At 43.2% G+C, this 65,695-nt stretch overlaps 2 long non-coding RNA genes across 2 annotated transcripts; one reads left to right on the plus strand and one right to left on the minus strand.

Moving 5' to 3' along the window:
• The first annotated feature begins 29,401 nt into the window (after positions 1–29,401).
• On the plus strand, positions 29,402–30,351 carry LOC144991227 (uncharacterized). Its single transcript, XR_013655209.1, has 2 exons — positions 29,402–29,887; positions 29,972–30,351. It is a non-coding gene; the product is annotated as an uncharacterized LOC144991227 (long non-coding RNA).
• LOC111947857 (uncharacterized) lies at positions 29,684–47,113 on the minus strand. The gene is made up of 2 exons (XR_013655210.1): positions 40,902–47,113; positions 29,684–30,529 (listed from the first exon to the last, which is right to left on the minus strand). It is a non-coding gene; the product is annotated as an uncharacterized LOC111947857 (long non-coding RNA).
• Positions 47,114–65,695: the final 18,582 nt, after the last annotated feature.

Here is a 65,695-nt window from a genome sequence, read left to right on the forward strand (position 1 = left end):
GGTTGGGGTTAGGGCGATGGGTTGTAGCCCCCCTTCCGCGGAAATTGGGCGGTTAGGGTTAGGGGTAGGGGTTGGGTTAGGGTTGGGGTTTGCAAAAATACGTTTGTATTTTGATTGCACTGGCCTGCTGTATTGCAGAAAAGGGGCAAACAAACAACAAAATTTATTTTTAATAATGAACTAACAGTAAAACAAGTGAAAGGGAATTCAAACTCCAACCATCAGTCTGCCCAGTCCAGATTCGAACCCTGGATGCCTGCGTGAAAGGTGGTCACCATTATCATTTGACGACCAAGCCTTACAATGATTCACGGGTGCTAAGGGGGTTAAGAAAGGGAAGGGAGGAAAATTAAACAAAAAAGAAAATAATAAAAATAAAAAAACTAAAGAATACACAAAAAAGTGAAAAGATAAATAATTAAAAATAAATAAATAAATAAATAAAAATTTGTTAGGGATCTAGTGCGGCTTAAATCTCTTGGGTAAATTAGAAACAGCAAATCTAAAGAAGTGCTAAAACCATGGTAAACAACCATGCAAATTTTGTTAGAAGTTAAAATAAGTGCTAAAATTAAGTGCTAAGCCTTATAAAAACATAAATAGCATGCAGATTAAAAGACATAAGTAAAAACATTTAAAATAGGTTAGAAAAAAAGTTTTGCTGTTTTTAAAAAAGAGCCCTGGAGATAATAAATTTTAATTCGAATTGATCTGAAAAAAAAAGGGTTAGGGTTAGGGGTTGGGGTTAGGGTTAGGGGAAGTCGACTGAAAAGGGTTAGGGTAGGGTTAGGGGTTAGGGGTTAGGGTTAGGATTGGGGTTGGGGTTGGGGTTAGATCAGGGTTGGGTTAACTTTTTTTAGCACAGGCCAACTGAGCTCACGAAAGGAAACAGTGGAAAGAAGATAGAAAACAATAAAAGATAATAATAATAGTAAATAAACCTGTTCTGGATCTGCTTTCAGAAAGGTGTGGAGAGAGCTGGAGTTGAACCCTGGTTTTCAGGTTGGCAGGCAAGGCAGTTCAGTGTGAGCTAATGACATTGTATGTCCCACCAGTGAAAAGTGTAAATCAATTTAGGGAAAAAAATAAATAAATAAAAAGGAAAAGAAGAGAAAAGGAAAACATAAATTAAAAAATTGAAAGAGGGAATATGATCAAAGTATAAATCAATCTCCTTCCATAAATACTTTTTGTGTTTGATAAAAGAGAAGTAGGTTTCCAAAAGAAGTGCTTTCAAGGTTAGTATTAAAAGTGCTGTACAAAAATTTATAAGTGCTAAAAGTAAGTGCTAAAAAACAAACATCCTTACAGTAGAAGAAATATGTACAACATGCTAAAAATGATAAATTAATATAAGGTTAGTATCGGAGGAAACGTTTGGAGTAGCCACGAGGGCGGAGACTTTTGAAGAGAATACTGGTGGCGTTATGAAAATCGGTGGGGTTAGAGCAGATACGGTGGAAGCGGATGATTTGAGATTTGATTATGCCTTTGAAAGTGTGTTTGGGATGGTAGCTGGATTTATGTAGGAGTGCATGAGTGTCAGTAGGTTTGAAGAAGACCTTAGTCTGGAAGGATTTGTGAGTAGTGTTGGAGGCCGTGAAAGAAACTGTTACATCAAGAAAGTTGATTTGTTGGGGTTAGGGTTAGGGTTAGGTCGATGGGTTCTGGCCCCCCTTCCGCGGAAGGTGGGCGGTGCACGGTCCATCCCTAAGCGGGCATCATTGTTACGTCCCCTCGGGTTCCGTTGGAAGGTACGTTTCCTTCCCTTCCGTGGCTGTACAAGGATCCATTCGCTGTCCATGTTTTGTTTTTCAGGTTCGCCTTTGTTATTATACTGTAATAAGGCGTAAATGAAATTTGTTTTTTGTATGTTTTTTGTATGTTTTTAATTTTTTTGTGTTTTTTATGTTTTGTGAAAGAAAAAAAAACAGCCGAATGAAAGCAAAAAAAAGGTTTGTAAAAAAAGAAGAAAAAAAGAAAAAAAAGAGGGTTAGGGTTAGGGTTAGGATTGGGGTTGGGGTTGGGGTTAGATTAGGGTTGGGTTAACTTTTTTTAGCACAGGCCAACTGAGCTCACGAAAGGAAACAGTGGAAAGAAGATAGAAAACAATAAAAGATAATAATAATAGTAAATAAACCTGTTCTGGATCTGCTTTCAGAAAGGTGTGGAGCGAGCTGGAGTTGAACCCTGGTTTTCAGGTTGGCAGGCAAGGCAGTTCAGTGTGAGCTAATGACATTGTATGTCCCACCAGTGAAAAGTGTAAATCAATTTAGGGAAAAAAATAAATAAATAAATAAATAAAAAGGAAAAGAAGAGAAAAGGAAAACATAAATTAAAAAATTGAAAGAGGGAATATGATCAAAGTATAAATCAATCTCCTTCCATAAATACTTTTTGTGTTTGATAAAAGAGAAGTAGGTTTCCAAAAGAAGTGCTTTCAAGGTTAGTATTAAAAGTGCTGTACAAAAATTTATAAGTGCTAAAAGTAAGTGCTAAAAAACAAACATCCTTACAGTAGAAGAAATATGTACAACATGCTAAAAATGATAAATTAATATAAGGTTAGTATCGGAGGAAACGTTTGGAGTAGCCACGAGGGCGGAGACTATTGAAGAGAATACTGGTGGCGTTATGAAAATCGGTGGGGTTAGAGCAGATACGGTGGAAGCGGATGATTTGAGATTTGATTATGCCTTTGAAAGTGTGTTTGGGATGGTAGCTGGATTTATGTAGGAGTGCATGAGTGTCAGTAGGTTTGAAGAAGACCTTAGTCTGGAAGGATTTGTGAGTAGTGTTGGAGGCCGTGAAAGAAACTGTTACATCAAGAAAGTTGATTTGTTGGGGTTAGAGTTAGGGTTAGGGTTAGGGTTAGGGGTTAGGGTTAGGGTTAGGTCGATGGGTTCTGGCCCCCCTTCCGCGGAAGGTGGGCGGTGCACGGTCCATCCCTAAGCGGGCATCATTGTTACGTCCCCTCGGGTTCCGTTGGAAGGTACGTTTCCTTCCCTTCCGTGGCTGTACAAGGATCCATTCGCTGTCCATGTTTTGTTTTTCAGGTTCGCCTTTGTTATTATACTGTAATAAGGCGTAAATGAAATTTGTTTTTTGTATGTTTTTTGTATGTTTTTAATTTTTTTGTGTTTTTTATGTTTTGTGAAAGAAAATAAAACAGCCGAATGAAAGCAAAAAAAAGGTTTGTAAAAAAAGAAGAAAAAAAGAAAAAAAGAGGGTTAGGGTTAGGGTTAGGATTGGGGTTGGGGTTGGGGTTAGATTAGGGTTGGGTTAACTTTTTTTAGCACAGGCCAACTGAGCTCACGAAAGGAAACAATGGAAAGAAGGTAGAAAACAATAAAAGATAATAATAATAGTAAATAAACCTGTTCTGGATCTGCTTTCAGAAAGGTGTGGAGAGAGCTGGAGTTTGATACTAACCTTAATATAAGGTTAGTATCAAAACAATCAACAATAAAATTTTGGAAAACCTTAACGAGTGGGGGAGGAAAGAGTAAAACGATAAAAAAAGGAGAAGCAGGGGGAAGCGAACTCTGAATGTCGGCCACTGTAGCCGAGAGATTAACTGGTTGAGTTAACTTTTTTTAGGGAGTTTTCTGGGAAAGTGGTATATGATAGTGAGGGGGATGTGTTGAATTATTAAAAATAAATAAATAAATAAATAAATAATAATAAATCAATAAATAAAATAAAAGAGGGGGGGGAAGTTGCTGGGGGAGGTAGAGATCTCCAACCGGGGGGAGGGGCATGTAAACAGAGTGATTATTCATCATTAAGCCCCCCTGGTATGGTTGTCCCTAATTTATGTATCCAAATTTTTTCTGCCCTCTTCCTCTGCCCAGTGGTCCAACGGTCATTTTTCTCCAAACCAGATATAATGAGGTAAGTGGGTGAGTGGGTTTGGAAGTGTTGAACTAGGTGAGTGGTGAGTCAGCCTGTCCCAATGTTACGCAGATGTTGTGATAAACGGGTATGGATAGAGTGTTTAGTTTCACCAATGTAATTAATGTGGCAGAGTGTGCAGGTGATAATGTACACTACATTGGTTGTCGTGATGGAGAATGAGCCTAGTGTCGGGAAACCTGTACCAGTGTGATGATTGGAGATAAATTTTCTTGGTTTGTAGTGGTGGTTATGGGGAAGCTTGGGTGTTTTTTTGTTTTCTGTAAATTTTGATCTAGTGAGAATGGACTGGAGGCTCTTGTGTTTTCTAGGGTTAGGGGTTAGGGTTAGGTTTTTGCGACAGTTTCGCGAAGCGAAACTGGAGCCCCAAAGAGGTCAGCCTGGTGACCTTGAGATCTCTAGGGGGTGGGGGGTTGCACACTCACTCCTGTTCAGTCGAGGTAACGGACAGTTACAGGTGCCTCGTCAGTGGTGTATGGTGTCTGGTGGGTTGAGATGTACTGTGTGGTGTCTGGGCCATGCATGTGCAAGTATCTCCCATATGTATGTACTTGGTCACTTTGTAAGTGACCTTGTGTGTGTAGGTATCTAGTGGAGGAAATAAAGAAAGAGTTAGTAGGACATAAAAAAGGGGGGGGGGGGTTTGTTGTTTTGTAAAGGGGCGTGGGGTGTCTGTGCTTATAACAAGCTGGTATGGTATGAGGAAGGGTGTTGGGTTAAACCAACAGGTTATTAGGTAGGCGTTCTGTTGGAGGTGGGATCGAAAGTAGAATCAGAGTCCAATTAAGGTTAGGGCCGGTTGGGGGGGGGGGGGGGGTATTGGTTCTAATAAATGGTTAGGATTAGAAGAGAGATACCGGTTAAGGTGTCATAATGAAGGTGAGTTTGAGAGTAGGTTTTAGAATCTAATTAGGTTTAGGGCAGGGGGGGGGGGGTTATAATGAGTGGTTAGGATAAGAAGAGGGTCTTGGGTCAGGTGTCTCATTGAAGGTGGGTCTGAGAGTACGTATAAGGATCTAATTAAGGTGAAGGATTGTGTGTGTGGGGGGTGTTCTCAGGTGAGAAGGGCTGGGATGAAAGAAGGGAGATATGAGGGAACATGAGTGGATCAGTAAGGCGTAACCAGGATGAAACCCTTGAGTATGTGGTGAGATTGTGATGGTACAGACAAGTCTGATACGTAGAATTCTGTGCGGTGTGGTGGAGAGGAGGGGTGGAGAGTGCAAGAGGTGAAAGGGAAGGACTTTGTATCAGTGGTGTGTGCCCAGGATAAAATCCTTTGAGTATGTAGTTGTGGTGGTGTAGACTAATCTACTACCTTGGCGTGCACGAGGTGTATAAAAAGGGTCCAAGAGGAAAGATGGGTTGAAGAGGGAACAGAGAGCATATCTTGAGGTAGTGGGCTTATCATGAGGAAAGAGGAAGAGACGGGCGTTGTGGGGTGGGGTGGGGGGGTTTAGAAGGGTGGTTCTTAATCAAACATGTGGGGGTCCAATTTTAATTATTAAGAGTTATGTTGTAATGAGAATGAAAACAATTTTTTAATCAAAAAATCCATAAACCTAAAGAAGTTGTATTTCCAAGGAAGTAAAAAGGATTAAGCCTAGTGATGGAGTAAGTCAAGAAGGTCTTTTTTAGAAACAATATTAACCAAAAACAATTTTTTATTCAAAGGAAGTACTTTGAATAAAATCGGAAAAACTATCAGAATGAATGGTCTGGAGGTTCGTTTTAGGGATTCCTTTTCAAGTTCGGTCCTGGAAGTGTGTAAACCAGACTTCTGGTGTTCCAGGGGTGCTTTGTCATTGATTATCCTTGTCGTTTAGTTCCTTGGGTGTTCTTGTTTGTAGACGTTGGATCCATTCCTTTCCCTTCAGGTTCCTTTTCACCTTGGTCCAGTGTGGTCAAAAGGCTCTCTGTAGTAGACGTTTTACCTTTGGTATTGGTTTTTGTGCGTCACTGGTGGCTGCAGCCAGAATCGATGCGGGTCCTTTGTTTGTGATGGTGCCGCGAATCGAACGATGTGGTAGAGGCGTGGAGTTGCCCTCACGGTTATTCAAATAAATGATGTTGGAAATCGGGAAGAGTAGTCCCACCACGTCTAGTAAGGAGTTGCGTTTTTTCGTTGTTTGATCCATTGGAGGTTTATATATTTTCTTAGTTATTTTTTGTTTTTGTTTTTCATTTTAATTATTTTTGTTTTGAATTTGGAATTTGGTTTTGAGTAAATATTCTCTATGTCTATTTAAGTCAAAATAGTGAAGTCTGAGGAAATTCAAAAATCACTATAATGATAGCTAAGGATAAGGTACTAGATTGGTTGGAACTGATCTTCAGTGGAAATTCCAACGGGTCAACAGACGTTTCGGCCTTTTATTCCAGACGTCCTCACCGTGGAGGCCCCACAGGTTGATCAATTCCTGTGGTCAGTTCCAAGTGTCCAATTTTGTGGTTTTTTCGAATTGAAATTCCTCTGTTTTATTAATTTTTTTATTATTTTATTTTATGGTTTTCGTGTGTCAAAGCAGTGGTTTCTAGATTGTTTTGGTTTATGGTATTATTGGAAATTGTCTTAATTTATTGCACAATTTGATTGTTTTGTTATAGGTTCATAGCATATCTTTGAAATAATTCCTCGGACGGTTAAAAAAGAAGGTGTTCACGATGCTTAGGACGAATGATAAGATGTGTTTTTGTTAATTTTATGGGTCAAAATTTAAAAAAATCTTTTTGTAGACTTACCAAGAACAGACCTCTGTGATTAGTAGAGGGGAGTCTAAAAGAGTACAAAAATGGCGATCTGAACTACAATTTTTAAAAAAAAAACCTAAATTTGTCCATTAATAGTTATATGTCTGTAACAAAAAAGGGCTTTAGATGTGAATTGGTAGGTTTTTGATCAATTAGAAGGGAGTTTCGTTGTTTAATGTGGTTTAAAAAACGTAAAAACTCTGTTACAATGATTCAATAGAGAACTACAAAGATGGCGGATAGGACTACAAAAAAATGATCTCTGAAACGGACAGAAACCTCTGATTTGTCGTTCAGTATGGCTTCTACATGTAATTAGGAACGTGTTTGTCCATTTAAAATGAAAATCTGGAACAACCCGGACATCCTTATTAACAAAAAAATGATTCACTTCCCAGCTTGGCAAGCAGGGGGCATAAAACAACTAGAGCACGTAATTATTGATAGAAGATTCATAACCCCCCAGGAACTTCAAGACAAACATGGAATAAATAACTTCTTGGAATATCAGCAACTTAAATCAAGTATTACTAAAAAGTATAAAATTAAAGACGACGATTTAAAGCTACCAGATGTAGTTACCACTCTGATTAATTTTTCAATGAATAGAACTCTCTCCAAAATATACAAACTTTTATGTAATTTAGATAACAATATTGCCCTTCCGACAAAAAAATGGGATGCAGATTTGAGCATCAGCACAGATGAAAGCTTCTGGTCAGAACTTTGTCTAAACACCTTTAAACTGACAAAAAGTCCAAATCTGCAGCTAATCCATCTCAAAACTCTTCACAGAATTTACTACACTGGACAGAGGATGTTCAAGATGGGTCTCAGTAACTCAGACATTTGCGAGCACTGTGATAATAATCTACCCGACAGCTACATGCACGCACTGTGGTTCTGCACTCCTGTCCAGGCTCTCTGGCAGCAGGTATGTGCCGATCTATCAGTCTGGCTTAAGGTTTCAATCACTGCCTCACCGTCACTTTGTGTGCTTGGTGACATGAGTGCCATCGATATAGAAGAAGGATTAGCTTCTATCATTTTCATAACTCTTTGTATTGCCAAAAAAACTATTTTAATAAATTGGAAAAACAAGAAAAATATAAACATAAGTCAACACAGAAATCTGCTGTTTGATCATATCAGCTTGGAAAAAATGTCAGCCCAAAGCTCAAGTAACTTTGAAAGAATTCAGTCTCTCTGGTCTCCTGTGGTTGACTCCATGACTTAGGGGGTGGGGGGCTTGGTCGTCGCTGCTCCTTGCCCTTCTGCCGTGGTTTGGGGTGGGGGTCGGGGCTTCCGGTGCCTGGCGGGGGCGGTGGGGGGCTCCGTTGGTCGGGGGGTCGGGTCCGGTGCCTGGGTGGGGCGGGCTGGGGCGCTGCGTGGTCCTCTGGGCTTGGGTGTGGGGGTGCGTGGTGGGGGGGTGGGGTGGTGGTCTGGCTTGGCTTGGGGGGGTGGTCCCTTTGCCTGTGCTGGGGGGGGTTGGCGGGGGGCCCTGCTCGGGTGGGGGGGGCCCAGCGGCGCCGGATGGGCTGCCCATCTGCACCTGGGGCTGGGATCGGCCCTTCCCTGGCTCTGGGGCGGGACGGGACAACCCTCTCGGGGCCCCCGGTCGCTCTGGGTGTCACCCGCTTCGGCTGCGGGGTCTGGGGTGGGGTGGGGTGGGGGGCTTGTCGGCCCTGTCCTGTGGGGGGGCGTTCTGGGGGGGAGGGGGGGCCCATTATTAGTACGGGTCGGGGGGGCTAGCGGGTCGGGGTCTCCGCTGAGGCAATCAGTGGTTGCCTCGGCCGGTTGGCGCCCACGGTCCCGTCGAGGCCTGACCAGAGCTCTTCTAGGGCCGGCGTCTGGGGGTGGGGGCCTGGGCTTGCTCCGGGGGGGGGCGACGCTTTCTGGCTCCTCTCTCTCTGTGTGGGGTGGGTGGTGCCGGGCCTGGGGTGTCGGCGCCTCCGGGGGTGGGCCCCTGGGCTGGGTGGCCCTGGCCCCTTTGCTGGGGGTGGGCTGGGGGACGGCTGTTTGACCACCGGGGGACAGTCTACCAGCTGTCCCCAACTTACCCCCTTCCTTATATAACCTCATATTAGGGTGAGGGGGTGGGGGGTCTAGCCTGCGATGCGCCTTGGGGGGGGGCTACTTGGGAGTGGCCCCCCTCCTATGGTTGCCGTATGGAGTGGGCCCCCCCTCTTTCGGTTTTATTTGCACCTTAGACATGTAGGGTCCTTGGTAGGGGGGGTGCTTGGACATCACTGCAAGCAAGCAGCAGATGTCCTCCTGGCACCCTACCCGCCAATTTTAACCGCACCTTAGACATTTAGGGCCCCTTGGTGTGGAGGGTGAGGGGACATCACTGTGAGTAATCAGGAGATGTCCCCTTAGTGCCCTACTCGCCAATTTTAACTGCACCCCCCTTAGTACACACACCCCTCCCCCTTCAATATATACATTCAAACATAAACACACACACATGCACACAAACACCCTCTCAAACACCCATACACGCACACACATTTTACAAGGAAGGTGGGACCTGGGTCCATCTGTCCCCTACCCCTTCCCTGGTGGGGGGTGCGGGCCCCTTGGCGATGGCGGCCGTGTCCCTTGGGTGCCGGCTCCCTGGGCCCGGCGGTGCTCTCTCCGCACGGTGGGGGGGTTCATATTACACCTGAGCCGGGGGTGTTCGTGTCCCTGGGGGGTGGGTCCTGGTCCTTGCCCCTGGGCGCTGGGCCCCGCCAAACTTCCAACATGGCCGAGCCTGGTCGGGCCATATTTATAACATCCCTTGTGGGCCGCCCTTTTTTCCCCGGGGTTCCCCCCTCCTGGGCGGGGGCGGCGGGCCCCTGCCTTGCTCCTACCTGGACCAACCGTGGGCCGGGTGGGTGGCTGCCTGGAGTGCGGAGCGGGTCTCCCTTGGGGGGTCCTGGCTCGTACCTGGGGTCGGGGCGGGGGGATGCCCGGAACTCCTGGGTGGTGGTGGGGTGCTCGTCTGGGGCTGTGGGCGTCCCTCTCCGGTGGGGCCCTGCGTTGGGCTCTTCCGGCGCGGCGGGGGGCTGCTTTCCTGGCTGGGCTGGGGCGGCGCTCTCTTTCCCTCTGCGCCTCCCTGCTCTCTGGCTCTGGGGGCCTCGCGGCGGTCCGGCTGGCCCTGGCCTGGGTGGCGGTCTTGGTCGCCCGGGGGGCGGTTGTTCCCTGCCTGTTCCCGTGTGGCGTTGGGGGAATTCCGGCTGCCGCTGCTGCTGCGGCGGGGGTATGGGTGTGGGGGTGGCTGGGCGCTCCTCCTCCTTCTTTTCACATTCCACCATCCATTTTAGAAGAACATAAACACTCACCTGAGCACAGGTGTTAGCTCACCTTTGCACTAATAGTTTGCATGATTGAATGAATGAAAGATTTCACACTAGTTGGTTTAAAGGCATAGGTATGCGTTCGTGAACACTATCTGTTTTGTGTGCATGTTGACATGTGGACATTTTTGCGGCTAGCAGGTGTGTTGATAATATTTGAGTGTGTGTGAACAGGCCCCGCCCTTTTTGTACTACATTTGAACCGTACCGTAACGATAAACAACCAGTAAACCTGCCTGCTCTATGCTGCTTCATGGTCTTACCCCCCTTCCCCTCCTATTATCACCCTCCTACCCCCCCCTCTCTCTAACGTCCCTCTCTCTTCTTCCCCTCTTTCCTTTTCCGTCCGGTCCAACACCAAAGATTTTCAAACATGATTGAAATTAATAAATTTTGGCCTCAATTACAAAAGGGGTTTATTCAGACATACCTTTGGTTTGTCTGAAGATGAATAACCCCTCTTGTTAAAATAAAATATGTCCAACACAAGAGGCCCTCAGCTCTCATCTGTTTGCCTAGCTGTTGGACAGGACAAGTTAGAAAAAAAAAAAAAAAAAAAAAAAAAAAATAAATAAATAAATAAAATGAAAATTGGTCGGTTGGTTTGCTTTAAAAGTCTTCTAGAAATTTCGTCCGGATTTTAATGGCGTCCCAGCACTTCCGGTTCGGTGGGGTCACGTGTCAATTTGTTTTCATTCGTTTAAACGATTAGAAACGACTTACGTTTTTTTCTTCGGTCAAATTGATTAGAGGGTGTTTTTCCTTCGTGGTGGTGAGAAACGGCTTCGACGGTTGATTTCACGTAACCGTGTGTTTAAAAAAACGCGGGGTGATCCAAGATGGCGGCCACGTACTTCCGGTTCGGTCGAAAATTGTTTTGCGTCGTTTATTACTTTAGAATTATTTTTTACGGTTTTTTATTCGCTAAAAATGATCCTTGAGGGGTAGCCATTGCTCTGAGATGTGTAAAAAAAACTTCGACGGCGATTTTTAGAAAACTGACGTAGTGGGGGGTCCTGGAGAGAACCCAAATCGTGTTTGAAAGGTTCCGGTCCACTGGGTAAAGCAGCTGGTCCTTGTTGATTGGTCCGTTCGAAATCCGGGTGGTTCAAATGTCTATAAAAGAGCTGACCTGCGTTTTTCGGTTGAAATTCGAAATGTGTATGTTGTGGGGTGTTCGTGAGTGCACAGGGCTAACCCCTTAGAAGACTGGAAAGTGATTTAATGTCCTATTAATCCAGGACAACCTCCCAGAGTGCTGTTCCTATAGTCGGAACCAGGAAGGCTCACAAAACTTACCGAGAGCCCGGTTCCTCACTGGCCAGCAGTTGTCATCGTTAGGTTGCTAGCCAGCCCAGGCTCTCCCGTAGTGAAGGGTGTTCCTCAGTGGTGGTCTGTCCGGATGAACGAGGAGGTTCTAAGTCTCTGGGGGTTCTGGGGTCCTGGCTCCGCTTTCCGGCTGCGTCTTCCAGGCCGGGATCCTGGATGCGTTGAGGCCAGGTCCGTCGTCCTCCTCGGTGGTCCGGTGGATCCTTCGTCGGTTCTGGGCGTCGATATGCAGGGTCGGAGTGTGAAGCTTGAAGAGGAGAGGATAAAGTTCTGAAAAGAACTCTTTTTTGCTCTAAGCAAAGCAGGTTCCAGCGAAGTCATTCATGGGATGTCGTCTTCCACTCATCCAGCAGGGGTCGTGAAGATGTGTGAATTGGAGATTCCTCCAAAGGTCACTGATCAAACCATCCCCCTAAGTGATGGTTTGCAAGGTCCGTGTCTGTCCTCCATGATTTTCAACAGGGGTTGGTTCTAAGGTTGTTGGTTATCTAAGATTATTAAAACTTACCATGTATCAACTGTTGTGTATGTTTATTATGTCCTTGTTGCTATTTTTCCACTCTCTTTCAGGTCCTTTTAGGTAATTCCGTTGTATCCTGTTGTTTTCATTTGCATGGGGTTTCAAATGGTCCAATCAGATGGCTCCGTTTGTTTTTGTGTATAGAATGCCCAAGGTAAAATAAATTTGTATTTTTCATCATCCTCCGTTGTTGTGTAGGCTTTCCTTTACCCATCTTTGTGACTGATTAGTTAGTTTTGGTTGTTTAAGTAGGTAGGATTTCAGTATTAGTCACCAGCCAATCAGAGGACATGACGTCATCATTACCCATAATCCTTTTCAGGAGGGGTTGTTTCAAAAAAACATCAATTTTTATTACTTTCGAGAGTTTGTTTCTAATGAGCTATGGTTTTCCCTTGTTGTTGAGAAATGCTTTGTATGCTGTGAAGGGTAGGGTTAGAAATATTTTTTAACTTAAAAACCATAACTTTGAGTGGTGTTGTGAACCAAGGGGTTCCAAGTTACAAGCTGCTTCAAGTCAAAGTCAGTTCACACTGTCCAGAATCCTTCTGCTGCAAAGGGGCCGATTGTCATGTCACCCTCAGAAGGCTCAGACCTCCAGCAAGTCTCTGTCAAATGGGATACGGTTCTCTCCCAAATCAATGAGAACCTTTGTCAAAGAAAAATTAATTTTTATTTGTAGAGTTAGATGTTAAGGATGTGGTTCCCCCTGGTGGTGGTATCGTGGAATTCCCTTTGGCGCCCTCTGGTGTACATTCCTTGGAACTTCAAGGGGTTGCTATTTATGGGTTGACCAATCTATTTTATATATAAATCTATAGAAAGAGGAGTTTAAGAAATACTGTTAAAGATTTGTATTAGAAAAACCCAGTATAGAAATAAAAATAAAAGTAAAAATATACATACAGAAATTTTTTTTTAATCAAGCCTAAAGAGAGCTGAGAGTTACCCTGCCCATCGATTTAAGTAAACAGGTATTATTTGTAAAAAGTCTTTATTGATTGATTTTTATTTTAAGTGAACAAGTTAACCGTTTATAGAAAGAGTGGAGTTTTTAGGAAGGCGGTTTTTCTGAGAGGGGACAAGAGAGGAGGTTAGTGAAGAGGTATATTGGTCTACATGTATTTGGGGAATAAGTAGGTTCTGTTGTGCGTGGTGGTGCAGACCCTGCAGTGCCGTTCCCTCAGTCGAACCGAGGATCTGGCTGGGTTAGGTTTTTGCGACAGTTTCGCGAAGCGAAACTGGAGCCCCAAAGAGGTCAGCCTGGCGGCCTTGAGATCTCTAGGGGGTGGGGGGTTGCACACTCACTCCTGTTCAGTCGAGGTAACGGACAGTTACAGGTGCCTCGTCAGTGGTGTATGGTGTCTGGTGGGTTGAGATGTACTGTGTGGTGTCTGGGCCATGCATGTGCAAGTATCTCCCATATGTATGTACTTGGTCACTTTGTAAGTGACCTTGTGTGTGTAGGTATCTAGTGGAGGAAATAAAGAAAGAGTTAGTAGGACATAAAAAAGGGGGGGGGGGGGTTTGTTGTTTTGTAACAACAATCTCAACATGGATCCCTAACCCTAACCCGAACCCTAACCCTAACCCAACATAACAATCCCATCTTTAAATTGTGATGTTTTAAACTAATTATTTATAAAATGTATTGATTTGTAAAGGATTTGATTAGGGTTTGGGCTTTATTTTAATTTTGCTTTAATATTTCAATAAATTGGTTAGGGTTAGGGCTTTATGCTCAATTTGGTTAGGGTTAGGGCTTTATGCTCAATTTGGTTAGGGTTAGGATCAGATTAAGGGATTAGGTTAGGATTAGGATCTGATTCAAGGGGCCAGGTTAAGAAGATCCAATCAAATGGAGTAATTTAGGATTAGGGCTAGATAAAAGGATAATTTCTTTTCATATTTAAACCATTTGGTTCTTTTGTGTTTAATAAATATATCCATTGTCTCTCTTTTTCTTTCTGTGTCAGTCCAATTGGAATTATTTTGTATGCCTGAAATCTTGACGTTGTGCCATCCATGTAAAATAAAATGTTTAACCAAATTAGTGTCTGTGTTTTTTTTTATTTATAATGTTGTATTTGTGTTGTGTTAATCTTGTGGAAATAGAGTTTTTAGTTTCTCCAATATATTGAAGTTTGCATTTTGCACAAAAAATGACATAGACACAATTTTTTGATTTTAAATTAAATGTTTCGGGAATTTTGAAAATGTTTTTGTTTACTCTATTTTGAATGTATTGTAACCTAATAAGATGGTCTTGAAGGTTTGTATGTGTTTGGCTCTGTTGCAAAGGTTGTACTTTTGCTTTTACCAAATAATCCCTTAGATTTTTATTCCGTCTATATGCTGAAATGACTTGATGTTTTCTCAGCAATCCCTGGTCCGTAATAATTTGTTTGAAGTTATTTTTTATTATATGATTTATTTTTTTACTTCCTGTAGAAAAATTTGTAATTAGTGGAATTATTTCTTGTACATTATTTTGTTTTTGTTCAGAATCCTTAAGAGTTTTAACACAACGTCGTAGAAATGATCTGGAATATCCCCTATGTCTCAAGGCAGAGAATAATACTTTCATTGCACCCCTAAAATCTTCTTCCTGTGTACAAATACGTCTGAATCGGAGTAGTTGTGACTTTACTAGCCCCTTGTGTGTATGTTGTGGGTGAAAACTTGTTTTGAATAATAAAGAGTGTGTATCTGTGTCTTTGAAAAAAACTTTGACTTCCAATTTACCAGATTGTTCAAAGGAGTTTCCTTTGTAAACGGTTGTATCCAAAAAATCAATTGATCGTTCATGAAAAGTGTATTTCAAGTGAATGGATGAATCATGTGTATCCAGTATTTTTATAAAGGTCAAAAATTCTTCTTTAGAGTTTGTCCAGATTCCAAAAATATCATCAAGGTATCTTAGATATACCAAAGGTTTTATTTTACATTTTTGTAGTGCTTTTTCCTCCCAATCAGCCATAAAAATGTTTGCATAAGATGGAGCAAATCGTTTCCCCATTGCTGTTCCTTTAATTTGTAAAAAATACTCCCCATTAAATTCAAAGTCATTTCTTTTCAAATTAATCTCCAATAAATTTAGCAATTCCCCATCAGGTCGATTTTCATCCGGATATTTAATAAAAATGTTTTTGATTGAGCTCATGCCGGCCGAAATGTCAATGTTTGTATATAGACTCTCAATATCAATAGAAAAAAAGAAAGAGTTGCTAGGAATAGTCAAGGTTTTAATGATGTTTACAAAATGATATGTATCTTTGATGTAGGAAGGATGTTTGACAGACAGGGGATTCAAGAAATAATCCAAATATTCTGCTGTTTGGTAAGTTTCACTCCCACAATCTGCAACGATAGGTCGTCCAGCAGGCACTTTGAAAGGTACCGTCCAATTCTTAGGATCCTTGTGAATCTTGGGTAGAATGTAAAATCTTCTCAGCCGTGGTTCCACATCTCCTTTTAAATACTGAAGTTGTTTTTCATTAATAAATTTCTTTTCATGTAGTTGGGCCAAAATTTTATGTACCTTGGGCACTGTTTAAATAAATAGGTTTTCTTAGTTGTTTATAATATTTTGTGTCATTTAATTGTCTTTTTGCCTCCATTATGTATTGGTCTCTACCTAATATAACTACAGTACTACCTTTATCAGCTGGTTTGATAATTATGTGTTTATTTTGGGTCAATTCTCTAAGTGCTCTTTGTTCATGTAATGTCAAATTTGGTTTTTCATCTAGTAGTTTGAAGTGTTTATAGAAGTCCTGTTGATCTTTTTTAATTAAAGTTTTGATTTCTGGAGGCAATTGGTCAGTGTCAGGGATCCAAATAGAGGTGGGCGTAAACCTCTGTTGTAGTCGTTGGTTATTATCGTGTTTACCCGAAAAATATGCTACTAATTTCAGTTTCCTATGATAGTTTTGAAGGTCATATTGAAGTTGGATTGTGTCAAACTTACTTTTGGTAATCGTGGGAACAAAGGTTAGTCCTCTATTCAGAAGGTTCCACTGAGTCTGGGTTAGAGTGAAATTCTCAGCCAAGACCAGAACATTCTGAAGGAAAAGTGGTGTAGAACCTTTCGTCCCCTCTTTGAAAAGACTTAAGGGGCTGTCAAGTTTAAATAACTTGTCCAGTGGTTAAGCATGGCTCTAGCTGTTGTTCGAGTCCAATGCACATCGTCTGGCTCAGTCTCAAAGTCAGTTTCCGGAAGAGGGGGGATGTAAGGGAAGTTCCGCCTGATGTGCTGGTTGAGTTGTTGCAGAGTTTTTCGTTCTGCATGACGTAGGTCCCTGGAAAAGTTTAGCACTGGTATCCACACCTCAGCATATGGGAACTGTTTTTTAGCAGTTCTCAACGCTGCCTGTGCTTGCTTAATTGTGGTCTGTTTGGCCTTTTGCCCTCTATGGTTTATACCAAAAGACAGTACCACTTTCTCCACCACCACATGGCTGGTTGATTTTGCCATCAGGGCTTGAGCATGGCGAAAGTTGGCTCCGGGGTAGCTCTCAATTTGTAGGTCACGGACCTGGTGTTCCTGAATCCTAGATAAATTAGAGTCTCCCAGTATCAGCCACTTTTTCCGTACATTCAAGTCCCAGTCAATCAGTTTACGATCCGAGTTTGGATGCCTCGTAACTTGATAGCTGTGCGGTCTGGGTGTGGAGAAGAGTTCATCTGAGTTCCCCCCATGGGATTCTTCATGAGAATCATCAAAAGAAGCATGAACTATGGCCGACACTCTTTGTACATTTGGAGACGTGCTCCTGCTTCGTAGAGGCGTCTGGTGTAAGCTAGCTGCTTCTTCATGGTCAGAGGTAAGTGACTCCTCCTCAGAAATGCTTGATGTTTCCCTGCGTCTTCTCACTCGAGGAGGTCTCTGTTCCAGTGGAGTACTGTTATCCTCGGAAACATCTTGCAGGTTGGAAACCTCCATGATGACTGCGTTGCTTTCCTCCTCCTCCCGACGTCCATACCAACGCACTCTAGCATCCGGTGATGGAATCTCATCTGGGAGGGACCGAATCTCCAAGTCATCCTCCTGTATGACATGTTCCGTCATGGTAGCAACTGCTCGGGTGCATGTTTTCTTATGAGTCACTGCAGCCCTGTTTGACTGTCTTCCCTGCCTAGGTGGTTCCACTTGTGTAGCAGATGTTCTTTGCTCTGGCACTGCTCTTACTTCTTGATCACTGTCATTCATAGCAGAAGTAATGAGTGCCTCTACATGCTCCACTACCCCATAGGACATCCGAGGCAGATTTCTGTAGGCCCACCTTGTGGCCACTTCAAAAGCCGGCTTCCAGTTTGGAACCAGGTCTATTTTCAAATCCTGCAGCAGGAGCTTAAGACTGGTCTTGTAGTGATCCTCCAAAATCACTAAGGTATTATAGCCCCAGTTCTTAGCGTTGCCTACGATTAAATCCATCGTGGCATCTGTGGGGGCCGCAGGTTTGATCATAGATGACAAAATGTCCACCATACGGGAGATCATCCTTGGCTCAGCCTTTCCTGGCTTAGGTGCAACATTTTGCAAATGGTGAACTGTTTTGATGACCTTGTGCATTGTACGGACGAGCTGCCCAAACTGTGGGTCAGTTTGTTCAGGTCTCCGAATGTCCTGTCGTCCAGGTCTACCAAAATGGACGGTATTTTGGTTTTTCCTTGGAACATCACGGACCACTGATGCATAGGACCGGGGTTGTTGTTCTCTGTAGCGATACCCAGCAAAGGGAGGCACAGGCTGGTTAGGTCGAAAGGCTGTGGCCCCCCTTCCGCGGAAGTTGGTCGGTGCGCGGTCCATCCCTAAGCGGATCTCGCTACTACGTCCCCATTGGTTCTGTTGGAAGGCCCGTTTCCTTCCCCGCCGTGGACGGACCAGAATCCAGTCACTGTCCATGTGTCTTTTAATTTCACCTTTGTTATTCTAATTTAATCAGATGTCAATGAAATGTATGTTTTTTTTGTTTGTTTTTATAAGTTTTATTTTTTTGTGTGCTTTTTTTATTTTTTTGAAAAAGAAAATAGAATTGAATAAAATTGTGAAAAAAGTAAAAAAAAAGAAAAAGAAAAGTGTTCAATACAAATGAAAAGAGCGTGCTTCAGCGGCAACGTTTCAACCTGTTTTCAGGTCTTCCTCAGGCCTATAAAGCACGCGTTTCAGTCTGGTTAGTTTTGCTGGCACTTGGACAGATGTTTTCCCTTCAAAGAGCAGAGCAGAAATGAGCCCTGCTCAGCCTCTCTGTATATATAGGGTCTGGGCTCCACCCCCTAGTATTTTCCAGCTTGTATTTTTTACTGTTTCATTTTATTCCTGCCCTTCATTTTAAAGTTACTTTTTAAATTTATTTAATATACCAATCAATTACCAAATGAAATTTAAAAGTCTTTGAAATGTAAACTTAGTTAATATATTAATTTCGCAAAAGAAAATGTTAAGGATTTAAAAATTTAATCAATTTAACTGTTATTTAAGCCATTTTTACCCCTTTACATGTATATACACATACATATACATACACACATATCTTTTTAGGATCTTTATTTTGTATTGCATGTTTTTAACAATCCCATCTTTAAATTGTGATGTTTTAAACTAATTATTTATAAAATGTATTGATTTGTAAAGGATTTGATTAGGGTTTGGGCTATATTTTAATTTTGCTTTAATATTTCAATAAATTGGTTAGGGTTAGGGCTTTATGCTCAATTTGGTTAGGGTTAGGGCTTTATGCTCAATTTGGTTAGGGTTAGGGTTAGGGTTAGGGGGTTAGGGTTAGGGTTAGGGTTAGGGGGTTAGGGTTGGGTTAGGGGTTAGGGTTAGGGGTTAGGGGTTAGGGGTTAGGGTTAGGGCGAATGGTTGTAGCCCCCCTTCCGCGGAAGTTGGGCGGTGCGCGGTCCATCCCAAAGCGGGTATCGCTGCTATGACCCCTCTGATATTTTGGGAAGGTTTGTTTCCTCCCCCTCCGCGGACGGACAAGTGTCCACTCCCCGTCCATTTGATAGATTTTTTTATTTTTTTTATTTCCGGTTCGCCTTTGTTATTATAATTTAATAAGGCGTGTGTGGAAATGTTCTTTTTGTTTGTTTTTATGTTATTTAAGTGTTTTTGGTTTTTTATATTTTTTGTGAAATAAAATAATCCAATTTGAAAAGAAATGTTTTTTTAAAAAAAAGAAAGAAAAAACACAAGTGTTCAAAAGAAACACGTGTTCAAAAGAAAAAGACAAAAAAGCAAAAAAATGCGTGCTACAGTGGCAACGTTTCGACCTCTAATAAGGTCTTCTTCAGGCCTATACAGCACTCAAATCACTGTGGCTAAATTGGCTGGCACTTGTGGAGATGTTGTCCCTACGAAGAGCAGAGCAGAAATGAGCTCTGTTCAGCCTGTCCCAATATATAGCCTCCTGGCTCCACCCCCTTGTATTTTCCCCATTTTCTTTTTTCCAGTTTCTTTTTATTTATACCCTTTATTTTAAAGTTGTTTTTTAAGTTATTTAATGCATGAATCAATTGCCAAATTCAATTTTAACCATTTAAAACATAAATTTACCTAATATTTATTACTTTTAGTGAAAATTCATAATGATTTTAATTATATTTTAAAAAATGTTTCTTATGCCAACTTTTATAGCCCTATGCATTTATATGTGTTTTATTTTTGGATGTTACTTTTGTATTGTGTATAATGAATTTACTTAAAATAACATATTTTGAAATTATGATGTTTTTAATAAGAGTACATTTATGCAATGATATGATGTTTTTATGATTAGGTTAGGGCTAAATTCTAAATTTGGTTTAATATTTCAACAGTTTGGTTAGGGTTAGGGCTGAATTCTAAATTTGATTTAATATTTCAACCATTTGATTAGGGTTAGGGCTACATACTCAATTTGGTTAGGGTTAGGGCTAAATACTTTGGTTAGGGTTAGAATTCGATTAAAGGGCCAGGTTAGGGTTAGAATTTGATTAAAGGGCCAGGTTAAGGTTAGATTTCGATTAAAGGGCCAGGTTTACAGGATCCAATCAAGGTAAGTCATATATTGAAGGTAAGTAATTTACAAGGTAAGTAATTCAATTTCTAATTAGGGGCTCGACTAAATTAAGGGGGGGAATCGTTTAAACTGCAGAATGGGACTTTATGATAATGGATAATTTCTTTTCATGTTTAAACCATTTGGTTCGTTTGTGTTCAGTAAATATATCCATTGTCTCTCTTTTGACTTTTTTTCTTTGTCAGTCCAAATTGAATTGTTTTGTATACCTGCAACCTTTACACTATGCCACCCATGTAAAATAAAATGTTTGACCAAATTAGTGTCTGTGTCCTTTTTATTTATAATATTGTATTTGTGTTGAGCCATTCTTGTGGAAAGTGAGTTTTTAGTTTCTCCAACATATTGAATTTTGCACTTTGCACAAAAAATTACATAAACACAGTTTTTTGATTTCAAATTAAAGGTTTGGGAAATTTTGAAAATGTTTTTGTTGACTTTATTCTGAATGTATTGTAATCTAACAAAATGGTCTCGAAGGTATGCACATTTTTGGCTTTGTTGTAAAGGTTGCACTTTTGCTTTCACCAAATAATCTTTTAGATTTTTATTGCGTTTAAATGCTGAGATTACTCGATGTTTTTTCAACAGTCCTTGGTTCGTAATAATTTGTTTGAAGTTGGTTTTTATTTTATGATTTAGTGTTTTACTTCCTGTAGAAAAATTTGTAATAAGTGGGATTATTTCCTCCATATTTGTGTGTTTTTGTCCGGTATCCTTTAGAGTTTTGAAACAACGTCTTAGAAATGATCTGGAATATCCCCTCTGTCTCAGGGCAGAGAATAATACTTTCACTGCACCCCGAAAATCTTCTTCCTGGGTACAAATGCGTTTAAATCGGAGTAGTTGTGACTTTACTAATCCCCTGTGTGTATGTTGTGGGTGAAAGCTGGTTTTGAATAATAAAGAATGTGTGTCTGTGTCTTTGAAAAAAACTTTGACTTCCAATTTACCAGTTTTTTCAAAAGAGTTTCCTTTGTAAACAGTTGTGTCTAAAAAATCAATAGAATGTTCGTGGAAGGTGTATTTCAGATTAATGGATGAATCGTGTTTATCAAGTATGTTTATGAAAGTCACAAATTCCTCTTTAGAGTTGGTCCAAATTCCAAATATATCATCGAGGTATCTTAAGTAAACTAAAGGTTTGATTTTACATTTTCGGAGTGCTTTTTCTTCCCAATCCGCCATAAAAATATTTGCATAAGACGGAGCAAATCGTTTCCCCATTGCTGTCCCCTTAATTTGTAAAAAATATTCCCCATTGAATTCAAAATCGTTTCTTTTCAAATTGATTTCCAGTAATTTTAGCAATTCCCAATCAGGTCGATTCTCATCTGGATATTTGATAAAAATGTTTTTGATTGATGTCATGCCTGCTTGAATGTCAATGTTTGTATATAAACTTTCGATATCAATAGAGAAAAAGAAAGAGTTGTTTGGGACAGTCAAGGTTTTAATGATGCTTATGAAGTGATATGTATCTTTGATGTAGGAGGGATGTTTGATAGACAGGGGATTCAAAAAATGATCTAAATATTCTGCTGTTTGGTAAGTTTCACTCCCACAATCTGCTACGATAGGTCGCCCCGCAGGCACTTTGAAAGGCACAGTCCAATTCTTAGGATCCTTGTGAATTTTTGGTAGGATGTAGAATCTTCTCAGCCGTGGCTCTACCTCTCCTTTCAAATATTTCAGTTGTTTTTCATTAATAAATTTCTTGTCATGTAGTTGGACCAAAATTTTATGTACCTTGGGTACCGTGTTTAAATAAATAGGTTTTCTTAGTTGTTTATAATATTTTGTGTCATGTAATTGTCTTTTTGCCTCCATTATGTATTGGTCTCTTCCTAATATTACTACAGTACTACCTTTATCCGCAGGTTTGATAATTACATGTTTATTTTGGGCTAATTCTCTAAGTGCTCTTTGTTCCTGTAATGATAAGTTTGGTTTTTCATCTTGTATTTTAAAGTGTTTGTAGAAGTCCTTTTCATCCTTTTTAATTAAAGCTTTGATTTCTGGAGGCAATTTGTCATTGTCAGGGGTCCAAATAGAAATGGGCATAAACTTTTGTTGTTGTTGTTGTTGGTTATAATCATGTTTATCTGAAAAATATGCTACTAATTTTAGTTTCCTATGATAGTTTTGAAGATCATATTGAAGTTGGGTTGTATCAAATTTACTTTTGGTAATGGTGGGAACAAAGGTTAGTCCTCTATTCAGAAGGTTCCACTGAGTCTGGGTTAGAGTGAAATTCTCAGCCAAGACCAGAACATTCTGAAGGAAAAGTGGTGTTGCACCTTTTGTCCCCTCTTCAAAAAGACTTAAGGGGCTGTCAAGTTTAAATAACTTGTCCAGTGTTTAAGCAATTCAATTCAATTCAATTTTATTTGTATAGCCCAAAATCACAACAACAGTCGTCTCGATGGGCTTCGAAGTAAAACATGAAATCAAAAGGATCACGAATACAAAGAGTTCAATAGAAAAATACTAAAATGAACTAACAAACTGACTAAGCTATACTGGCATCCCTGCCCTTAGACCCCCCTTCGCGGTAAGGAAAAACTCCCAAAAAAACCGGATTCCGGAAAAAACGAAGAAACCTCAGGGGTGCCCACATGAAGGAGGGATCCTCCCCCAGGACGGACAGGCGATTTACCAGAACTCTTAGAGAAGAATTAACTTATCTAAATCTACAACTACATATATAAAAGTCCAGCAGACGAGCTTCATCCAGCCGTGGTTGTGGGGACAGTCAAAGGCGCGAGTCGAGCCGGAGACAGGAACCACAGCCAGGTGTAGGAGCAGGAGCAGAGACGAGGTACTCGGTCAGGCACAGAGCAGAGACGAACCAGAGATGAGCCAGAGGCAGGATCCACAGCCAGGTGTAGGAGCGGGAGCAAAGGCGAGGTAAACGGTCAGGAACTGGAGCACGGATGAGCCAACTGGAGTCTGGAAGCACTCCCACTCCCCAGGAGGGGAGAGGAAAAGAGGGACAATACATGAATCGCACTGCACCAAACAGAGGCATGGAGAACTAAATAATAAATTATGATCAAGAATAGAGGAGAGGAAGGGTAGAAGTAAAAAAGGAAAGAAGACAGAACCCCAGTGCACCATAGTTACCCCAGCTTCAACTTCTAGCAGCCTTTTAAAAGAAATAGTTTTTATTAAGTTTAATTTAAACAAACTAACATTAAGTTAAATAATCTCTGAATACTAACTAGTCTGACAATAAGCCTGTCCAAAGAGGAACGTTTTCAGTCTAGCTTTGAATGTAGAAACTGTGTCGGCCTCTCTTACATGAGCTGGGAGTTTATTCCATAAGACAGGGGCTTGGTGGCTAAACGCTCTACCTCCAACCGTACTTTTACTAATTCTAGGAACCACAAGCAGTCCTGCATTTTGCGAGCGAAGTGTTCTGATTGGTTGGTAAGGGACTATGAGGTCCTTAATATAGGACGGGGCCATTCCATGTAAGGCCTTATAGGTTAACAGGAGGATCTTGAACTTGATTCTAGAATCAACTGGGAGCCAATGGAGCAAAACCAACACAGGAGTGATGTGATCTCTTCTGCTGGTTCCAGCTAACAATCTAGCAGCTGCGTTCTGAACAAGCTGGAGACTTCTTAAGGAACTCTTAGGACACGCTGCTAACAAGGAGTTACAGTAATCCAGCCTCGACGTAACAAATGCATGGATGAGTTTTTCAGCATCACTCTTAGAAAGTATATTTCTGATCTTAGCAATATTCCGCAGGTGAAAAAAGGCAGTTCTACATGCCTGAGATATGTGAGCCTTAAATGATAAATCCTGGTCAAGTAAAACCCCAAGGTTTCTAACTGTGGAATTGGAGGCTATACTTATACCATCCAGGGAGACTATCTGAGCAGACAGAGCATCTCTGAGGTTTTTAGGACCAAGTATAATGACCTCAGTTTTTTCTGGGTTCAAGAGGAGGTAATTAATTGTCATCCAGGTCTTGATGTCACTGATGCAGGCGTTCAGTTTCTCTATCTGGTCATTCTGGTCAGGCTTCATGGATAAATACAACTGCGTATCGTCGGCATAACAATGAAAATTAATGCTGTGTTTCCTGATTATGTTTCCTAGGGGTAACATATAAAGCGTAAACAGGATCGGTCCCAAGACTGAGCCCTGTGGGACTCCATAGTTGACTCGAGTGCACTGAGAGGAATGGCCATTTACATTAACGAACTGATACCTATCAGACAGATAGGATTTAAACCACTGGAGAGCAGATCCTCTGATCCCTATGTCCTGCTCTAATCTATGGAGTAAAATACCGTGGTCGATAGTGTCAAAGGCAGCACTGAGGTCCAACAGGACCAGAATAGAAAGTAGTCCCTTTTCTGAGGCCAATAACAAGTCATTAGAGACTCTAACTAGTGCAGTTTCCGTACTGTGGTGAGGTCTAAACCCCGACTGAAAGTCTTCAAAGTGGCTGTTGTCCTGTAGGTGGCAGTAAAGCTGCTTAACTACAACTCTTTCTAGGATTTTAGAAATAAAGGGCAGGTTTGATATCGGTCTATAGTTGGCCAAGATGCTAGGATCCAAACTGGGCTTTTTCAGAAGAGGTTTAACAACTGCATATTTAAAAGACTGTGGCACGTAACCCGTTTCCAGAGAGGCATTTATCATTGTTAATATGGGATCATTAATTAGGGGAAAAGTTTCTTTAAAAAGTCTAGTGGGAATTGGGTCTAACAGACACGTTGAGGATTTGGAGGACGTAATAATTGATGTTATTTCCGCTTGATCCACAGCAGTGAAGCAGTCCAATGTTACAGAGGTTTCTATGGATGCCTCCATTTCTACCGCTTCGGCCTGCTCTGGGCTGATAGTAGGAATAACTTGATTTAACTTATGTCTAATATTTGAGATTTTACTATCGAAAAATGTAAGAAAATCATCAGAGCTGAGAGAAACAGGAACATGTGGTTCTACTGAGCTCTGACTGCGTGTTAATTTAGCTATAGTGCTAAAAAGAAATCTTGGATTGTTTCCATTCTCTGATATTAAGGTTGAATAGTACTGGCTTCTAGCTCTACGCAGAGCTTTTTTATAATTTAATAGGCTATGTTTCCAGATATCCAGAGACTGCTCTGAACCGGAGCGGCGCCATTCTCTTTCCAACTTACGGGTTTCTCGTTTAAGAGAACGAGTTTCAGCGTTAAACCACGGTGCTACTCGGTTTTGTCTGACGAACTTAGGTTTCAAGGGGGCAACAACATCGAGTGTACTCCTGAGGGCTTGTAAGGCATCATTAACAAAGTGGTCATTTATACTAGGACTGATAATATGGGAGCTGGTCTCAGAGTATTTTCTCAGAATATCACTAAGTACTGGCTGAACTGTGTGTTTAAACTCAGACACAGAACGGTCAGTTAAGGTTCTTCTAAGTTGTTTCTTATTCACTGGTGCAGAAGGATGTTCCAGTGTAAGCTGGAAGGTAATCATAAAGTGATCAGAAATGATGGGGTTAAGAGGAAGGACACTCAGCTGGTTGATCTCTATCCCATGGGTTAGAACAAGGTCCAGGGTGTGCTTATGACAGTGAGTGGGTTCATTCACACTTTGGGTGAAACCAACATCATCTAATAAAGCTGCAAAAGCCTTTCCTAGGCAGTCACTGGGGTCATCAACATGAATATTAAAATCCCCTGTTATTATAGTCTGATCAGAATCTAAGACAATAGTCGATAGGAAGTCGGAAAACTCAGTTAAAAATTCTGAATATGGGCCGGGGGGGCCCATATTCAGCATTGCTCTAGCTGTCGTTCGAGTCCAATGCACATCGTCCGGCTCAGTTTCAAAGTCAGTTTCCGGAAGAGGGGGGATGTGAGGGAAGTTCCGTCTGATGTGTTGGTTGAGTAGTTGCAGTGTTTTTTGTTCTGCATGACGTAGGTCCTCGGAAAAGTTTATCACTGGTATCCAAATCTCTGCATATGGGAACTGTTTTTTAGCAGTTCTCAACGCTGCCTGTGCTTGTTTAATTGTGGTCTGTTTAGCCTTTTGTCCTCTATGGTTTAAGCCAAAAGACAGTACCACTTTCTCCACAACCACATGGCTAGTTGATTTTGCCATCAGTGCCTGGGCATGACGAAAGTTGGCTCCCGGATAACTCTCAATTTGTAGGTCACGGACATGGTGTCCCTGAATCCTGGACAAATTAGAGTCTCCTATAATAAGCCACTTTTTCTGCACATTCAAATCCCAGTCAATCAATTTACGATCTGAGTTTGGATGCCTCGTAACGTGATAGCGGTGGGGTCTGGGTGTGGAGAAGAGGTCCTCCGAATTCCCCCCTTGGGAATCATCATGAGAGTCATCATAAGCAGCGTGGACTAAGGCTGACACTCTGTGCACATTTGGAGATGTGCTTCTTCTTCGTGGAGGTGCCTGGTGTACGCTATCCACGTCTTCGTGGTCAGAAGTAAGTGACTCTTCCTCTGACACGTTTGATGTTTCCCTGACTACTCTTACTCGAGGAGGTCTCTGATCGAGTGGACTAGTGCTGGTTTCTGACACATCCTGCAGGTTGGAGACTTCCATGATGACAGCGTTGCTGTCGTAATCTTCCTGCCTTCTATTCCCACGTACTCTCCGATCAGGTGATGGAATTTCCTCAGGGAGGGATTGAATTTCAAAGTCATCCTCCTGTATGACACGTTTTGTCATTGTAGCCACCGCTCGAGTACATGCTTTCTTCCCCGTAACAGTACCCCTGCTTTTCTCTCTCTCTCCCCTTCTTTCCTGTTCTGGTGGTTCCATTTGTGTAGCAAATGTTCTTTGCTCTGGCACAGCTCTTATTTCCTGTCTACTGTCATCCACAGCAGAAGTAATAAGTGCCTCTACATGGTCCACTACACCAGGGGACATACGAGGCAGGTTTCTGTAGGCCCACCTTGTGGCCACTTCAAAGGCTGCCTTCCAGTTTGGAACCAGATCTTTTTTCAAGTCCTGCATCAAGAGCTTCAGACTGGTCTTGTAGTGTTCCTCCAAGATGACCAAGGTATTATAACCCCAGTTCTTAGCATTGCCTGTGATTAAATCCATTGTGTCATCTGTTGGAGCAGCAGGTTTAATCATGGAAGACAGAACCTCAACCATACGGGAGATCATCCTTGGCTCCGGTTTTCCTGGCTTAGGAGCAACGTTTTGCAAATGATGGACTGTTTTAATGACCCTATGCATCTGACGGACCAGCTGCCCAAACTGTGGGTCAGTTTGTTCTGGTCTATGAATGTCCTGTCTCCGAATTCTGCCAAAGTGAACAGCATTTCGGTTTTCCCTTGGGCCATCACGGACCACTGATGCATAGGAGCGAGGTTGATAGGGGCGAGGTTGCTGTTCGCGATAGCGATACCCAGCAAAGGGAGGCACAGGCTGGTTAGGGCGAATGGTTGTAGCCCCCCTTCCGCGGAAGTTGGGCGGTGCGCGGTCCATCCCAAAGCGGGTATCGCTGCTATGACCCCTCTGATATTTTGGGAAGGTTTGTTTCCTCCCCCTCCGCGGACGGACAAGTGTCCACTCCCCGTCCATTTGATAGATTTTTTTATTTTTTTTATTTCCGGTTCGCCTTTGTTATTATAATTTAATAAGGCGTGTGTGGAAATGTTCTTTTTGTTTGTTTTTATGTTATTTAAGTGTTTTTGGTTTTTTATATTTTTTGTGAAATAAAATAATCCAATTTGAAAAGAAATGTTTTTTTAAAAAAAAAGAAAGAAAAAACACAAGTGTTCAAAAGAAACACGTGTTCAAAAGAAAAAGAGCAAAAAAGCAAAAAAATGCGTGCTACAGTGGCAACGTTTCGACCTCTAATAAGGTCTTCTTCAGGCCTATACAGCACGCAAATCACTGTGGCTAAATTGGCTGGCACTTGTGGAGATGTTGTCCCTACGAAGAGCAGAGCAGAAATGAGCTCTGTTCAGCCTGTCCCAATATATAGCCTCCTGGCTCCACCCCCTTGTATTTTCCCCATTTTCTTTTTTCCAGTTTCTTTTTATTTATACCCTTTATTTTAAAGTTGTTTTTTAAGTTATTTAATGCATGAATCAATTGCCAAATTCAATTTTAACCATTTAAAACATAAATTTACCTAATATTTATTACTTTTAGTGAAAATTCATAATGATTTTAATTATATTTTAAAAAATGTTTCTTATGCCAACTTTTATAGCCCTATGCATTTATATGTGTTTTATTTTTGGATGTTACTTTTGTATTGTGTATAATGAATTTACTTAAAATAACATATTTTGAAATTATGATGTTTTTAATAAGAATACATTTATGCAATGATATGATGTTTTTATGATTAGGTTAGGGCTAAATTCTAAATTTGGTTTAATATTTCAACAGTTTGGTTAGGGTTAGGGCTGAATTCTAAATTTGATTTAATATTTCAACCATTTGATTAGAGTTAGGGCTACATACTCAATTTGGTTAGGGTTAGGGCTAAATACTTTGGTTAGGGTTAGAATTCGATTAAAGGGCCAGGTTAGGGTTAGAATTTGATTAAAGGGCCAGGTTAAGGTTAGATTTCGATTAAAGGGCCAGGTTTACAGGATCCAATCAAGGTAAGTCATATATTGAAGGTAAGTAATTTACAAGGTAAGTAATTCAATTTCTAATTAGGGGCTCGGTTAGGGTTAGGGTTAGGATTAGGAGGTGAAGCCCTACTCCAGCCAAAATTCGGGAACCTTGGCGCCCTCTTCCAGCCGGAGACGGGAAAGGCACGGTCCATCCTCTGGTCCGGTTGGCCCCGGTAATTAAGGTTGAGCGCACGGGGATTGTTGTAACGTCTCCTACCGTAGCGCACTGTGGTCCAAGCACCTCCATCTTCTTCTCCGTCGTGGAAGTACATGGTAGGTGTCAGTTTTTCCACCAAGGAAAATTTTCAGTAAAAAGGAAAACTTGAAAAATTTGAAAAAGAAAAAATAAGAAAAATGCGGGACAACCACTTAAAAGAGTGTTTTTTATTCACAAAAAATCAAAAAATAAACAATACAAAATTAGAATAAAGTGTGCTCGCTACGCGTTTCGGCAAAAATCTGCCTTCATCAGGCTCTATGCACACAAAAACGTAGCTACCACTTGGCTGAAAAGGCGGGTTAGGGTTAGGGTTAGGGTTAGGGTTAGGGGTTAGGGTTAGGGTTAGGTTTAGGGTTAGGGTTAGGGTTAGGGTTAGGGTTAGGGGTTAGGGTTAGGGTTAGGTTTAGGGTTAGGGTTAGGTGTTAGGGTTGGGGTGAGGGTTCCAAGCTATACGCCCGGAGCCCTCGTGCACGGACCATTTCTGTCCCCACGCAGATCTCGCTCTCCCCTCTGGGTAATTTGAAATCAATTATTTTATTCAATCACAATCTAATTAGGTTTAGGGCTCTCAGGTTCAATTTGGTTAGGATTAGGATTAAAAATCTTTGGGGCAGGGCCATATGAGAATAGATTCAGGAAAAAGAATTTACAGGGGGTGAAAAAATCTGGTGATGGAGAGGGACTGTTTAGCAACTCCCTCTGCTGGCCGAAATGGGGAAGAGCGGTTAAGTGTCTCTAATTAGAATAATGGTGTTTTTTTCTTATTCAGGCCTCTAGGATGGAGGGTGTCTAATTTGGAAATCCAATTTCTCTCATGTCTTCTTCTCTCAAAGGTTGACCATCTGGGATTCGTCTGCACGGCTGTTGCTCTGACTGAATCCCATCCGTGGGAAATGAAATGTTGTACCAGGTAAGTGTCTGTGTTTTTGTGTTTTGTGATGTTGTGTCTGTGTTGGGTGAATCTAACTAAGAGAGTGTTTCCAGTCTCCCCAACGTACTGTATCCCACAGGTGGAGCAGGAGATAACATAAATGCAGTTTTGAGAGTGGGGGCTCCCCCTGCATAGAGACGGAAACACATTTTTGTTGTGGTGGCTGCAAATCCAATCCAAATGTTTGAAAAAAGAGGTGAGTGCTCTGGATTTTGGTTGTGTAGGGGGAGGAAGTTTGGCTCTAATTAAAATGTCCTTAAGATTTTTGTTTCTCCTGTAGGCTGGCAGAAATCTGTGCTCCTCGAGCAGCCCCTGGCTCTGAACCAGATCCCGGAAGTTCCTCCTGAGGACTCTCACCATCCTGCACGTGGCTGCCGAATGTGTTGTGACAATGGGTAGAAGGGGGGCTGTATAAATAGGTTTAACTTGTTGAAATGACTTAAAACATTTTCTTAGAAAGGAGCGGGAATAACCCCTTGTGTATAATGCAGAAAAAAGAATTTTGGTGGCCTTTTTAAAGTCTGCCTGTTGGGTGCAGATTCTGTGGAAGCGGAGCAGCTGGGATTTAACCAGACCTGCAAATGTGTGTTTGGGATGAAAGCTGGTTTTATGTAACAGTGCATGTGTGTCTGTGGGTTTAAAATAAACTTTAATGTCCAATTTGTGTGTGGTGTGAAAGTCACTTCCCTTAAATGTGGTTGTGTCTAGAAAGTCGACTGAAGAGGCGTGGCATGTTGATTTGAGTTTGATGGAAGGGTTGTGGCTGTTGAGAGTCCCCAGGAAGGTTCCAAACTCCTGCTCAGAGTGGGTCCACACGCCCCAGATGTCGTCGAGGTACCTGTAATAACAGAGCGGCTTTAAAGCACATTTCTGTAATGCAGATGATTCCCACTCTGCCATGAATATGTTGGCATAAGCCGGTGCAAATTTTTTGCCCATAGCTGTGCCCTTAATTTGAACAAAAAATTCTCCATTAAATTCAAAATCATTTCTGTTTAGATTAATCTCTAATAATTGGAGAAGTTCTTTATCTGGTCGTTTTTTGTCTGGGTATTTATGAAAGATTCTTTTAATACTGTCAATGCCCTCTTTGTGGTCAATATTGGTATATAAGCTATCAATATCCATAGTGAAAAGAAAAGAGTCTGCTGGGATTACTAACTGTTTAATTTTTTCAATAAAATGATATGTATCTTTAAGGTAACTGTCATGTTTATTAGATAACGGATTCAGAAAAAAGTCCAAATATTCTGCTGTATAATAGGTTTCACTCTCACAGTCTGAAACAATGGGTCTGCCAGGAGGAATTTTAGATGGAACGGTCCATTTTTGGGGATCTTTATGGATTTTGGGTAACATGTAAAACCGTCTGGGCCTCGGTTGCGAGTTGCCCTGCAGGTAAGTTTTTTGTTTTTTATTTATAAATTTCTTTTTCAGTAAATTATTAATAATTGTATCTACTAGGGGGATTGTATCTAAATAAATGGGTTTATTGAGTTTATGATAATAGGTTACATCATTTAACTGTCTGTAACCTTCATATAAATAATCTTTTTTATCCATAATTACTGTTAGACTGCCCTTATCGGCTGGTTTGATCACTATATCTTTATTTTGGGCTAATTCTTTTAGAGTTTTGGTTTCCTCACCACTCAAATTTGGAGTGTTATGAATGATTTTAAAATCATTCTCAAAGTATGAAATATCCTGGTCTATTAAACGGTTAATTTGTGGTGGGAGAGTAGCAGATGGGGGTGTCCAGTCAGATTTCAGTGTGAATGGCTGAGGTTGGATGCTGCTTTTGTCCTTATAGTGAACAGTTAACTTAATTCTGCGATGGTACTCCTGTAAATCATGTCTGGATTGAAAGGTCAAATTCTTACTGTTACATTTGGAAGGGATGAAAGTAAGACCTCTGCTCAGCAGGGAAAGCTGTGTAAGAGAAAGAACAAAGTTATCACATAGATTCATGACTCCATCTTTCCCCTCCCTCTGTGAGAGGCTTAAAGGGAGCTTCAGTTTAACCACGAAGCCCAGTGTTCCAGAATCCTCTTCGCGGTAGCTGCCGTCCAGTGGATGCTGTCAGTTTGGGTCTCAAAGAAGCCACTGAGTGGGGGGATGTAGTCTGTCAGTTCTTGGATGTGTTGATTTAAATGGATAAGGATGACTTTTTCATCTGGTGAAAGGTGAGGTGAAAAACTGACGTGAGGGACGAGGATCGTCGCGTCTGGGAATCTCTGTCCTGCCACCGTCAGGGCTTTGATCATCTCTTTGACTGGAGCTTTTTTATCCCTCTGGGATCTGTTGTTGAGGCCAAAGGATAGCAGGAGAACCTCTGGTTCCGTCTGGAAGGTGGCCGTCTTCAGGAGAAATTCTGCATGATGCCATCTGGCGCCAGGAAAACTGTCCAATTGTACATTTCCACCTTTGAAAGGTGGGAGGCGGCTGATGTTTGAGTCTCCTATGATGACCTTCTTCTGATGTATGTGCAGGTGCCACTCTGTAAATTTGCGGGGTGTGTTGTCGTGTCGTGTTGGAGCACACACCTGCATTTCTGCTGCAGAAGTTGTCGTCTGCTCTGCTCGCTCGATGGCTAGGCGAGATTGCACGCTGGATCTCAGCTTGGAGAGAGTGGCAGGGGTGAGTGTGTGGTACCCTCTGCTCTCCATGGTGCTGGTTTGGATGGGAGGAGGAGGAGGACTCCCTTCTCTGTGAGGGGGGCGTTGGCTTCCTTTTCTCTGGCTCAGCGCTGTGATCTGCTCATCTGCTGGTTCTGGCTCCAGAGTGATTTCCTCTTCGGCTTCAGAGTCAGCCTTCTGCATGTCGAGAACTCGTACGACACTTTCTGCCGTAGAGCTTATTTGAGAGCGATTTATGCGTGGTGGAAGAGGGATTACAGGAGAAAGACGAGATGGAGATGTGGGAGGAGAAAGTTCTGTTTCACTTGCCTCCTCAAGGTCAAACAGAGGTGACCAGTCCTCCTGTTGTGGTTCTGTCATGGTCTCCACTGAAACCCGGGAGATTGGTGCAGGGGGAGGCGCTGCGTGGATTTGGGCGATCGTTGTGATCTGATGACTGCTGCTTTGTGGTGAAGGGGGTGGTCGTGCTGCAGCTGGGCTCCGTGGTCTCGTGGAGGGAGGCTGGTTCACTGGAGGTGATGATGGAGCCAGCTCAATCACAGCATGTGGGTCCTCTTCTGCTGTCTGGTCAGCTGTCTGCGTTGGGAGAGAAGAAACGGCAGCAGCAACAGGAAGTGGAGCAGGAGGTGCTGTTTCTGTCGTCCTGGCAATGATGACCGCCTGGGCACGGTCTATTGTATCCTGTCTCAGGCGTCTGCCTAAATTACGTTTCGCCCACGTTGTGGCTATTTCAAAGGGGCCTCTCCAGTCTGGTGAAGGAAACTGGGTGAGCTTTTGCATTTCAGAGTCAATGTTCTTTTGATAATGCTCTCTGAGGATGAGAACGGTAGTGAAGGCCCAATTTCTAGCATTGCCGTCAATCAAAGTCTGTGTTTGTAGATTTGGGGATGCTGGTTTGATAATTGTGGCTAGATTGTTTGTTATTTTGTCCAGGGAGGGAGGATGAGCCTCTCTGGACACATTGGTGAGGTGGTGTACAGCTTTAATCAGTCTGTTCATTACACGCACCTTCTCTGTGAAATCAGGGTCATTAGACTGTACCCTGTGGGGGGGGGCTTCATTCCGAGCATCTGCTGGTATAAAGACGTAGCGGCCATTTTGGTTGGAGGGACCGCGTGGCCTAGGTCTTGGCGCACGTTGAGCGCCATCTTGAAATGGGTAGCGCGGCCCGCTATAGAACGGCTGCGGTGCAGGGCGATGTCTCACCTGCTGTCTGCCGTAGAAGGTCGGCTCCAGAAAATGGGCTCCCTCTCTGGTGACGTCCGCATAGGATCGGCGTCCGTCTCGGCGTGGGTAGCTGGAAAAATCCGCAGCTGCACGTCTGTTCTGTGGCCTGTCGCGTTCATAGGCCCGTTCCCTCCGTCTGCCTCCTCTGGACTGCACCAGTATCCATCCGTCGTCGTGTGGGCGCGGTGGCATGGCTTACTGTGGTCCTGGTGTGATTCGGCCCGTTGCAGAAGGGACCTCCGTCACACGTGGCTAAGAAGCTATGCTAATACTGGGAGGCTATGCTAATAATAAACTAGGAAACAAGATTTACCGATCAACTTCGGTTTAATAAAAAAATAATACAAGCCAAGGTTGCAACGTTTCGAACAAGCTTAGTATTCTTCAGGCTGGCTTAACAAAAAACATGAGAAGCGAACATACTGACGAGGATCAGCTCCATGCATGCGTCTTCTCATCAAAATGGAGGGGATGGGTTAGGGTTAGGGTTAGGGTTAGGGTTAGGGTTAGGGGTTAGGGGTTAGGTGTTAGGGTGAGGGCGAGAACTCCACGCTGCATGCCTAGAGTCCTCATATGCACAGGCCATGTCTGCCTCTACTGGATCCAGCTCTCTCCCCCGTGTAATGTGCCACTGAACCCAGGTGTACATCATCTAATTAGGGTTAGGGCCCTAAAGTGGAGTGGTTAAGATTAGGGCCAGAGACCTTTAGGGCAGGGCTATATGAGGATGGATTATGAACATCCTTAGTCTCCCTCTGCTGGACAAGAAATATTGGACTGTCTGGTGATGCAGAGGGGTTGTTAAGCATCTCCCTCTACTGGATGAAGGGAGGAACAGCGGTTGAGCAACCACTAAGAGAACATTGATGGCCTTCTCTCATTTAGGCCCCTGGGGTAGAGGGTGTCTAATTTTAAAATCCACATCCTCTCATGTCTTCTTCTGTCTGCGGTTGACCATCTGGGATTAGTCTGCACAACTGTTGCTCTGACTGAATCCCATCCATGTGAAATAAAATGCTGAACCAAATGAGTGTCTGTGTTTTTCTGTTTTGTGATGTTGTGTCTATGTTGGGTGAATCTAACCAAAAGAGTGTTTCCAGTCTCACCAACATACTGTATGCCACAGATGGAGCAAGAAATTAAATAAATGCAATTTTTAGAGTGAGGGCTCCCTTTACATAAAGATGGAAAAGTATTTTTGTTGTGGTGGCTGCACAACCAATCCAAATGCTTAAAGAATGAAATGAGTGCTCTAGATTTGGGTTGTGTATGGGGAGGAAGCTTGGCTCTGACTAGGATGTCTTTGATATTTTTATTTCTTCTGTATGCTGGCAGAAATCTGTGTTCCTTAAGAAGCCCCTGGTTCTGAAGCAGATCCTGAAAGTTTTTCCTGAGGACCCTCACCATCCTGCAAGTGGCTGCAGAATATGTTGTGATAATGGGCAAGAGGGGGGATAAATCTATGATATTATGTTGCTGAAATGACTTGAAGCATTTACGTAAAAAGGAGCGGGAATAGCCCCGTGTGTACAATGAGGAGAAAAGAATTTTGGTGGCCTCCTTAAAGTCTGACTGTTGGGTACAGATCCTGTGGAAACGGAGCAGCTGGGATTTAACCAGACCTGCAAATGTGTGTTTGGGATGAAAGCTGGTTTTATGTAACAGGGCATGTGTGTCTGTGGGTTTAAAATATACCTTAATGTCTAATTTATGTGTGATGTGAAAGTCACTTCCCTTAAATGTGGTTGTGTCTAGAAAGTCGACTGAGGAGGCGTGGCATGTCGATTTGAGTTTGATGGAAGGGTTGTGACCGTTGAGGGTCCTCAGGAAAGCCCCAAACTCCTGCTCAGAGTGAGTCCACACGCCCCAGATGTCGTCGAGGTATCTGTAATAACAGAGTGGCTTTAAAGCACATTTCTGCAATGCTGAGGATTCCCACTCTGCCATGAATATGTTGGCATAAGCGGGAGCAAATTTCTTACCCATAGCTGTGCCCTTAATTTGAATAAAAAATTCCCCATTGAATTCAAAATCATTTCTGCTCAGATTAATTTCTAATAACTCCAATAGTTCTTTATCTGGTCGTTTTTTATCTGGATACTTCTGAAAAATCCTCTTGATACTGGCAATACCCTCTGTGTGATCAATGTTTGTATACAAGCTATCTATGTCCATAGTAAAGAGTAAAGAATTTGTTGGGATTATTATCTGCTTAATTTTCTCAATGAAATCGTACGTGTCTTTCAGATAGCCGTCATGCTTGTTAGATAGCGGATTTAAAAAGAAGTCCAAATATTCAGCCGTGTAATGTGTTTCACTTTCACAGTCTGAAACTATGGGTCTGCCAGGAGGAATTTTAAATGGAATGGTCCATTTTTGGGGATCTTTATGGATTTTGGGTAACATGTAAAAACGTCTGGGCCTTGGCTGCGAGGTGCCCTGAAGATATGTTTTTTGTTTTTGATTAATAAATTTCTTTTTCAATAAATTATTAATAATTTTATCAACTAAGGGGATTGTATCTAAATAAATGGGTTTATTGAGTTTATGATAATAAGTTACATCATTTAACTGTCTGTAACCTTCATGTAAATAATCTTTTTTATCCATAATTACTGTTAGACTGCCTTTATCGGCTGGTTTAATCACTATTTCTTTGTTTTGGATTAATTCTCTTAGAGCTCTAGTTTCCTCCCCACTCAAATTTGGTGTATTGTGAACGATTTTAAAATCATTCTCAAAATAGGAAACGTCCTGATTGATCAAAGTGTTAACTTGTGCTGGGAGGATTGTAGAAGGGGGTGTCCAATTAGATTTTTGTGTGAATGGCTGAGGTTGGATGCTGCCTTTATTCTCATAGTGAATGCTTAACTTAATCCTGCGATGGTACTCCTGTAAATCATGTCTGGATTGAAGGATCAAATTCTTACTGTTACATTTGGATGGGATGAAGGTAAGTCCTCTGCTCAGCAGGGAGAGCTGTGTAAGAGAAAGAACAAAGTTATCACATTGGTTCATAACTCCATCTTTCCCCTCCCTCTGTGTAAGGTTAAGAGGAAGATTCAGTTTAACCAGGCAGACCAGTGTTCCAGCATCCTCTTGGCCGTCGCAGCAGTCCAGTGGATATTGTCACTTTGTGTTTCAAAAAAGCCACTGAATTGGGGGATGTAATCTGTGAGTTCTTGCATGTGTTGATTCAGATGAATTAGGACGGCTTTTTCATCCGGTGGAAGGTGAGATGAAAAGCTGACGTGTGGGACGAGGATGGTGGCGTCTGGAAACCTTTGTCCTGCCACCGTCAGGGCTTTAATCATCTCTGTAACTGGGGCCTTTTTGTCCCTCTGTGACCTGTTATTCAGGCCAAAGGAAAGCAACAGGATCTCTGGTTCAGTCTGGAAGGTGGCTGTCTTCAGGAGGAATTCTGCGTGATGCCACCTGGCCCCAGGGAAACTGTCCATTTGTACATTTCCACCCTTGAAAGGTGGAAGGCGGCTGATGTTGGAGTCCCCCACGATGACTGTCTTCCGATGTATGTGTAGGTGCCAATCTGTGAATTTGCGGGGCGTGGTGTCGTGTCGTGTTGGAGCACACACCTGCATTTCTGCTGCAGAAGTTGTCGTCTCCTCTGCCGGTTCAATGGCTAGGCGAGACTGCACGCTGGATCGCAGTTTGGAAAGAGTGGCAGGGGTGAGTGTGTGGTACCCTCTGCTCTCCATGGTGGAGGTGCTGGTTCCTCTAGGAGGGGGGCTCCCTTCTCTTTGGGGGGAACATTGGCCTCCTCTTCTACGGCTCCGTGCTGTGGTCTGCACCTCATCTGGTTCTGGCTCCAGGATGATTTCCTCTTCTGAGTCAGAAACAGTCTTCTGCATGTCCAGAACTCGCACGACGCCTTCTCCTGTAGAACTTATTTGAGAGCGATTTATGCGTGGTGGAAGAGGGATTGTAGGAGAAAGACGCGGAGGAGATGTGGGAGGAGAAAGTTCAGTTTCACTAGTCTCTTCCAGGTCAAACATCGTCTCCCATTCCTCCTGAATGGGCTCCGTCATGGTCTCAACTGAGACCCGGGAAATTGACGTGGGTGGAGGCGGTGCATGAACCTGTGCGATCGTGGTGATCTGATGCCCGCTGCTCTGAGGTGGGATGGGTGGTCGTGTTACAGCTGGGCTCTGTGGTCTCGTGGAGAGAGGCTGGTTCGCTGTAGGTGGTGATGACGCCAACTCGATCACAGCATGTGGGTCCTCTCCTGATGTCTGATCAGCTGCCTGTGTAGAAAGAGGAGGAGGAGCAGCAGCAGGAGGAGGGGGGGCTGGTTCTGTCAGCCTGGCAATTATGACAGCCTGCGCACGGTCTAAAGTGTCCTGTCTTAGGCGTCTGCCTAAATTGCGTTTAGCCCATGTTGTGGCTATTTCAAAGGGACCCCTCCAGTCCGGTGATGGAAACTGCATGAGCTTATGAATCTCAGAGTCAATGTTTTTTTGGTAATGTTCTCTGAGGATGAGAATGGTAGTGAAGGCCCAATTCCTAGCATTGCCATCAATCAAAGTCTGTGTTTGCAGATTGGGGGCTGCCGGTTTAATAATTGTGGCCAGATTATGAGTTATTCTGTCCAAAGAGGGAGGATGATCCTCTCTGGACACATTGCTGAGGTGGTGTACAGCTTTAATCAGCCTGTTCATGACACGCACCTTATTTGTGAAGTCCGGGTCATCAGACTGTACCCTATGTGGGGGGACTGCGTTCCGAGCATCCGCTGGTACAAAGACATAGCGTCCATTTTGATTTGAGGGTCCGCGTCTAGGTCTTGGTGCAGGTTGAGCGCCATCTTGGAATAGGTAGCGTTGCCCATCGTAGAATGGCTGCGGTGCGGGGCGACGTCTCACCTGCTGTCTACTGTAGAAGTTCGGCTCCAGAAATTGGGTCCCTTCTCTGGTAACCTCTGCATAGGAGCGGCGCTCGTCCCGGCGTGGGTAGCTGGAAAACCTCGCAGCCGCCCGTCTGTTCGGTGGCCCGTATCGCTCGAAGATCCGTTCCCTCCGTCTGCCTCGTCTGGATTGGACCAAGGTCCATTCATCTTCGTCTTGCCACGGTGGCATGGCTAACTGTGGCCAGAATGTAATTCGGCCACTTGCAAAAAACACTTTCGTCACACGTAGCTGAGAGGCTATGCTAATTAATGAGCGAGGGAAACGGGTTTCACCGATCAACTTCGGTTTAATTCGGAGCGTTCAGGCTTACAAAAATGTAAAAACAAAAACAAGCCAATATTGCAACGTTTCGAACAAAACACGTCTTCGTCAGGCTGGCTTGTAAACAATAAACAAAGTAAGCATACGAACGGTGAACAGCTCCGAGCGTTCGGCTCCTCACGGTGATGAGAGAAAGTGTTTGTGAGCTGATGAAACATTTCCAACAATGCATTTGGGGTCCTCATCCAATCAGGAGGCGTTGCTAGGTAGAATGAGGCCTCCACCTGTCGCTGGAACTTGCAGGCTCGGAGCGTTACATTCAAATGCATACATCCATTTGTGTTTTCATATAAAAAAAAGTAAACTATTTGTTTTTTAAAAAAACTTGTAAAATATTAGAACATAAACAATTTAAAATAATGTTAAACAGTGTCTTTTTTAAGGAACTCAATACAACCAACATACTGTAAACAAATATATAAAAAATAATAAATAACCCAGGGTGCTGTTGAAAATTGAACAGGATGAGCAGCTGGTTGTCCTGTAAATAAACAGCATCAAGGAATGTGCATTTATTGCATAATATTCTAAAAGTAAATTACTAAACAGACAAGTAATTGAATAACTATTATTTTTTCTATATTATGGAATTAAAACATTCCGTGTCAACGATGATGACCAACCCTTTAAAAGAGAAGAAGGAAAATAATAGAAGTTAGTCATAAATTTGCAAGCCATGGCAGTATGCATCTGTCAAAATGGGAATAAATGGAGGGAAGAAACAAAGAATCAGCAGAGGAACAGACGGCTCGGGCCGGTTAGATGTTAGGGTGAGGGCGAGAACTCCACGCTGCATGCCTAGAGTCCTCATATGCACAGGCCATGTCTGCCTCTACTGGATCCAGCTCTCTCCCCCGTGTAATGTGCCCCTGAACCCAGGTCTACATCATCTAATTAGGGTTAGGGCCCTAAAGTGGAGTGGTTAAGATTAGGGCCAGAGACCTTTAGGGCAGGGCTATATGAGGATGGATTATGAACATCCTTAGTCTCCCTCTGCTGGACAAGAAATATTGGACTGTCTGGTGATGCAGAGGGGTTGTTAAGCATCTCCCTCTACTGGATGAAGGGAGGAACAGCGGTTGAGCATCCACTAAGAGAACATTGATGGCCTTCTCTCATTTAGGCCCCTGGGGTAGAGGGTGTCTAATTTTAAAATCCACATCCTCTCATGTCTTCTTCTGTCTGCGGTTGACCATCTGGGATTAGTCTGCACAACTGTTGCTCTGACTGAATCCCATCCATGTGAAATAAAATGCTGAACCAAACGAGTGTCTGTGTTTTTCTGTTTTGTGATGTTGTGTCTATGTTGGGTGAATCTAACCAAAAGAGTGTTTCCAGTCTCACCAACATACTGTATGCCACAGATGGAGCAAGAAATTAAATAAATGCAATTTTTAGAGTGAGGGCTCCCTTTACATAAAGATGGAAAAGTATTTTTGTTGTGGTGGCTGCACAACCAATCCAAATGCTTAAAGAATGAAATGAGTGCTCTAGATTTGGGTTGTGTATGGGGAGGAAGCTTGGCTCTGACTAGGATGTCTTTGATATTTTTATTTCTTCTGTATGCTGGCAGAAATCTGTGTTCCTTAAGAAGCCCCTGGTTCTGAAGCAGATCCTGAAAGTTTTTCCTGAGGACCCTCACCATCCTGCAAGTGGCTGCAGAATATGTTGTGATAATGGGCAAGAGGGGGGATAAATCTATGATATTATGTTGCTGAAATGACTTGAAGCATTTACGTAAAAAGGAGCGGGAATAGCCCTGTGTGTACAATGAGGAGAAAAGAATTTTGGTGGCCTCCTTAAAGTCTGACTGTTGGGTACAGATCCTGTGGAAACGGAGCAGCTGGGATTTAACCAGACCTGCAAATGTGTGTTTGGGTTAGGGTTAGGGTTAGGGTTAGGGGTTAGGGGTTAGGGGTTAGGGTTAGGGTTAGGGTTAGGGGTTAGGGGTTAGGGTTAGGGTTAGGGTTAGGGTTAGGGATTAAAGATTAGAAATTCACCACCAAAGGCGGTGAATTTCGGATGCATGGGCCATCCTTCCGTCCAGAAAGCCAGAATCATCCGCCCCACACTCAAAAATTAGAATAAATGGACTTACATGTTCAAAAATTAGGCTCTCATCGTCCTGGATAACTTGTATTTTCAATTTTGTCTCCTCTTCTTTCTTCTTTGCAGGGACATTTCCTCTATTTCCTCAGGTAAGTAGCCTCGCCTTTTCTTTGCAGGATATTTTTCAGGCTCCTCCTGGAATCACTTGTTGCCCAGAATAATGCGCGATATTTCGGACTTCCTGGTCCTTCTTCAGGTGCTGAACTGAGCAAATTTTGTTTGTATATCCCCTGTACATGAGAGCTTGGATGGAATAAAAATCCTTTGTCCATAAGTCCTGGTCTGATTGCCTTCTGTTTTATTGTGCCTTCGTATGACAGGGCTGCAAGGTGAGTGAGTGAGTTGGAAGAAGCAGGTCCGCTTAAATAGAGCAGGTGGGCAGAGTTAGCCTTTGTATTGCTCCTGAATGGCTGTGGATCCATGCTCTTCCGAAATTGTCCGTAGCTTTATGGCTCTTTGAAGTATATTCTCACTTATAGTTTTTAGGAGTGGGAGCACACCCCCCCTCACCAAGATGAGGTCCAAACAGTTAAGGAAATCACCCAGCTTGCACAAACAATTTTTATTTTTCCTCTTCAGTCATTTGTCCTCCAAAAATCCTCTCAGATTAGGTTTTTCTTACTTCTTCACTGAGGTTAGGTTTAGGAATAGGTGACTTGGGAGGCATGTATAGTCCAAAACATCATGTCTGAGAAAATATCTTTTCTTCTGCAGCATGGAAGGAAGTGGGACTTCAAACCCTGGCACCAGACTGACAAAGGGGCACGAGCTTAGTTAGGGATTAAAGATTAGAAATTCACCACCAAAGGCGGTGAATTTCGGATGCATGGGCCATCCTTCCGTCCAGAAAGCCAGAATCATCCGCCCCACACTCAAAAATTAGAATAAATGGACTTACATGTTCAAAAATTAGGCTCTCATCGTCCTGGATAACTTGTATTTTCAATTTTGTCTCCTCTTCTTTCTTCTTTGCAGGGACATTTCCTCTATTTCCTCAGGTAAGTAGCCTCGCCTTTTCTTTGCAGGATATTTTTCAGGCTCCTCCTGGAATCACTTGTTGCCCAGAATAATGCGCGATATTTCGGACTTCCTGGTCCTTCTTCAGGTGCTGAACTGAGCAAATTTTGTTTGTATATCCCCTGTACACGAGAGCTTGGATGGAATAAAAATCCTTTGTCCATAAGTCCTGGTCTGATTGCCTTCTGTTTTATTGTGCCTTCGTATGACAGGGCTGCAAGGTGAGTGAGTGAGTTGGAAGAAGCAGGTCCGCTTAAATAGAGCAGGTGGGCAGAGTTAGCCTTTGTATTGCTCCTGAATGGCTGTGGATCCATGCTCTTCCGAAATTGTCCGTAGCTTTATGGCTCTTTGAAGTATATTCTCACTTATAGTTTTTAGGAGTGGGAGCACACCCCCCCTCACCAAGATGAGGTCCAAACAGTTAAGGAAATCACCCAGCTTGCACAAACAATTTTTATTTTTCCTCTTCAGTCATTTGTCCTCCAAAAATCCTCTCAGATTAGGTTTTTCTTACTTCTTCACTGAGGTTAGGTTTAGGAATAGGTGACTTGGGAGGCATGTATAGTCCAAAACATCATGTCTGAGAAAATATCTTTTCTTCTGCAGCATGGAAGGAAGTGGGACTTCAAACCCTGGCACCAGACTGACAAAGGGGCACGAGCTTAGTTAGGGATTAAAGATTAGAAATTCACCACCAAAGGCGGTGAATTTCGGATGCATGGGCCATCCTTCCGTCCAGAAAGCCAGAATCATCCGCCCCACACTCAAAAATTAGAATAAATGGACTTACATGTTCAAAAATTAGGCTCTCATCGTCCTGGATAACTTGTATTTTCAATTTTGTCTCCTCTTCTTTCTTCTTTGCAGGGACATTTCCTCTATTTCCTCAGGTAAGTAGCCTCGCCTTTTCTTTGCAGGATATTTTTCAGGCTCCTCCTGGAATCACTTGTTGCCCAGAATAATGCGCGATATTTCGGACTTCCTGGTCCTTCTTCAGGTGCTGAACTGAGCAAATTTTGTTTGTATATCCCCTGTACACGAGAGCTTGGATGGAATAAAAATCCTTTGTCCATAAGTCCTGGTCTGATTGCCTTCTGTTTTATTGTGCCTTCGTATGACAGGGCTGCAAGGTGAGTGAGTGAGTTGGAAGAAGCAGGTCCGCTTAAATAGAGCAGGTGGGCAGAGTTAGCCTTTGTATTGCTCCTGAATGGCTGTGGATCCATGCTCTTCCGAAATTGTCCGTAGCTTTATGGCTCTTTGAAGTATATTCTCACTTATAGTTTTTAGGAGTGGGAGCACACCCCCCCTCACCAAGATGAGGTCCAAACAGTTAAGGAAATCACCCAGCTTGCACAAACAATTTTTATTTTTCCTCTTCAGTCATTTGTCCTCCAAAAATCCTCTCAGATTAGGTTTTTCTTACTTCTTCACTGAGGTTAGGTTTAGGAATAGGTGACTTGGGAGGCATGTATAGTCCAAAACATCATGTCTGAGAAAATATCTTTTCTTCTGCAGCATGGAAGGAAGTGGGACTTCAAACCCTGGCACCAGACTGACAAAGGGGCACGAGCTTAGTTAGGGATTAAAGATTAGAAATTCACCACCAAAGGCGGTGAATTTCGGATGCATGGGCCATCCTTCCGTCCAGAAAGCCAGAATCATCCGCCCCACACTCAAAAATTAGAATAAATGGACTTACATGTTCAAAAATTAGGCTCTCATCGTCCTGGATAACTTGTATTTTCAATTTTGTCTCCTCTTCTTTCTTCTTTGCAGGGACATTTCCTCTATTTCCTCAGGTAAGTAGCCTCGCCTTTTCTTTGCAGGATATTTTTCAGGCTCCTCCTGGAATCACTTGTTGCCCAGAATAATGCGCGATATTTCGGACTTCCTGGTCCTTCTTCAGGTGCTGAACTGAGCAAATTTTGTTTGTATATCCCCTGTACACGAGAGCTTGGATGGAATAAAAATCCTTTGTCCATAAGTCCTGGTCTGATTGCCTTCTGTTTTATTGTGCCTTCGTATGACAGGGCTGCAAGGTGAGTGAGTGAGTTGGAAGAAGCAGGTCCGCTTAAATAGAGCAGGTGGGCAGAGTTAGCCTTTGTATTGCTCCTGAATGGCTGTGGATCCATGCTCTTCCGAAATTGTCCGTAGCTTTATGGCTCTTTGAAGTATATTCTCACTTATAGTTTTTAGGAGTGGGAGCACACCCCCCCTCACCAAGATGAGGTCCAAACAGTTAAGGAAATCACCCAGCTTGCACAAACAATTTTTATTTTTCCTCTTCAGTCATTTGTCCTCCAAAAATCCTCTCAGATTAGGTTTTTCTTACTTCTTCACTGAGGTTAGGTTTAGGAATAGGTGACTTGGGAGGCATGTATAGTCCAAAACATCATGTCTGAGAAAATATCTTTTCTTCTGCAGCATGGAAGGAAGTGGGACTTCAAACCCTGGCACCAGACTGACAAAGGGGCACGAGCTTAGTTAGGGATTAAAGATTAGAAATTCACCACCAAAGGCGGTGAATTTCGGATGCATGGGCCATCCTTCCGTCCAGAAAGCCAGAATCATCCGCCCCACACTCAAAAATTAGAATAAATGGACTTACATATTCAAAAATTAGGCTCTCATCGTCCTGGATAACTTGTATTTTCAATTTTGTCTCCTCTTCTTTTTTCTTTGCAGGAACATTTCCTCTATTTCCTCAGGTAAGTAGCCTTGTCTTTTCTTTGCAGGATATTTTTCAGGCTCCTCCTGGTATCACTTGTTGCCCAGAGTAATGCATTTATATTTCGGACTTCCTGGTCCTTCTTCAGATGCTGAACTGAGCTCATTTTGTTTGTATATCCCTTGTGCATGAGAGCTTGGATGGAATAAAAATCCTTTGTCCAAAATCCGGGTCTGATTGCCTTCTGTTTAATTGTGCCTCCGTATGACAGGGCTGCAAGGTGAGTGAGTGAGTGAGTTGGAAGAAGCAGGTCCTCTTAAATAGAGCAGGTGGGCGGAGTTAGCCTTTGTTTTGCTCCTGAATGGCTGTGGATCCATGCTTTTCCGAAATTGTCCGTAGCTTTATGGCTCTTTGAAATATAGTCTCACCTATTGTTTTTAGGAGTGGGAGCACACCCCCCCTCACCAAGATGAGGTCCAGACAGTTAAGGAAATCACCCAGCTTGCACAAAACATTTTTCTTTTTCCTCTTCAGTCATTTGTCCTCCAAAAATCCTCTCAGAATAGGTTTTTCTTACTTCTTCACTGAGGTTAGGTTCAGGATTAGGTGACTTGGAAGGTATGTATAGTCCAAAACATCATGTCTGAGAAAAAATCTTTTCTTCTACAGCATGGAAGGAAGTGGGGCCTCAAACCCTGGCACCAGACTGACAAAGGGGCACGAGCTTGTCAGGGGTTAAAGATTAGAAATTCACCGCCAAAGGCGGTGAACTTCAAGTGCATAGGCCTTCCCTCCGTCCAGAAAGCCAGAATCATCCGCCCCACACTCAAAAATTAGAATAAATGGACTTACATATTCAAAAATTAGGCTCTCATCGTCCTGGATAACTTGTATTTTCAATTTTGTCTCCTCTTCTTTTTTCTTTGCAGGAACATTTCCTCTATTTCCTCAGGTAAGTAGCCTTGTCTTTTCTTTGCAGGATATTTTTCAGGCTCCTCCTGGTATCACTTGTTGCCCAGAGTAATGCATTATATTTCGGACTTCCTGGTCCTTTTTCAGATGCTGAACTGAGCACATTTTGTTTGTATACCCCTTGTGCATGAGAGCTTGGATGGAATAAAAAATCCTTTGTCCAAAATCCGGGTCTGATTTCCTTCTGTTTAATTGTGCCTCCGTATGACAGGGCTGCAAGGTGAGTGAGTGAGTGAGTTGGAAGAAGCAGGTCCTCTTAAATAGAGCAGGTGGGCGGAGTTAGCCTTTGTTTTGCTCCTGAATGGCTGTGGATCCATGCTTTTCCGAAATTGTCCGTAGCTTTATGGCTCTTTGAAATATAGTCTCACCTATTGTTTTTAGGAGTGGGAGCACACCCCCCCTCACCAAGATGAGGTCCAGACAGTTAAGGAAATCACCCAGCTTGCACAAAACATTTTTCTTTTTCCTCTTCAGTCATTTGTCCTCCAAAAATCCTCTCAGAATAGGTTTTTCTTACTTCTTCACTGAGGTTAGGTTCAGGATTAGGTGACTTGGAAGGTATGTATAGTCCAAAACATCATGTCTGAGAAAAAATCTTTTCTTCTACAGCATGGAAGGAAGTGGGGCTTCAAACCCTGGCACCAGACTGACAAAGGGGCACGAGCTTGTCAGGGGTTAAAGATTAGAAATTCACCGCCAAAGGCGGTGAACTTCAAGTGCATAGGCCTTCCCTCCGTCCAAAAAGCCAGAATCATCCGCCCCACACTCAAAAATTAGAATAAATGGACTTACATATTCAAAAATTAGGCTCTCATCGTCCTGGATAACTTGTATTTTCAATTTTGTCTCCTCTTCTTTTTTCTTTGCAGGAACATTTCCTCTATTTCCTCGGGTAAGTAGCCTTGTCTTTTCTTTGCAGGATATTTTTCAGGCTCCTCCTGGTATCACTTGTTGCCCAGAGTAATGCATTTATATTTCGGACTTCCTGGTCCTTCTTCAGATGCTGAACTGAGCACATTTTGTTTGTATATCCCTTCTGCATGAGAGCTTGGATGGAATAAAAAATCCTTTGTCCAAAATCCGGGTCTGATTTCCTTCTGTTTAATTGTGCCTCTGTATGACAGGGCTGCAAGGTGAGTGAGTGAGTGAGTTGGAAGAAGCAGGTCCTCTTAAATAGAGCAGGTGGGCGGAGTTAGCCTTTGTTTTGCTCCTGAATGGCTGTGGATCCATGCTTTTCCGAAATTGTCCGTAGCTTTATGGCTCTTTGAAATATAGTCTCACCTATTGTTTTTAGGAGTGGGAGCACACCCCCCCTCACCAAGATGAGGTCCAGACAGTTAAGGAAATCACCCAGCTTGCACAAAACATTTTTCTTTTTCCTCTTCAGTCATTTGTCCTCCAAAAATCCTCTCAGAATAGGTTTTTCTTACTTCTTCACTGAGGTTAGGTTCAGGATTAGGTGACTTGGAAGGTATGTATAGTCCAAAACATCATGTCTGAGAAAAAATCTTTTCTTCTACAGCATGGAAGGAAGTGGGGCTTCAAACCCTGGCACCAGAGTGACAAAGGGGCACGAGCTTGTCAGGGGTTAAAGATTAGAAATTCACCGCCAAAGGCGGTGAACTTCAAGTGCATAGGCCTTCCCTCCGTCCAGAAAGCCAGAATCATCCGCCCAACACTCAAAAATTAGAATAAATGGACTTACATATTCAAAAATTAGGCTCTCATCGTCCTGGATAACTTGTATTTTCAATTTTGTCTCCTCTTCTTTTTTCTTTGCAGGAACATTTCCTCTATTTCCTCAGGTAAGTAGCCTTGTCTTTTCTTTGCAGGATATTTTTCAGGCTCCTGCTGGTATCACTTGTTGCCCAGAGTAATGCATTTATATTTCGGACTTCCTGGTCCTTCTTCAGATGCTGAACTGAGCACATTTTGTTTGTATATCCTTTGTGCGTGAGAGCTTGGATGGAATAAAAATCCTTTGTCCAAAATCCGGGTCTGATTGCCTTCTGTTTAATTGTGCCTCCGTATGACAGGGCTGCAAGGTGAGTGAGTGAGTTGGAAGAAGCAGGTCCTCTTAAATAGAGCAGGTGGGCGGAGTTAGCCTTTGTTTTGCTCCTGAATGGCTGTGGATCCATGCTTTTCCGAAATTGTCCGTAGCTTTATGGCTCTTTGAAATATAGTCTCACCTATTGTTTTTAGGAGTGGGAGCACACCCCCCCTCACCAAGATGAGGTCCAGACAGTTAAGGAAATCACCCAGCTTGCACAAAACATTTTTCTTTTTCCTCTTCAGTCATTTGTCCTCCAAAAATCCTCTCAGAATAGGTTTTTCTTACTTCTTCACTGAGGTTAGGTTCAGGATTAGGTGACTTGGAAGGTATGTATAGTCCAAAACATCATGTCTGAGAAAAAATCTTTTCTTCTACAGCATGGAAGGAAGTGGGGCTTCAAACCCTGGCACCAGACTGACAAAGGGGCACGAGCTTGTCAGGGGTTAAAGATTAGAAATTCACCGCCAAAGGCGGTGAACTTCAATTGCATAGGCCTTCCCTCCGTCCAGAAAGCCAGAATCATCCGCCCCACACTCAAAAATTAGAATAAATGGACTTACATATTCAAAAATTAGGCTCTCATCGTCCTGGATAACTTGTATTTTCAATTTTGTCTCCTTTTCTTTTTTCTTTGCAGGAACATTTCCTCTATTTCCTCAGGTAAGTAGCCTTGTCTTTTCTTTGCAGGATATTTTTCAGGCTCCTCCTGGTATCACTTGTTGCCCAGAGTCTTCTTCTTCCACTTTCGGCTTCTCCCATCAGGGGTCGCCACAGCGAACAAGTCGCATGGTAAATTTGGCAATGTTTTACGCCGGATGCCCTTCCTGACGCAACCTTCTCAAACCGGGCTTGGAACCAGCAGAGGTAGAGAAGGGAACAGGGAGCAGCCCGGAGTCGAACCCGGGTTTCACACTTGTTGCCCAGAGTAATGCATTTATATTTCGGACTTCCTGGTCCTTCTTCAGATGCTGAACTGAGCACATTTTGTTTGTATACCCCTTGTGCATGAGAGCTTGGATGGAATAAAAATCCTTTGTCCAAAATCCGGGTCTGATTGCCTTCTGTTTAATTGTGCCTCCGTATGACAGGGCTGCAAGGTGAGTGAGTGAGTTGGAAGAAGCAGGTCCTCTTAAATAGAGCAGGTGGGCGGAGTTAGCCTTTGTTTTGCTCCTGAATGGCTGTGGATCCATGCTTTTCCGAAATTGTCCGTAGCTTTATGGCTCTTTGAAATATAGTCTCACCTATTGTTTTTAGGAGTGGGAGCACACCCCCCCTCACCAAGATGAGGTCCAGACAGTTAAGGAAATCACCCAGCTTGCACAAAACATTTTTCTTTTTCCTCTTCAGTCATTTGTCCTCCAAAAATCCTCTCAGAATAGGTTTTTCTTACTTCTTCACTGAGGTTAGGTTCAGGATTAGGTGACTTGGAAGGTATGTATAGTCCAAAACATCATGTCTGAGAAAAAATCTTTTCTTCTACAGCATGGAAGGAAGTGGGGCTTCAAACCCTGGCACCAGACTGACAAAGGGGCACGAGCTTGTCAGGGGTTAAAGATTAGAAATTCACCGCCAAAGGCGGTGAACTTCAAGTGCATAGGCCTTCCCTCCGTCCAGAAAGCCAGAATCATCCGCCCCACACTCAAAAATTAGAATAAATGGACTTACATATTCAAAAATTAGGCTCTCATCGTCCTGGATAACTTGTATTTTCAATTTTGTCTCCTCTTCTTTTTTCTTTGCAGGAACATTTCCTCTATTTCCTCAGGTAAGTAGCCTTGTCTTTTCTTTGCAGGATATTTTTCAGGCTCCTGCTGGTATCACTTGTTGCCCAGAGTAATGCATTATATTTCGGACTTCCTGGTCCTTCTTCAGATGCTGAACTGAGCACATTTTGTTTGTATATCCCTTGTGCATGAGAGCTTGGATGGAATAAAAATCCTTTGTCCAAAATCCGGGTCTGATTGCCTTCTGTTTAATTGTGCCTCCGTATGACAGGGCTGCAAGGTGAGTGAGTGAGTTGGAAGAAGCAGGTCCTCTTAAATAGAGCAGGTGGGCGGAGTTAGCCTTTGTTTTGCTCCTGAATGGCTGTGGATCCATGCTTTTCCGAAATTGTCCGTAGCTTTATGGCTCTTTGAAATATAGTCTCACCTATTGTTTTTAGGAGTGGGAGCACACCCCCCCTCACCAAGATGAGGTCCAGACAGTTAAGGAAATCACCCAGCTTGCACAAAACATTTTTCTTTTTCCTCTTCAGTCATTTGTCCTCCAAAAATCCTCTCAGAATAGGTTTTTCTTACTTCTTCACTGAGGTTAGGTTCAGGATTAGGTGACTTGGAAGGTATGTATAGTCCAAAACATCATGTCTGAGAAAAAATCTTTTCTTCTACAGCATGGAAGGAAGTGGGGCTTCAAACCCTGGCACCAGACTGACAAAGGGGCACGAGCTTGTCAGGGGTTAAAGATTAGAAATTCACCGCCAAAGGCGGTGAACTTCAAGTGCATAGGCCTTCCCTCCGTCCAGAAAGCCAGAATCATCCGCCCCACACTCAAAAATTAGAATAAATGGACTTACATATTCAAAAATTAGGCTCTCATCGTCCTGGATAACTTGTATTTTCAATTTTGTCTCCTCTTCTTTTTTCTTTGCAGGAACATTTCCTCTATTTCCTCAGGTAAGTAGCCTTGTCTTTTCTTTGCAGGATATTTTTCAGGCTCCTCCTGGTATCACTTGTTGCCCAGAGTAATGCATTATATTTCGGACTTCCTGGTCCTTTTTCAGATGCTGAACTGAGCACATTTTGTTTGTATACCCCTTGTGCATGAGAGCTTGGATGGAATAAAAAATCCTTTGTCCAAAATCCGGGTCTGATTTCCTTCTGTTTAATTGTGCCTCTGTATGACAGGGCTGCAAGGTGAGTGAGTGAGTGAGTTGGAAGAAGCAGGTCCTCTTAAATAGAGCAGGTGGGCGGAGTTAGCCTTTGTTTTGCTCCTGAATGGCTGTGGATCCATGCTTTTCCGAAATTGTCCGTAGCTTTATGGCTCTTTGAAATATAGTCTCACCTATTGTTTTTAGGAGTGGGAGCACACCCCCCCTCACCAAGATGAGGTCCAGACAGTTAAGGAAATCACCCAGCTTGCACAAAACATTTTTCTTTTTCCTCTTCAGTCATTTGTCCTCCAAAAATCCTCTCAGAATAGGTTTTTCTTACTTCTTCACTGAGGTTAGGTTCAGGATTAGGTGACTTGGAAGGTATGTATAGTCCAAAACATCATGTCTGAGAAAAAATCTTTTCTTCTACAGCATGGAAGGAAGTGGGGCTTCAAACCCTGGCACCAGACTGACAAAGGGGCACGAGCTTGTCAGGGGTTAAAGATTAGAAATTCACCGCCAAAGGCGGTGAACTTCAAGTGCATAGGCCTTCCCTCCGTCCAGAAAGCCAGAATCATCCGCCCCACACTCAAAAATTAGAATAAATGGACTTACATATTCAAAAATTAGGCTCTCATCGTCCTGGATAACTTGTATTTTCAATTTTGTCTCCTCTTCTTTTTTCTTTGCAGGAACATTTCCTCTATTTCCTCAGGTAAGTAGCCTTGTCTTTTCTTTGCAGGATATTTTTCAGGCTCCTCCTGGTATCACTTGTTGCCCAGAGTAATGCATTTATATTTCGGACTTCCTGGTCCTTCTTCAGATGCTGAACTGAGCACATTTTGTTTGTATATCCCTTGTGCATGAGAGCTTGGATGGAATAAAAATCCTTTGTCCAAAATCCGGGTCTGATTGCCTTCTGTTTAATTGTGCCTCCGTATGACAGGGCTGCAAGGTGAGTGAGTGAGTTGGAAGAAGCAGGTCCTCTTAAATAGAGCAGGTGGGCGGAGTTAGCCTTTGTTTTGCTCCTGAATGGCTGTGGATCCATGCTTTTCCGAAATTGTCCGTAGCTGTATGGCTCATTGAAATATAGTCTCATCTATTGTTTTTAGGAGTGGGAGCACACCCCCCCTCACCAAGATGAGGTCCAGACAGTTAAGGAAATCACCCAGCTTGCACAAAACATTTTTCTTTTTCCTCTTCAGTCATTTGTCCTCCAAAAATCCTCTCAGAATAGGTTTTTCTTACTTCTTCACTGAGGTTAGGTTCAGGATTAGGTGACTTGGAAGGTATGTATAGTCCAAAACATCATGTCTGAGAAAAAATCTTTTCTTCTACAGCATGGAAGGAAGTGGGGCTTCAAACCCTGGCACCAGACTGACAAAGGGGCACGAGCTTGTCAGGGGTTAAAGATTAGAAATTCACCGCCAAAGGCGGTGAACTTCAAGTGCATAGGCCTTCCCTCCGTCCAGAAAGCCAGAATCATCCGCCCCACACTCAAAAATTAGAATAAATGGACTTACATATTCAAAAATTAGGCTCTCATCGTCCTGGATAACTTGTATTTTCAATTTTGTCTCCTCTTCTTTTTTCTTTGCAGGAACATTTCCTCTATTTCCTCAGGTAAGTAGCCTTGTCTTTTCTTTGCAGGATATTTTTCAGGCTCCTGCTGGTATCACTTGTTGCCCAGAGTAATGCATTTATATTTCGGACTTCCTGGTCCTTCTTCAGATGCTGAACTGAGCACATTTTGTTTGTATATCCCTTGTGCATGAGAGCTTGGATGGAATAAAAATCCTTTGTCCAAAATCCGGGTCTGATTGCCTTCTGTTTAATTGTGCCTCCGTATGACAGGGCTGCAAGGTGAGTGAGTGAGTTGGAAGAAGCAGGTCCTCTTAAATAGAGCAGGTGGGCGGAGTTAGCCTTTGTTTTGCTCCTGAATGGCTGTGGATCCATGCTTTTCCGAAATTGTCCGTAGCTTTATGGCTCTTTGAAATATAGTCTCACCTATTGTTTTTAGGAGTGGGAGCACACCCCCCCTCACCAAGATGAGGTCCAGACAGTTAAGGAAATCACCCAGCTTGCACAAAACATTTTTCTTTTTCCTCTTCAGTCATTTGTCCTCCAAAAATCCTCTCAGAATAGGTTTTTCTTACTTCTTCACTGAGGTTAGGTTCAGGATTAGGTGACTTGGAAGGTATGTATAGTCCAAAACATCATGTCTGAGAAAAAATCTTTTCTTCTACAGCATGGAAGGAAGTGGGGCTTCAAACCCTGGCACCAGACTGACAAAGGGGCACGAGCTTGTCAGGGGTTAAAGATTAGAAATTCACCGCCAAAGGCGGTGAACTTCAAGTGCATAGGCCTTCCCTCCGTCCAGAAAGCCAGAATCATCCGCCCCACACTCAAAAATTAGAATAAATGGACTTACATATTCAAAAATTAGGCTCTCATCGTCCTGGATAACTTGTATTTTCAATTTTGTCTCCTCTTCTTTTTTCTTTGCAGGAACATTTCCTCTATTTCCTCAGGTAAGTAGCCTTGTCTTTTCTTTGCAGAATATTTTTCAGGCTCCTCCTGGAATCACTTGTTGCCCAGAGTAATGCATTTATATTTCGGACTTCCTGGTCCTTCTTCAGATGCTGAACTGAGCACATTTTGTTTGTATACCCCATGTGCATGAGAGCTTGGATGGAATAAAAATCCTTTGTCCAAAATCCGGGTCTGATTGCCTTCTGTTTAATTGTGCCTCCGTATGACAGGGCTGCAAGGTGAGTGAGTGAGTGAGTTGGAAGAAGCAGGTCCTCTTAAATAGAGCAGGTGGGCGGAGTTAGCCTTTGTTTTGCTCCTGAATGGCTGTGGATCCATGCTTTTCCGAAATTGTCCGTAGCTTTATGGCTCTTTGAAATATAGTCTCACCTATTGTTTTTAGGAGTGGGAGCACACCCCCCCTCACCAAGATGAGGTCCAGACAGTTAAGGAAATCACCCAGCTTGCACAAAACATTTTTCTTTTTCCTCTTCAGTCATTTGTCCTCCAAAAATCCTCTCAGAATAGGTTTTTCTTACTTCTTCACTGAGGTTAGGTTCAGGATTAGGTGACTTGGAAGGTATGTATAGTCCAAAACATCATGTCTGAGAAAAAATCTTTTCTTCTACAGCATGGAAGGAAGTGGGGCTTCAAACCCTGGCACCAGACTGACAAAGGGGCACGAGCTTGTCAGGGGTTAAAGATTAGAAATTCACCGCCAAAGGCGGTGAACTTCAAGTGCATAGGCCTTCCCTCCGTCCAGAAAGCCAGAATCATCCGCCCCACACTCAAAAATTAGAATAAATGGACTTACATATTCAAAAATTAGGCTCTCATCGTCCTGGATAACTTGTATTTTCAATTTTGTCTCCTCTTCTTTTTTCTTTGCAGGAACATTTCCTCTATTTCCTCAGGTAAGTAGCCTTGTCTTTTCTTTGCAGGATATTTTTCAGGCTCCTGCTGGTATCACTTGTTGCCCAGAGTAATGCATTTATATTTTGGACTTCCTGGTCCTTCTTCAGATGCTGAACTGAGCACATTTTGTTTGTATATCCCTTGTGCATGAGAGCTTGGATGGAATAAAAATCCTTTGTCCAAAATCCGGGTCTGATTGCATTCTGTTTAATTGTGCCTCCGTATGACAGGGCTGCAAGTTGAGTGAGTGAGTTGGAAGAAGCAGGTCCTCTTAAATAGAGCAGGTGGGCGGAGTTAGCCTTTGTTTTGCTCCTGAATGGCTGTGGATCCATGCTTTTCCGAAATTGTCCGTAGCTTTATGGCTCTTTGAAATATAGTCTCACCTATTGTTTTTAGGAGTGGGAGCACACCCCCCCTCACCAAGATGAGGTCCAGACAGTTAAGGAAATCACCCAGCTTGCACAAAACATTTTTCTTTTTCCTCTTCAGTCATTTGTCCTCCAAAAATCCTCTCAGAATAGGTTTTTCTTACTTCTTCACTGAGGTTAGGTTCAGGATTAGGTGACTTGGAAGGTATGTATAGTCCAAAACATCATGTCTGAGAAAAAATCTTTTCTTCTACAGCATGGAAGGAAGTGGGGCTTCAAACCCTGGCACCAGACTGACAAAGGGGCACGAGCTTGTCAGGGGTTAAAGATTAGAAATTCACCGCCAAAGGCGGTGAACTTCAAGTGCATAGGCCTTCCCTCCGTCCAGAAAGCCAGAATCATCCGCCCCACACTCAAAAATTAGAATAAATGGACTTACATATTCAAAAATTAGGCTCTCATCGTCCTGGATAACTTGTATTTTCAATTTTGTCTCCTCTTCTTTTTTCTTTGCAGGAACATTTCCTCTATTTCCTCAGGTAAGTAGCCTTGTCTTTTCTTTGCAGGATATTTTTCAGGCTCCTGCTGGTATCACTTGTTGCCCAGAGTAATGCATTTATATTTCGGACTTCCTGGTCCTTCTTCAGATGCTGAACTGAGCACATTTTGTTTGTATATCCCTTGTGCATGAGAGCTTGGATGGAATAAAAATCCTTTGTCCAAAATCCGGGTCTGATTGCCTTCTGTTTAATTGTGCCTCCGTATGACAGGGCTGCAAGGTGAGTGAGTGAGTTGGAAGAAGCAGGTCCTCTTAAATAGAGCAGGTGGGCGGAGTTAGCCTTTGTTTTGCTCCTGAATGGCTGTGGATCCATGCTTTTCCGAAATTGTCCGTAGCTTTATGGCTCTTTGAAATATAGTCTCACCTATTGTTTTTAGGAGTGGGAGCACACCCCCCCTCACCAAGATGAGGTCCAGACAGTTAAGGAAATCACCCAGCTTGCACAAAACATTTTTCTTTTTCCTCTTCAGTCATTTGTCCTCCAAAAATCCTCTCAGAATAGGTTTTTCTTACTTCTTCACTGAGGTTAGGTTCAGGATTAGGTGACTTGGAAGGTATGTATAGTCCAAAACATCATGTCTGAGAAAAAATCTTTTCTTCTACAGCATGGAAGGAAGTGGGGCTTCAAACCCTGGCACCAGACTGACAAAGGGGCACGAGCTTGTCAGGGGTTAAAGATTAGAAATTCACCGCCAAAGGCGGTGAACTTCAAGTGCATAGGCCTTCCCTCCGTCCAGAAAGCCAGAATCATCCGCCCCACACTCAAAAATTAGAATAAATGGACTTACATATTCAAAAATTAGGCTCTCATCGTCCTGGATAACTTGTATTTTCAATTTTGTCTCCTCTTCTTTTTTCTTTGCAGGAACATTTCCTCTATTTCCTCAGGTAAGTAGCCTTGTCTTTTCTTTGCAGGATATTTTTCAGGCTCCTCCTGGTATCACTTGTTGCCCAGAGTAATGCATTATATTTCGGACTTCCTGGTCCTTCTTCAGATGCTGAACTGAGCACATTTTGTTTGTATACCCCTTGTGCATGAGAGCTTGGATGGAATAAAAAATCCTTTGTCCAAAATCCGGGTCTGATTTCCTTCTGTTTAATTGTGCCTCCGTATGACAGGGCTGCAAGGTGAGTGAGTGAGTGAGTTGGAAGAAGCAGGTCCTCTTAAATAGAGCAGGTGGGCGGAGTTAGCCTTTGTTTTGCTCCTGAATGGCTGTGGATCCATGCTTTTCCGAAATTGTCCGTAGCTTTATGGCTCTTTGAAATATAGTCTCACCTATTGTTTTTAGGAGTGGGAGCACACACCCCCTCACCAAGATGAGGTCCAGACAGTTAAGGAAATCACCCAGCTTGCACAAAACATTTTTCTTTTTCCTCTTCAGTCATTTGTCCTCCAAAAATCCTCTCAGAATAGGTTTTTCTTACTTCTTCACTGAGGTTAGGTTCAGGATTAGGTGACTTGGAAGGTATGTATAGTCCAAAACATCATGTCTGAGAAAAAATCTTTTCTTCTACAGCATGGAAGGAAGTGGGGCTTCAAACCCTGGCACCAGACTGACAAAGGGGCACGAGCTTGTCAGGGGTTAAAGATTAGAAATTCACCGCCAAAGGCGGTGAACTTCAAGTGCATAGGCCTTCCCTCCGTCCAGAAAGCCAGAATCATCCGCCCCACACTCAAAAATTAGAATAAATGGACTTACATATTCAAAAATTAGGCTCTCATCGTCCTGGATAACTTGTATTTTCAATTTTGTCTCCTCTTCTTTTTTCTTTGCAGGAACATTTCCTCTATTTCCTCAGGTAAGTAGCCTTGTCTTTTCTTTGCAGGATATTTTTCAGGCTCCTCCTGGTATCACTTGTTGCCCAGAGTAATGCATTATATTTCGGCCGTCCTGGTCCTTCTTCAGATGCTGAACTGAGCACATTTTGTTTGTATATCCCATGTGCATGAGAGCTTGGATGGAATAAAAAATCCTTTGTCCAAAATCCGGGTCTGATTTCCTTCTGTTTAATTGTGCCTCCGTATGACAGGGCTGCAAGGTGAGTGAGTGAGTGAGTTGGAAGAAGCAGGTCCTCTTAAATAGAGCAGGTGGGCGGAGTTAGCCTTTGTTTTGCTCCTGAATGGCTGTGGATCCATGCTTTTCCGAAATTGTCCGTAGCTTTATGGCTCTTTGAAATATAGTCTCACCTATTGTTTTTAGGAGTGGGAGCACACCCCCCCTCACCAAGATGAGGTCCAGACAGTTAAGGAAATCACCCAGCTTGCACAAAACATTTTTCTTTTTCCTCTTCAGTCATTTGTCCTCCAAAAATCCTCTCAGAATAGGTTTTTCTTACTTCTTCACTGAGGTTAGGTTCAGGATTAGGTGACTTGGAAGGTATGTATAGTCCAAAACATCATGTCTGAGAAAAAATCTTTTCTTCTACAGCATGGAAGGAAGTGGGGCTTCAAACCCTGGCACCAGACTGACAAAGGGGCACGAGCTTGTCAGGGGTTAAAGATTAGAAATTCACCGCCAAAGGCGGTGAACTTCAAGTGCATAGGCCTTCCCTCCGTCCAGAAAGCCAGAATCATCCGCCCCACACTCAAAAATTAGAATAAATGGACTTACATATTCAAAAATTAGGCTCTCATCGTCCTGGATAACTTGTATTTTCAATTTTGTCTCCTCTTCTTTTTTCTTTGCAGGAACATTTCCTCTATTTCCTCAGGTAAGTAGCCTTGTCTTTTCTTTGCAGGATATTTTTCAGGCTCCTGCTGGTGTCACTTGTTGCCCAGAGTAATGCATTTATATTTCGGACTTCCTGGTCCTTCTTCAGATGCTGAACTGAGCACATTTTGTTTGTATATCCCTTGTGCATGAGAGCTTGGATGGAATAAAAATCCTTTGTCCAAAATCCGGGTCTGATTGCCTTCTGTTTAATTGTGCCTCCGTATGACAGGGCTGCAAGGTGAGTGAGTGAGTTGGAAGAAGCAGGTCCTCTTAAATAGAGCAGGTGGGCGGAGTTAGCCTTTGTTTTGCTCCTGAATGGCTGTGGATCCATGCTTTTCCGAAATTGTCCGTAGCTTTATGGCTCTTTGAAATATAGTCTCACCTATTGTTTTTAGGAGTGGGAGCACACCCCCCCTCACCAAGATGAGGTCCAGACAGTTAAGGAAATCACCCAGCTTGCACAAAACATTTTTCTTTTTCCTCTTCAGTCATTTGTCCTCCAAAAATCCTCTCAGAATAGGTTTTTCTTACTTCTTCACTGAGGTTAGGTTCAGGATTAGGTGACTTGGAAGGTATGTATAGTCCAAAACATCATGTCTGAGAAAAAATCTTTTCTTCTACAGCATGGAAGGAAGTGGGGCTTCAAACCCTGGCACCAGACTGACAAAGGGGCACGAGCTTGTCAGGGGTTAAAGATTAGAAATTCACCGCCAAAGGCGGTGAACTTCAAGTGCATAGGCCTTCCCTCCGTCCAGAAAGCCAGAATCATCCGCCCCACACTCAAAAATTAGAATAAATGGACTTACATATTCAAAAATTAGGCTCTCATCGTCCTGGATAACTTGTATTTTCAATTTTGTCTCCTCTTCTTTTTTCTTTGCAGGAACATTTCCTCTATTTCCTCAGGTAAGTAGCCTTGTCTTTTCTTTGCAGGATATTTTTCAGGCTCCTCCTGGTATCACTTGTTGCCCAGAGTAATGCATTATATTTCGGACTTCCTGGTCCTTCTTCAGATGCTGAACTGAGCACATTTTGTTTGTATACCCCTTGTGCATGAGAGCTTGGATGGAATAAAAAATCCTTTGTCCAAAATCCGGGTCTGATTTCCTTCTGTTTAATTGTGCCTCCGTATGACAGGGCTGCAAGGTGAGTGAGTGAGTGAGTTGGAAGAAGCAGGTCCTCTTAAATAGAGCAGGTGGGCGGAGTTAGCCTTTGTTTTGCTCCTGAATGGCTGTGGATCCATGCTTTTCCGAAATTGTCCGTAGCTTTATGGCTCTTTGAAATATAGTCTCACCTATTGTTTTTAGGAGTGGGAGCACACCCCCCCTCACCAAGATGAGGTCCAGACAGTTAAGGAAATCACCCAGCTTGCACAAAACATTTTTCTTTTTCCTCTTCAGTCATTTGTCCTCCAAAAATCCTCTCAGAATAGGTTTTTCTTACTTCTTCACTGAGGTTAGGTTCAGGATTAGGTGACTTGGAAGGTATGTATAGTCCAAAACATCATGTCTGAGAAAAAATCTTTTCTTCTACAGCATGGAAGGAAGTGGGGCTTCAAACCCTGGCACCACACTGACAAAGGGGCACGAGCTTGTCAGGGGTTAAAGATTAGAAATTCACCGCCAAAGGCGGTGAACTTCAAGTGCATAGGCCTTCCCTCCGTCCAGAAAGCCAGAATCATCCGCCCCACACTCAAAAATTAGAATAAATGGACTTACATATTCAAAAATTAGGCTCTCATCGTCCTGGATAACTTGTATTTTCAATTTTGTCTCCTCTTCTTTTTTCTTTGCAGGAACATTTCCTCTATTTCCTCAGGTAAGTAGCCTTGTCTTTTCTTTGCAGGATATTTTTCAGGCTCCTGCTGGTATCACTTGTTGCCCAGAGTAATGCATTTATATTTCGGACTTCCTGGTCCTTCTTCAGATGCTGAACTGAGCACATTTTGTTTGTATATCCCTTGTGCATGAGAGCTTGGATGGAATAAAAATCCTTTGTCCAAAATCCGGGTCTGATTGCCTTCTGTTTAATTGTGCCTCCGTATGACAGGGCTGCAAGGTGAGTGAGTGAGTTGGAAGAAGCAGGTCCTCTTAAATAGAGCAGGTGGGCGGAGTTAGCCTTTGTTTTGCTCCTGAATGGCTGTGGATCCATGCTTTTCCGAAATTGTCCGTAGCTTTATGGCTCTTTGAAATATAGTCTCACCTATTGTTTTTAGGAGTGGGAGCACACCCCCCCTCACCAAGATGAGGTCCAGACAGTTAAGGAAATCACCCAGCTTGCACAAAACATTTTTCTTTTTCCTCTTCAGTCATTTGTCCTCCAAAAATCCTCTCAGAATAGGTTTTTCTTACTTCTTCACTGAGGTTAGGTTCAGGATTAGGTGACTTGGAAGGTATGTATAGTCCAAAACATCATGTCTGAGAAAAAATCTTTTCTTCTACAGCATGGAAGGAAGTGGGGCTTCAAACCCTGGCACCAGACTGACAAAGGGGCACGAGCTTGTCAGGGGTTAAAGATTAGAAATTCACCGCCAAAGGCGGTGAACTTCAAGTGCATAGGCCTTCCCTCCGTCCAGAAAGCCAGAATCATCCGCCCCACACTCAAAAATTAGAATAAATGGACTTACATATTCAAAAATTAGGCTCTCATCGTCCTGGATAACTTGTATTTTCAATTTTGTCTCCTCTTCTTTTTTCTTTGCAGGAACATTTCCTCTATTTCCTCAGGTAAGTAGCCTTGTCTTTTCTTTGCAGGATATTTTTCAGGCTCCTGCTGGTATCACTTGTTGCCCAGAGTAATGCATTTATATTTCGGACTTCCTGGTCCTTCTTCAGATGCTGAACTGAGCACATTTTGTTTGTATATCCCTTGTGCATGAGAGCTTGGATGGAATAAAAATCCTTTGTCCAAAATCCGGGTCTGATTGCCTTCTGTTTAATTGTGCCTCCGTATGACAGGGCTGCAAGGTGAGTGAGTGAGTTGGAAGAAGCAGGTCCTCTTAAATAGAGCAGGTGGGCGGAGTTAGCCTTTGTTTTGCTCCTGAATGGCTGTGGATCCATGCTTTTCCGAAATTGTCCGTAGCTTTATGGCTCTTTGAAATATAGTCTCACCTATTGTTTTTAGGAGTGGGAGCACACCCCCCCTCACCAAGATGAGGTCCAGACAGTTAAGGAAATCACCCAGCTTGCACAAAACATTTTTCTTTTTCCTCTTCAGTCATTTGTCCTCCAAAAATCCTCTCAGAATAGGTTTTTCTTACTTCTTCACTGAGGTTAGGTTCAGGATTAGGTGACTTGGAAGGTATGTATAGTCCAAAACATCATGTCTGAGAAAAAATCTTTTCTTCTACAGCATGGAAGGAAGTGGGGCTTCAAACCCTGGCACCAGACTGACAAAGGGGCACGAGCTTGTCAGGGGTTAAAGATTAGAAATTCACCGCCAAAGGCGGTGAACTTCAAGTGCATAGGCCTTCCCTCCGTCCAGAAAGCCAGAATCATCCGCCCCACACTCAAAAATTAGAATAAATGGACTTACATATTCAAAAATTAGGCTCTCATCGTCCTGGATAACTTGTATTTTCAATTTTGTCTCCTCTTCTTTTTTCTTTGCAGGAACATTTCCTCTATTTCCTCAGGTAAGTAGCCTTGTCTTTTCTTTGCAGGATATTTTTCAGGCTCCTCCTGGTATCACTTGTTGCCCAGAGTAATGCATTTATATTTCGGACTTCCTGGTCCTTCTTCAGATGCTGAACTGAGCACATTTTGTTTGTATACCCCATGTGCATGAGAGCTTGGATGGAATAAAAAATCCTTTGTCCAAAATCCGGGTCTGATTTCCTTCTGTTTAATTGTGCCTCCGTATGACAGGGCTGCAAGGTGAGTGAGTGAGTGAGTTGGAAGAAGCAGGTCCTCTTAAATAGAGCAGGTGGGCGGAGTTAGCCTTTGTTTTGCTCCTGAATGGCTGTGGATCCATGCTTTTCCGAAATTGTCCGTAGCTTTATGGCTCTTTGAAATATAGTCTCACCTATTGTTTTTAGGAGTGGGAGCACACCCCCCCCTCACCAAGATGAGGTCCAGACAGTTAAGGAAATCACCCAGCTTGCACAAAACATTTTTCTTTTTCCTCTTCAGTCATTTGTCCTCCAAAAATCTTCTCAGAATAGGTTTTTCTTACTTCTTCACTGAGGTTAGGTTCAGGATTAGGTGACTTGGAAGGTATGTATAGTCCAAAACATCATGTCTGAGAAAAAAGGGTTAGGGTTAGGGGTTAGGGTTAGGGGTTAGGGTTAGGGTAGGGTTAGGGTCGTACATAGGAGGCGCAGGCCAGTTAGGATTTGAAGGTGAAGCCCTACTCCAGCGAAAATTTGGGAACCTTGGCGCCCTCTTCCAGCCGGAGACGGGAAATGCACGGTCCATCCTATGGTCCGGTCGGCCCCGGTAATTAAAGCTGAGCGCACGGGGATTTCTGTAGTGTCTCCTCCCGTAGCGCACCGTGGTCCAAGCACCTCCATCCTCCTCTCCGTCGTAGAAGTGCATGGCAGGTGTTACGGTTTTTCCACCAGGCAAGAATGTAATCAAAAATAGAAAAACTTGCAAACTTTGAAAAAAGAAAAAAAGAAAAAAGCGGGACAACCACTTAAATGAGTGTTTTTATTCACAAAAATGTAAAAAAATAAATAAATAAACAATACAAAATTAGAATAAAGTGTGCTCGCTACGCGTTTCGGCAAATTCTGCCTTCATCAGGCTCTATGCACACCACAACAGCTACAACTTGGCTGGACAGGCGTAAAAGTGAAGTGAGAGACAAAAGGTGGCTGTTTTATTCACACTGTCTTACCAAGGAGCACGCGTCGGCCTCATGGGCCCTGCGTGTCCTGAGCCATGGGCCCTGTGCGTTCTAAGCCCCTCCCCTGCATGCATACTGCTAACCAGGCAAAAAGACACGTGAAACAAAACCTTTTCCTTCCAACCATGTTATTGCTTTATGTTTAAGATTATTTAAATTTCTAATAACTGATTAAGGGTTGGGATTAGGGTTCAGATTAAACTAAAGGTTAGGGTTAGAAACAGGACCAGGGGTAGGGTTAAAGTAATAATAATAATCATCATAAAACAGTAATAAGAACCATAAGAACAATAGCCATAATAACAGTAACAATGATAACAAAATCTCTCACACTGTTCACCATAAAGAAAAACCCTGGGTCATGAGAAAATGCTCCACCAGTGGGTTATGCACCTATCCATTATGAGCAATATTATATTTATGTTGTCACTTTCTTGTGCTAACAAAAGTTTCGGTTTGTCCCACCAAATGTTAATCCCACAAAGAACAGGAAACATGATTAATACAGTCTTGTGTTTTGGGTCTGTATTTTTTAAAAAAGTTATCTATGGAAATAAAAGTTAAACCGTTTTTGAGGAGGTCACCTTGTTGTTCTGTCAGGGCATCACTTTTCAGTCAAAACCATGATATTGTGGGGCCATAAAGGGCTGTCCCCTTACACACTCTACCCTGAATGGACTTAGTGGGTATTCCACTTTAAAAAATACCTCCAATGTTCCAACATTGCTCTGGCCGTGTCCTCGGTCCAGTGAATTGCATCTTTTTCTGTTGCAAAATGCGAGTCCTCCAGCAGGGGGATGTGTCTCATATTTTTTTTTTAATATGCTGATTTTGTAGTTTCATGTTGTTCTGCTCCATTGCAGATAAGTTACCAGAAAAATTAACCAAGGGAACCCAGATGACAGCAGATGGAAATCTGTGTTTAGCCATCTTCAGAGCCCGCTGGAGCTGTTTAACTGCAGTTTCTTTAATGTTCTGACCTTTGGCGTTAATGCCGGCTGCAATGACCACATTCTGAACCACCAAATCCCACGGAACGTGGGCTATCTCAAATAAAGCCTGCATGTGGCGAAAATTAGCACCTGGACACCTCTCAATCTGTAGATCTGGGATGGAATATTCAGGGATTCTGGATAAATTTGAGTCACCAACAATAAGACACCTTTTCTCCACTTCCAGAAACCAGTCAATCAATTCTCTGTTTGTTTCAGGGTGACGCTTTGCCTTGAAAACCTGCCGCTCTGGGGCAGGTAAGTCAACACGGGCTACTGGTGGCTCAGCACCGTCACCTGCTAGCTCCAGCCCTGTAATACAGCGTTCCTCCGCTGAAGCTGGAGATGCGCTGTCCTCCTGGCATTCTGTCACACCCGGGCTGTCCGAAATATTGTGATGATGTGGGGGGATTGCATGTTGTAGGGTGTTTTTCTTTTGCATGTTTGTGGTGCTACCTGTTTGTTGCATGCTTTCTATGGACACACCCCCCTTGTAACATAGCGCGCCGATCCACCGCACCTGCTCCTCATCAGGAGGGACTTATAAAAGTCCTGAGGAGGAAAGCCAAAGGCAGTCGCACACCGACAGCAGGCGCATGCACGCGGGGCGCGAGTGGGACGCCGGGACCGCCAGACGTCGGGACCGCCAGACGTCGGGAAGACTCGCTGTGATCGGGACACACACTCTGAGAGCGCTGGGCGCTGGGACCATCAGTCTGCAGAGCGATCGACACGCAAGGGCAGGGCAGGGACCCTGCCTGTGTGTAAGTAGCCGAACGGGCTTCAGCAGACTGGTGGAAATAGGTGGGAGGGCTAGTGGCAGCCTGCATCAGGAATTGCTTTTCGTGCTGCCGCTTGCCTGTTTCCACAGATTCCAGCGTGTCCAGGAGAGCCAGCTGGAGGTGACGCGGAGGAGTGCCGGTCACAAACCCCAGAGGCGGAACGGAGCCCGCCCCCCAGGTCTTTGTGTGTATGACTGGAGGGATCCTCGGAACAGCGTCGGGGGAAGAGAGACGTCTCCTGGTTTGGGATCAGTGATTCCCCCCTTTGAGCTGCATTTTTAAACCAGTTTTAACTGTTCTTTGGACTTTTAGGTCTCTTTTATCCTTTTTAACTGTTCCTGGGATTTTTATCGTGCTTTACTGTTTTAATCCGTGCCTAGAATTTTTAGACGCATTTTATGCTTGTTTTAAGTGTCTTTTAACTGGAACTTTTTGGCCATTCATATGTTTTTTCCATCGGAATAAATTGTCATTGTGGCCAAGAATTTGGGTCCTCTTTGGTGGTGTGCGTGCGCTCTCCCCAGATCATTCCTCTAGCCCTTCAATACCCTCATTCAATTTTTTGTTGTTTACCCCATCTTTCAACCCTCCAGGCCTTACAATATGATCCAGCCCCGAACTACCTGAAGCTGGGGGGTCAGCGTCCGTGTCCGCCTCATCCCCATCTTCCTCGCTGTCGTATTCATTATCGAACTCCTCCTCCTCCTCGTGAAGAACCTCCCCGCCGCGGTTCTCCTCTCTATCGGAGCTTTCCTCCTCCTGGGAGCTGTCCAGTGCTGAAATTCGGGAAGGTGGCGCCCGTGCTTCCGGTCTGGGAGCAGAGGGTGAAGTTATCCCCACAATCTGAGGGAGAAATTCCTCACGCGCCACGAAGGGGTTGCGGCGGGTCGCCGTTCGCGGTCCACGCTGCTTCTCGGGAGCGGCTGCTGGAACTGCATCTGGAGGCCAAGCTGGTCTCATGTCCGTCATAGTTCCAACTGATCGGTTTGTGGCCTCGTAACATTCAGATTGAATGCTCATGGAGACCCGCTCAGGTTGACGGGTCCTCTTTTTTCTTCCTCCTGATGTGCGCGGCCCCCGGCGGCTATCAGACCCTGCCGGGGGTGGTGTCGTAGCCGCTGGACTTCGCCGCTCCGAGTCTGATCTGCAGGTGATGATCAGGGCCTCTGCCTGATCGAGAACATCCTGCGTGATCCGAGGTAGATTTCTGCAAGCCCATCGTGTCGCCACGATGAAGGCTTCCCTCCAGTCTCGGGTTAAATCACCGGGGAGATCCTGTAAAAGTTTCTCCAGCCTCTTTTGGTAGTGATCCTGGAGGATCTGCAGTGTGTTCTGTCCCCAGTTTTTTGCGTTGCCCTCAATGAGGTCTAACACATCATCCGTGGGATCAGCGGGTTTAATCAGTGAGGTTAATGAGTCCACTATGCGAGCGATCATCAGAGGTTCTGGTCTGTCCGGCGTGATGGTCACGTTTTGTAAGTGATGCACCATCTTAAT

Source organism: Oryzias latipes, chromosome 3 (genome assembly GCF_053564925.1).
Source record: "Oryzias latipes strain Hd-rR chromosome 3, Olatipes_Hd-rR_3.1".
NCBI lineage: Eukaryota > Metazoa > Chordata > Actinopteri > Beloniformes > Adrianichthyidae > Oryzias > Oryzias latipes.